Source organism: Calliphora vicina, chromosome 1, assembly GCF_958450345.1.
Source record: "Calliphora vicina chromosome 1, idCalVici1.1, whole genome shotgun sequence".
In the NCBI taxonomy this organism is placed as follows: domain Eukaryota; kingdom Metazoa; phylum Arthropoda; class Insecta; order Diptera; family Calliphoridae; genus Calliphora; species Calliphora vicina.
In genome coordinates this window covers 59,289,163-59,361,251 of record NC_088780.1, presented here as the reverse complement: position 1 = coordinate 59,361,251, position 72,089 = coordinate 59,289,163, and the positions used below count along the sequence as shown (strand labels likewise).

The window sequence follows — 72,089 nt, the reverse complement described above, 5'->3', positions numbered from 1 at the left end:
CTACGACATGAGTAGCGAAGCGCACCGGCTCAAGTTAGTAGGTTATAATTTTAAAAATGTTTTGCTATTTTCTTTAAAATATTGTTAATGGCTGAAATTCTACTAGAATCATTATTGAACATATGTATTTACTCGTATTTCGACTTTTATAATTAAATATAAAATGAATTCAATAAAATAACAGTAAATTACATTTTTAAAAACCTTATTTATTGATATAGAAGAAATTATAAATTTAATTGAAAGTAAATTTTAATTTGGCTTCAGTTCATTTAAAGTATGTTATAATATGATATTAACCATAGACCTTGAAAATAAAGATTGTTGATGACGAAAATGCATTCCAATTTGGCAATTGTCTAAAATTAATTTTCAGTGTTATTCTTTGAATTATTATAAAGTAATTATAACAAACAAACTTAGCCAAAATAAAAATTAATTTTCAAATTATATAATTTCAATAATTATTGCAAATTAAAAAAATTAAAAAAAAATTAAAAAAAAATTAAAATTATAAATATAATTTAAATTTAACAATCTAACTTATTTTCCATAATATGTACTATATTTTATACATTTTGGTTAAAGATCGTTGTTGCAAATCATCAATCGTTTTCGTGTCATAGTCCATTTTTGTTATTTTGCAATGAATTTTTCTAACTCAAATATATTGGATATTAATAAAAGCTAATTTGCTATTTGTTTCCCCAGCCATTAGTAATGAACACACTAGAGGTGTTCAGTATTAAGTGCGAATGGTATTGTATCATTGCAAATGCAAAATTGTAAAGGTTTTTGTATGTATTTTCTTATTGGATTACGGTAAAACTTTGCATTTGCAATGGTGCTAGACCATTCGAACTGAATATTGAACTCCGCTACTATAATCTCAGAACCACTTTTTAGAATATATCGCAATGTCCGTTAATGTTAATTATATAATAAGGTTACAGGTTTTAATTAAGAATGTAATTTTATGAATCTATACAACGTAAAATAACTAGTCAATCAAATTTTATTATTTATTATTGTCCAATATGCTTACAACTAGAGTATCCAAAACCGGTTTTTTCATCTTTGTAAACTCCACCGGTTTCGGTTTTTTTAACTTTTCGGTTTTATGACAAACCGGTTTTTGTAAGACGGTTAACCGGTTTTAATGAAATATATTTTTTAATGTTTCTTCAAAAATATTTATGAAAAACTTTGAAATTATTTTTAAAAATATTGATTTATTTTATAGAAAATTATAGTTTTTGACACTATGTATTTCGTAAAAGATATAAAATAGTTGCATAAAGATAGAGCCTTAAGAATTAAAAAATGCAAAATTTCCGAAGATTTAGTACACAATTCTTAACACATTTCTATTAGCGTCCATAAATAAAAATAAATTTAAGGATACCTTTTTCATATTAAATAAAAATTTAATATAAACCGGTTAACCGATTTTTTTGAAGACAAAAACCGAAACTGTTTAACCGGTTTTTTTATAAGACAATAATCAAAACCGGTTTTTTCGAAATCGAGAAATATCGATTTGAAGTTAGTAGGTATCGTATAGGGATAAAACCGGATGAACCGTTTACCCAAAAATTAACTTTTTAAATTAACCGATTCACAAAAGTCTGAAATTGCGTAGAAATACCGGGTTTTCAGTTAACCGGTTTATTAACTCTAATATACATATGGACATAAGCATGTGAATGTTCGTCATTGTGGTTTTAACATTTTATTATGATATTTTCCCTACTGCGGTATTCACACAGATTCTTTTAGTGGGTAAATAGATCATTGTAAATGACAATGTGTCAAACTAAAATTGCTTTCTTTTTTGATTTTCAAAATTTTAACTCTATTTAATGTGTTCGTGTGGTATGTAAAATTTGTTAAAATTTACTTTAATAAAAATAACAGCAACACATTTGTAACATTTTTCAACTGTGTTGCCGACGACGTAATACATTGTTAAACCACAATATGGTTGAAATTTTAATGTAGTGCACAAGTTGAAAAATACTCTTCAAAAACACATGCCTCCATTAGTCTCTATATACACACATACGAATATACATATTAGGGCTAAAACTTGTAAAAATTTTTAGCAAAAAAGCATGAACTTAAGTTGGCAAAATAAATTCGAATAAATCTTGATAATATACCATACCACTAGGGTTCCTACTAGGTTAATTTCCGGGAAATGTTTGTCGGGATTTTTCGGGAATTTCTTCATATATGTTGCGTTTTTTAAATTGCAAAAGATAATTACTTCCTTTTTCTTCCAAGCTAAGAGTTTTTCTCGAAACTCCACTCGTAGCCCTAATGGTGGCACTGTTTCCTTCAGGTCCTCTTTCTTTAAATAGCGCAAGCTCCTAAACGTTACTTGGGATTCTAAAAAATAAAACAAATAATTATTGTATTGTAGATTATATATTATCGTTAATTTGTTAATTATATATACATGTATCTCTACTTACCTTTTAAATATACAAAAATTGAAGACATGTCTATTGTTTCCAAAAAATTTTTGAGTACCATGTCGTCACTGGATTCTGCTATCTCATTTGTTTCGTTGCCGGAATTATCATCTGTATCCATTACCAAATCGCTGTCAAACACTATAACTTCATTTATATTTCGGTTTGGAAACCATTTCTTAATATCACTTTGATTTTCCATTCTTTTTTTTATTAAAATATTTTTACTTGTTACTGACACATAAACACACTTATAATTACAAAGCGAAACAAAAAGTTTCGCCGCAACACTTTGACAATAATTTGTCGGCGGTGGTTTACCTTAATCATAATAATTATAGCTTTAGCTTATAACAATGGCGCGGCGCGACTTTAAAGAAGTAATTCAGTAGCGGCGCCCGTCGTTTAACTTAACAACATTGCGTTGTCGATTCGTAACCATATGTTTACAAATTGTAAAGGAATGGTGTCGAAAAAAATTGACACCGTATGGTTGCAAAATGCAACGTCGTTTTTCCCTCAGTGTAAGTTTTCTTCTAAAAGTTACTATATTCAGAAACGTTTCGATGGCCAAATTTGTTGCTAATTGAATTATTCTGTTATATCGATAGATTTCTTCGGTTCTAACAACAGATAGTCAGTTGGTAAAGAAGTACTACTATTGAAATAACCGAATTTTTTAACTCAACTCAAGCCACAGCAGAAAAATTGGGTTATTAAGAATGAATCAAATTTAAAGTATATACTCTTAAACGAATTATTAAGATGCCTAATACTACATCTTTTAGGGATATTCAATGATCATTATTCATATTTAGAGAAAATAATAACAATAATAGTGGTTCAAATTTGTTTATCTACAATCAGATTTGAAAAATTTCCTTAACTACGCATGTTTTGTAGATTTAACATGGTCGAAATTCTTAAGTTTTTTAATTAAACACTGAATTTATTGATTTCATCCTGATTAAAACTACGACTGTGACAATACCGATTAAATGCCACTATTAAATCAGAAACCCTTATAAAGGCCAGACCAACAACCAAATACAGTCATTTCATACTTCTTTTAAAACCCTGGTAAAATTATAAGTCAATTTATTCAAACAAATTTTTCTGGTTTTTGATTTAATTTAGTGTTAAAGAATTCCCGGGAATGAAACGATTTTTTAATTTCCTCCCGGGAAAGAAAAAAGTCCGGGAAATTAGGTATACTACATACAACACAACATGGTTATAGCAAACTCAAAGGGACTGAGAAATTTAGCTCGTTGTAAACGTGGTTCGTTAAATCCGTATTATAAAAACACTGTGTGTAATTTTTTAAGTCATGGAAATATAACCATATACGTACACCACTACGTGATAAAAGACCAAAAAAAAATACCCGTGTCTCCCAGTTTTTTGGGCCCCCAAAGATTTGGAGCCTCAGTGTTATTTTTTAAAAAAAGTGATAATTTTCTCAGGCTCATATCTTGAAAACAAGTTGTAGAAAAATCTTATGTGAAGAATATGTATGAATTGCCACAGTTGAATAAAACACACTTGTGTGTTAAAACAGTCCTCATGCATACATATTTGTGGAAATATTTGAAAAAATAATTGAGAATCACATGGAATTTAGTAAACAATTTTTGTCTTAATTACCTGTCCACCATTGTATATAGTAAATTTTGAATAACTGGATAACTAAAATACCGAGATTCTTCAAATTTTCTCAATTTTGAACATCTGGATAACTTAATTTTCACACATCTACATATATGTATACTTATATAAGTTAACGAATCTGTTAACAAACCAATTTGAATGAATGATTTTTTTAAACTGTACCAGTTTCAATATTTTTATATTGTTGCTAAACTGGGAATATGTAAAATAAATGGGCAGTTGCTATGTAACCTAACGGTTAAATATTAAAAACATTGTTTGATGCTTATTTTGAAACTCACTCTATTTGACTTCTCTTCTTCTTTCTTGTTCGTAATATTGGTATGCTTTGATTCATTCATTGATAAAAAGAGAACAAATATTCAGTATTTACTTCTTCTTTTTATTCTCATTCTTATTCTCTGTTTGTAACCTAACTGTTAAATATTAAAAACATTGGCCTATAATCGTAGTCAAACACTACAGTCGGTTCTTTTTAAAAACAACTTTAAAACAAGCTTTTTATTAATTTGCAACCATAGTCAAAATTAAAGTATGTTTTAAATTGAACCGACTTTAACTGGGTGCCACCGCCAATGTAGAAAATGTTTTCATACAATATACAACAAAAAACAGACAAGTGGCAACGCTGAACAGCTGACATACAAAATTAAAAAAAATCCAAAAACCTTAAACAATAAAAGTAACCGGGACATCTAAAGAAAGAAAGTTGTTTGTTGTGGAAAAGTGGAAAATATAAGATTAATATCATAATTACGATATTTTGGTACTAATTTTATTGATAACTGTTCAATAATTGCAAAATCTCTACCAATATCTTGTAACTTAAACATTTTTTACTTTGTGACTAACTTTTTTACTCGGCGAAGAACAGCTTATGCTGTTATTAAACGAGTTAAAAACAACTTCAGCTAGTTTTATATTTAGAGTCGACTTCAGCGTCAGAAGTATACTTTAAATTGTCTATGATAGACCTAAAGTCCACTATTAAGTAAAGTCGAAATGAAAGCTAGAGACTTTTAACTTCATGTGAAGTCTCTTGGTTTCTATGTGCCGGCGCCAAGTAAGCCGTCTATCTAGATGAATACCAAGGTAGGTGACATAATCAGACTGCGGTATATTAACGTTGTTGAGTGTGACAGGTGGGCAATTTCCTCTCCTTAGAGCGAACGTAACATGTTTACTTTTCAGCTCATTTACCTTTATTTGCCAGTTTTTCAACCATGACTCCACACGTACGAGGCAATTCTGTAGTTGACTAGATGCCATGAGTAGGTTTCGTCTGATCTAATAATGGCGGTATCATCATGGAAAGCAAAAACAAAATTTTAAAAATTTTAAAAATTTGTTTTTGTTTTATATACAAATTCTTAACAGAATAAACGCCCCAAAATTCAAGCGTTGATTTGCCTTTCATAATTTTAAAATTTTGCATATAAAACAAAAACTAATTTTTCAAATTTTTGAAATTTTTGAAATTTTGTTTTTGTTTTCCATATAAATATCACTTTGGTGACGTGATTTACAAAATTATGGCCTTAGTTTTATGTTTGTATATTTATTTGTTTGACGGCTGACCCGATTTACTTTAAATTTTTACAGTATGTTCCTGAGTGTCTTTTTACATGAACAAATGCACGGTTTGCATAAATAATTGAGGTAAAAAAGTATGGGAGGTCCTAACCATATACGTATTAAAAAAAAATAAATCAAAACCAGTTAGAGTACTATATTCTAGAGTTGGGTTGTTCACGAACGAACAAGTTCAATTGAACAATTCACTCAAGTGAACAATGTTTTTATTCATTTTGTTCGTTTGATATTTCTGTAGATGCTTCAAATTTATATTTTGAAAAACGTTTTTAAATTGCATTTAAGGGAGAATCCATATCAAAACGGAAAGAAAACTGTTATTTTCTGATTTGACATTTTCTATTTTTGTGTTCCACATAAATATCACTTTGGTGACGTGATTTATAAAATTAGGGCCTAATTACCTCTTTGTTTTCTTCATTATTAAAAATCCAGCTAAATTTGTTTCCAAAAGCAGTTGTCACCTGTTCATTTTATACACTATCACATGAATTCACAGAGAAATCGTTCAATCACTTAGTTAACTCAAACACCGCGGAATAAAAATGAACAACTGAACAAAAAGAACAAACTTGTCCATTTATTAGTTCTGAACAAAAATAAACAATCAGCAAAAAGAACGATTATACTATATTCGTCTATGCCGAATCTTAAATGCCTTCCACCTATTTAAATATGTTATTGGGACTTAGCTCCGTTTATGAAGATTGGTACAATGTTAATGTAATTTTAAACAGAAACTAGCTGACCCGACAAAAGTTGTTTTGTCTTCAAGGTAGTTGAAGACAATCGTTGTTTTGTCTTTAACTTATTTGTTTTGTCACCTATAAAACAAAATGTTGCACTGTAAACGTAAGTTGAGTCACTAAAAATAATGAAAAGTCCTAGAATTTTTTTTTATATGAATATTTAAAAAATTTGTTTTATTTTTGAGGTCCTATAAAGTACAAACAAATAAACAGACATAAATATTGATAAATATAAAATTCCTAATTTTACCCGTTTTTATCCCCTACCTTCAGACTTTTGAAATGTACTTTCTAAATAGCTATTTTTTTGACAATAGTGAGCTAAATTAATAATGTTTTCCTTTTTAACAAATATTTCCCGTTTTACCCCCTTTTTATCGCTTTGTAGTCCAAGTTGTGAGTAAAGGTATAGCCAATTGACGCTATACCTTTACTCACAACGTAGATAGATCCAAGTTAGGATCTATCTACGTTCTAAATTTCAATAAAAGCCGATTTTATTTATAAGAAACTTGCTGGAGTTAACTTCTTATTGAAAACTGAAATTCAAAAAAGAAGTGCGTACTGGCTTTTTTGTAATTTCCGGTGGCATGTCATAGTGTCCATTGACATAATGTCCATGGACGTAATGACACTCCATGGACATAATGCACTTTTGGAGTGACATAAAGTCCTTGATATTTAAAAAATAATTTAAGTTTTTATATTTTAATTTAACTTCTATTGAATTTAACGTTGTAAATTTAAAGTAGTAATAAGACGATAGCAATGATTTCTGGTTATTATTATCTGAATTTTGTGGAGTTCAGAAGTCACAAAGTTAAAGTTTAAAAAAGTGAAAATGTTATTTTATTTGACAAAAAAAAAGAAAGGCTTTATTATGGGCGCCTGAAATAAGGCCATAGGCAATTAGGCCATAGGAAAATAAAGCCATATCAGTGTAAAATAGCTTGTTATAATTACATATATATTTATAAATATAATGATTTACAAGAAAGGCTTCATTTAGCGAAGACGCCTGCCGCGTTCCATGGAGGAGAAAGCCCCTAAGTGCGGCCGCAGGCCTCCAATAAGAAAATACTTTTTCTGCGAAACCGAATAGTTTCGTCATGCTACTGAGTGCAAAAAAAAACTAGTCTTCACAAATAAAGTTTTCCTATGTGGCGGCCTGCGGCCGCTCCATATAAAACTATAGTTAAATATGAAATTTTGTCTTTCTATCATGACTGCAACCCGTGCCGACTTGCGATTTAGTTTTGAGGTTCATTTACAAAGGGGAAAAATGCAATTTTTTCAGTTTTTGTAAAAATTTTGCCATTAAATAATTACTTTTGCAATTTAATTTAAAATAATCGAAATGTGTAATTGTCCTTCTAATGAAACACAAAAATTGGTAAAAAAATTTTAAAGTTATTAAAAATCCCCAGTCTCAGGCCACTAGAACAAGAAATGTAGGAACAAAATTAACATATTTTGAGAAATATTAAAATAAAAGCTTATTTTTACTTAAAATATATCCATATTTACTTGTATATGAGTTTTTGTCTTTGTAGGATACCGTTAACCTATTCGAATGTATGACCAAAAAAAATTATTTTTTTTAACGGCAGTTTTAAAACTCCATTTTCAAATTTTTAAAAATTTTGATAAACAAATTTCAGAATTTTTTAATCATCACATTGGGATTTATTGAGAACATAATCTATTTTCTTCTTCTATATAAATAAAAATCATTTGCCGTTCGTTGGTAATTGCATCAGTTGAGAACGGCCGGACCGATTTAGACAATTTTTTTTTTAAATGTTGGTCATAGTCCAACTTAGGTTTTTACGGAATGAAAAATTTACCACGCCCACTTTTTTCGATGTATCTAAAATCGGAAAACGGCTACACCGATATGGCTAATTTTTTTGTACCAAATGTAGTCACATGGCATCTGGGAAATAGTTGATCGAACGCCATCTACAACATTGACCAGATTTTTTGATATGTGCCGGAATGATAAATTTGGCCGAACGATGCTATACTCCGAAATGCCAAGATATTATACTTGAAAGCAATCGTCAAAGAAATTTCAACGGCGGAAACAAGGCATTCCAGTTCCAGGTTTCCCCCATTTATTTTCCAACGACATATTAGGTCCATCTGAGAAAGGATGAGTGTTTCTATTTGCTCACAGCTCGATCTGTGATCACTCATATTTCTGAACAAAAATAGATTTTCTTTATAAAAACTAAAAAAATATCTAAATTTGCTAAAAAAAAATATCTAAATCTGTTATCACTTATATTTTCTGGCCAAAAATCGATTTTTTATTTTTTATATACAATATCTGAAATCGCTAATTGTTTGTGTGAAGAGGTAGTTGGAATAAAAAGAACAAATAAAAAGACGTTTATTTTCAGTTATAATAATCCAGAGAAATAATTCTCAATTTTATTTATTAATAAATTACCTTAAAAAATGGAAGTTAGGAAAATCAAGGAAATCGTTGTTTCTATTTCGGGCTCACAAAAACGAGTGAGTTTTCTTTGTAAAAAAAGGTGGTGAAGACAATGTTTAGTTAAACCGTTAGCGGTTTACTCGTTGGAATCTAAATAACTACTCTGAAAAACACCCAAAGATGTTAAAAATAGGAATAGAATTTAGGTCCTAACAGTACTCTGCAGAGTACGTTAAATAGTTTTTTAAAGAAAAACAATTATGAAGGCAAATATGTATATAGACAATTTAAGAGAAGTTCAATTAAACATTGCCGCCCACCTTGCAAAACGAAGTCGATTGCAACAACGTATATATATATATACATTATTATATTAGCAGCACTATTTCTGTTTTGTAGTTGACAAAAATAGAAATTAGCCTAATTCGGCTACATCGGCATGAGTAGTCGTGTGGCCGTGTAGCTGTGCTGTCGTTAAAATAATCTTCTCCATATAAACGTGTGCATTTTATTTTTGACAGATTGAAGTTGGTAGCCTGCTGTCTTGAATGTGTTTAATGCATTAGCTTTTCTTCATGTTTAAGTTTGCGAAAACGAAAACATCCCCTTAGAGAGTGATCTTTTTTACATAAACTACATTCTATTATAGCAATTCTTCTTCTTTGAGCAGCGTGAGTGACCGGTACATTCGAGCCTACATTTTCCATTGGTTCTACGGGCGGTTGAGCTTCTTCGTGGTTCACAGCTTCAGTAGCAATAGCATTAGTAGTAGACATCTCCGCAATGATTTTTGTTTCTACAAGAGGGGTTTCGATGTTAACGGGAGCTTTCAATACAACCAACTGGTTTGCCACTGGCGCTGGACCTGCTACCTCCATTGCTTCCTCGTAATCCTCCAGAAGAGCATCTTCAAAGAATGTTGGCAAAGCTTCCATTTTACTAAGAAACAATGAAGGTTAATAAAGTATATAAATGATACGTTTAACTAGTCAAAACGACTAGTTTAGTGATTGGTCGTTTAATAACCCCGTTTTCTGTGCGTATATCCGCGACACGAACATGACTATCACTACCTGGGTAAGTTCTAACGACACGTCCCAACTTCCAAGAAGGCGGGGACATCTGTTCATTGCGTATTGCCACCAAATCATCAATTGAAATATCGCGCTCTGGTGATTTCCATTTATATCTTTTGTGTAAATTGGATAAGTACTCTTCTTTCCATCGTCGACAGAATTCGTGAGTAAAAGCTTTAACTTTACGATATCTATTGACTAAACCTATTGGAGATTCATAAATAGATGGTTCCGGCAGAGCAATTATAGGAGAACCTATCAGAAAATGTCCTGGCGTAAGAGCAACTGGCTCACTTGGGTTGTCGGATAGGGGACAAAGTGGACGAGAATTTAAACAAGCCTCGATTCGTGCAAGTATGGTAGACAGCTCTTCAAATGTATATTTAACCATCTGTGCTTCCTTACGAAAATGTCGTTTAAAAATTTTCACGGCAGCTTCCCATAAGCCACCCATATGAGGAGCACCAGCTGGTATAAAGCGCCACGATAGTCCTCGAATTCCAAACACAGAGCTCATGCGTACTTGACTTTCTTTGAGAAAAGTTAGAAAATCCTTTTCGATCTCTCGAGAAGCTCCAACAAAATGAGTTCCATTGTCAGAGAAAATGGTAAGCGGGCATCACCGTCTGGCTATGAACCGATGAAATGCAGCCAAAAATGCATCCGATGATAAATCCGATGTTGCTTCCAGATGAACAGCTTTGGTAGAAAAACAAACAAAAATACACACATAGGCCTTCGATATCTGACAAGATCTACCAATGAAATTCCGCATATCAAACGGTCCTGTAAAATCAACACCGGTGTTGGTAAACGGTCTATCCAAAGTAGTTCGCTCTGATGGTAATGCTGCCATTATCTGACTACACGAACGTTTTCTGTCCAATAAACAACGCTTACAGCGATTAATTACAGTGCAAACTATAACTTTAAGTCGGGGAACCCAATATTCTATACGAATAGTTCTTAACATCAGCTGATTACCCCCATGAATTGTTATCAAATGTACAAATTCTATCAACAATCTAGTAAAGCGGCACAAATATGGCAAAATAATCGGATATTTTTCCGTATAGGACAATGACGGAGACTTTTCCAAGCGACCATTTAACCTCATAACATTATCCTTGTCTAAACGAGGATTAAGCGGCAGAAGGGGGCTTTTAGATGAGATAGGTCTTCCTAAATTTAGGGCTTGATATTCTCTTGGGAAATGGACCTTCTGCGCTAAAATAGCCAGACGCAATTTCACCTGTCCTATCTCAACACTCGATATTGTAGTAGTAGAACAATAACAACTATCTCTTCGTGCTGGGTGAGTTCTATTGAGAAACCGAAACATATATGCTATAACGCGAAGAGCTCGATCTAGAGATAAAAATCTATCAAGCACATCCTCGTAATTCACGAAGAATGATGCATGAGTCCTAACAGTGCGAACTTCCATATCGGTCTCTAATAGGGAGAGTTCCTTAATATCCCAAGACGATTTGTGCATTCGCAACCATTTAGGTCTATGCCACCAAAGATCACTTTGTGCCAGAACAGAAGGGGAAACACCACGACTACCTAAATCCTCCGGATTTTCCTCCGATCTTATATGATACCAATTGTGTTTTCCTATATTCTCCTGAATTCGACAAACTCTGTTAGCCAAGAACGTAGTCCAATTACTTGGAGTTTTTCTTAGCCAACAAAGGACAATCGTAGAATCTGTCCAGCAATATATCTTTTTTATAGGAATATCAATCTCACCAACTACTGTCTTCAATAGTTCCGAAGCTAAAACCGCTCCACAAAGCTCCAGTCGAGGTAAGTTAATTGATTTAATCGTAGCAACTTTAGTCTTGCATGAAAGTAAATGAGTGTGAACTTGCCCTAATGTCTCTACACGAATATAAATCACACCAGCATATGCTTTTTCAGAAGCGTCTGAAAAAAAAGAAGTTCAGCGAAAGTTTCTGGTGTATAATTCACCCACCTTGGTATTTGAATATTATTAACTTCCGTGTATGACCCAACAAATTTCCTCCACTCATTTTCAGTCGAAACAGGTAGAAAATCATCCCAATCAATATTGTCAAGCCAAATCTTCTGCATGATTATTTTCGCTGTTATAATGATCGGGCCCAGCCAACCCACGGGATCGAACAATCTAGCTATAGTGGATAAAACTTCCCTTTTCGTATAATGAGGACTATCATCGATTGGTTTTACCCTAAAATAAAAGGAGGCCAATTTTGCATTCCATTGAATACCCAAAGTCTTCGAACTGCTCGATTCCACAAATGTCAAAAGTTTAGAATCTACCAAATGATCAAGGGGAAATCCTTCCAGAAGTCCAATTTCGTTCGAAGTCCATTTCCTTAACTCGAATTTTGCTGACAATAAGACTGTTCTCAATTGATTCGTGCCTTCAAAGCAGATGAAACATCGTGAGCACCTGTCAATACGTCGTCTACGTACATACACTTGCGCAAAATATTGGCCGCAAGAGGATACTCTTCTTCAGCGTCATCAGCCAACTGTAACAGTGTCCGTATTGCCAGGTAAGGGACACAATTGACACCGAAGGTTACAGTCTGTAACTCATACTCTTTCACCTCCTCCGTCGGAGAAGACCGAAACAAAATACGTTGGAATGGAGTATGAGAGGGATCAAGACGAATCTGTCTATACATTTGTGTAATGTCGCAATTAAAAGTACCAAGTCCGATTGTAATGTGGGTCCCACATAAAGACAGTCGTTCAGACTATTACCATTAGAAGTGCGATTGGAAGCGTTAAATACTACTCTCAATTTAGTTGTCTTCCAATCGGGCTTAATCACCGGATGATGAGGAAGATAACACGACAGAAAAGGAGGAGTAGCCTCATCCAACACTGGTTTCATATGGTTTAGAGTAAGATACTCCTGAACAACCTCATCATATAAAGCTTTGACCTCCGGTTTTCGTAAAAGACAAGACTCAGTTCTCAAAAACTGTGCCGTAACATTCCGTTTAGAGGAGCCTAAACCGATCGATTGAGGGAATTCCGTCTTAAAGGGTAGCGTCACTACATAACGGCCATTGGAGTCGCGGCGCGTAGTTCTCCTGTAATTCTCCTCACAAATTTTGTCAAATGGTGTCAATATTTTCTTTTTAGGAGTTTCCTCTAATTCCCAAAATCGAAGAATATTCCTATTTAAGCAGTCCTCAGTAGAACATTCTATCCGTGTTGAATATACTTGAACTGATTGTTCCTGAATAGGGCCAGTAAGAATCCATCCAAATATAGTACGCTGAGCCACCAAAGTTCCTAAAACATCACGTTGGATATCTCCTAGAATTATGCGAGATATAAATCTGCTCCCAGAAGTATATCAACTGCCCTACAATTATAAAAATGATGGTCTGCCAAACGAAGGCCCGAAAATTCTTCACGAAGTCCTGAACTAACTACGAAATATGGTAGGTTACCGGATATGCTAGGTAAAACAAACGCCATTGTCTCCAATGATAAAGATGGATCCAACTCAGATCCTATTCTCAAAACACAACTTTTCCTTGGGGTAGCTGATAACGTCTGATTAATACCTGAAACCTTAACATTCGTCGAATGTGTAGACAGTTTCAAGCGACATTGAAAATGTTCAGAGACAAACGAAGACTCTGAAGCCGGATCAATAAGTGCTCGAGCTGGGTATGTCACACCTTGAAGAATAACATTTACCATAGCTGTTCCTAAAAGTAATTTGCAATTTTGAGAAACATGAAAAACCTGACGATTCGGATTACCTGAATTGTTACTGCTCGAGCTCGGAAGTTGTGTCGAATTCAAGGCTGTCGTAGACGGCGTGACACTAGCAGTATTAGAGGCCTGAGCCGAAGCATCATTTACCGAACTTTCAGAAGTGGATATTTCGCGATGTAACATCGTATGGTGTCTCTTTTTACAAACGGAACAGTTAAAGGCACTCTTACAATTCTTCACCTCATGTTCCCTTGACAAACAATTAACACAGCAGTGGAATTTCTTCACCGTAGAAAATCTCTCCTAAATTGAAAGATTTTTAAAACGCTTACAAGACCTCATAAAATGACCCTTAGAATTACACAAAACGCAAGAAGTCGAATTCGATGTAGTATTGGTCATATGAACCTTAACCTTCTGTCCAGAAGATTTTTTAGCAGGTTGAGAGTCATTGAGATCCTGCACGCCTTCCAAAGTACGAATCCTTTCCGTCAGAAAGGCATCAAATTCCCTCCAAGTAGACAACACCAATTTATCCTTAACACCCTGTTCCCATAAACTAACAGTAGACGTAGGCAGACGCTGAATGCATATAAATATAAGAATTGGGTCCCAATTTGTTGTAGAAACTTTATAAATTGAAAGGGAATTAAGACAACCGTTAACCCCGCGCTGTAGAGTTTTGAGTCCGACACTAGATTCCTTGTCAAAGGTAGGTAGATTAAACAAGAGTTTCAGTTGGTTATTTACCAACATACGAGGATTTTCATACGCCTCTTTAAGATCATTCCAGGCAATTACAAAACCCTCATTACTTAGTGGAGATTTCAATACGATTTCCTTAGCCTCGCCTTCGGTCCTGCGTATCAAATGACAAAGTCGTTCTACATTGCTAATGCGAGAGCTATTGATATAGATAGCCGTAAATAAATCCCTAAATGCAGGCCATGAAACATAATCTCCTCCAAATATGTCGACATCACAAGGAGGTATTGTCAAATTATGCCCAGAATTTCCAGAATTATTATCCACCATCGGTGAATTACTGGTCTTCGGTGCTGATTCAAATCCTTGTACTCTTTCATTAATCGCCCCTAAATATTTAAGATAAGACTCATAGGTGACTTGATATTTTGAAGATGCTGCATCTACGTCGCTCGTCTCTACATCATCGGAAGTTTCCAAAAAATTCAAACATTCCTCATAAGTTGACTTAACTTTATCCCATAACGATCTTATTTCTACGCTCTGAATCTCTAACCTATAAACATTATGCATCTCCTCACTAAAATCATTAAATCTTGCTTCAAAAGTAACGAGAGCGTCGGATGCTCTTATAAATTTATTTAAAGGTGTGATAGACATTTTCGTTCAATCCAATTATCGACGATTAAATTGAAATAATAATTTTTCGTACGGTGTTAAATAGAAAAAAGCAAAAAAAAAATCAAACTGACCGACTGTCAAACTGACCGACTGTAGAGTGACTCTTGGCAAATGAGAAAATAAATGAACAAGAAAATAATATTACCGAATTTGTTTCCAAAATATATGTAAAGTTATACACACTTTTTTCTAATATATTTTATTCAGAATATGTATTTAAATATATTATTTATTATTTTCTTTGCACTTAATTTATTAAATTTATTTATTTTGTTTCGATTTTTTTTGGCTTTTAACTTTTATTTTTGTTTATAAATACGTCCGTCCGAGTAAACAAAAGACGTAGTTGATTTATTTTGCACCAAAGAAAAATATTTAAAGCAAACGTCAAATTAGTACTGTATAAAAGCAGGGTTGTTACACGATCAATTACAACAAGTGATATTCACAATGGTAACAAATTAATAAATAAAAACAATTTTGTTCAAGTTTTCTTCTATTCCTCTTTGCACTGACACTTTTTATGTATATTTCTTTTATTCGACACTTGTAATAAAATTTATTCAGTACGCACCCTGTTAAGTAAATTTTCTTGAACGATGTTATGGTTTAGGTGATAACTAATGTTGGTTTATTAGATGTCGATCCTTAATCGTATAAAAAGAAAAACGATTAGTGTCTTCTTATTGTTTATTTGCCAAATCCGGTTCGAAGGACCAAATGTTTGTGTGAAGAGGTAGTTGGAATAAAAAGAACAAATAAAAAGACGTTTATTTTCAGTTATAAAAATCCAGAGAAATAATTCTCAATTTTATTTATTAATAAATTACCTTAAAAAATGGAAGATAGGAAAATCAAGGAAATCGTTGTTTCTATTTCGGGCTCACAAAAACGAGTGAGTTTTCTTTGTAAAAAAAGGTGGTGAAGACAATGTTTAGTTAAACCGTTAGCGGTTTACTCGTTAGAATCTAAATAACTACTCCGAAAAATACCCAAAGATGTTAAAAATAGGAATAGAATTTAGGTCCTAACAGAGTACGTTAAATAGTTTTTTAAAGAAAAACAATTATGAAGGCAAATATGTATATAGACAATTTAAGAGAAGTTCAATTAAACACTAATATTTCCGCCAATAAGCGTTTAATCAAGAAAAGGAGCTCGATCTATGATCACTATTTCTGAACAAAAATCGATTTTTTATATAAAAGCTCAAAATATCTAAATTCGCTAATAACTTAGCCAATAAGCGTTTATCAAGAAAAAGGGCTCGATCTGTGATCACTCATATTTCTGGCCAAAAATCGATTTTTTATATAAAAACTCACAATATCTGAAATCGCTAATATTTCCGCCAATAAGCGTTTAATCAAGAAAAGGGGCTAGATTTGTGATCACTCAAACTCAAAATGTGTACATTGATTTACATGTATGCTGTTGTTCCTTGGACAGGACAACGTCTGTCGGGTCAGCTAGTTTTAAGTAAAAAAAATAAGCTTTTATTTTAATATTTCTCAAAATATGTTAATTTTGTTCCTACATTTCTTGTTCTAGTGGCCTGAGACACGTTAATGGCCTGGTGATTTTTTAATAACTTTAACATTTTTGAACCAATTTTTGTGTTTTATATCTTACTAGATGACCCGACAGACGTTGTCCTGTCCAAATTAAGAAAAAAGCTTGTGTTCGATTTGTGAATTTGTGAGAAGCGGTTTGAAATGGGTAAAAATAGTTAAAAAGAAAAAAAAAACGTATTGTTGAATGATAATTTTTATTCATATAGGTTTGGGTTATGTTTGATGTACAATGAATGTTATGGTCATAGAATAAAATATATATAGAAGCGTTACTGAGAACCAAAGACAAAGTCTGTTGTCAAAAACCTAAGTTTTGCAACAACAGAATGCATGTAAATCAATGTACATATTTTGAGTTTTTTTTTTTTTTTAGCGAATTTAGATATTTTGAGTTTTTATATAAAAAATCGATTTTTGGACAGAAATATGAGTGATCACAGATCGAACTCCTTTTCTTGATTAAACGCTTATTGGCCAAGTTTATAGCGATTTTAGATATTTTGACTTTTTATATAAAAAAATCGATTTTTGGAAAGAAATATGAGTGATCACAGATAGTGCTCCATATCTTTATTAAACGCTTATTGGCCAAGTTATTAGCAAATTTAGATATTTTGAGTTTTTATATAAAAAACCGATTTTTGGTCAGAAATATGAGTGATCACAGATCGAGCACCTTTTCATGATTTTTGGCCAGAAATATGAGTGATCACAGATCGAGATTTCTTTGTTAAACGATTATTGGCCAAGTTATTAGCAAATTTAAATATTTTGAGTTTTTATATAAAAAAATCTAATTTTGGACAGAGTGATCACAGATCGAGCTCCTTTTCTTGATTAAATGCGTTATTAGCGAATTTAGAATGTAGACAATACTGAAATACATACTTTTAATTATTTCAATGGATATTTTCTCGTGTTCTCGTTTTCGAATTTTAATTAATAATTTAAGTTTTATATTTTAATAAAGCATTTCACGTTCAACGGTGTAAAACACAGGTTTGTATTGTAAAATTTTATATTATTCTCATGAAATTCGACAATCGCTAACATGAACAATTTTACTTTCGATTTTAGATAAATCGAAAAAAGTGAGCGTGGTCAATTTTTCCTTCAGTAAAAACTTAAATTTGATAACTACGAACACTTAAACAAAAAATTAGCCAAATCGGTGTAGCCGTTCAGTTCTCAACTGAATTACCAACGAACGACATTTGATTTTCATTTATACAGAAGATACATTGATTAGAACGAAAATTACGTACACATTTCGATTCTTTGAAATTAAATTGCAAAAGTAATTATTTAATGGCAAAATTTTTACAAAAACTGAAAAAATTGCATTTTTTCGCCTTGTAAATGCACCTCAAAACTAAATCGCAAGTCGGCACGGGTTGCAGTCATGATAGAAAGACAAAATTTCATAATTAACTATAGTTTTATATATATATAAAACTATAGTTAATTTGGGACACATTTTGCTAAGAACAATAGGTAATAAGTTATATGGATAAAAAAAACACCTGTTTGGCCAAAATGTCAAATTTTGACCTCCTATAACTCAGAGAGTTCTTGACCGATCTTGTTGAAAAATGGTGTCCGAATTACTATCCAATAGAACTAACATTGATGCAAATTTCATCGCGATCGGAAGACATCGATTTCAAAAGTTGGTTCACTTGATGTGAAATGCCCCATATATCAAAAAAATAGATAATACATACATAGTACATAAAATTGAATGAATAAGTTTTCACTACTAGTAAACAATTTTTGTGCGCTTATTTTCAAAACAATAAATATTGCAGAAGTATTTATTGATGTTTCCATCATGGTGTTTAGCATCTGTTAATTTTACCATATAACAGCTTATGAAAACAATAACTCGTAAGATACAGCTTTTAACTCTTTGCTAACTTTGCCTTTGTTTTATATCTAATACAATGAAAAAAATAATTGAAGCGGTTCTCTACGTTAGAATTTATAAATTTCTTATGTATAAATATAAATGTTAAAAGGAAATTGGAAGGAGTTTCATAACAACCATATGTCTTGAAATTTAAAAGAGCTATTTTATGTAAAAGATCCGTCCGTTTGAATTTCTTTAATAAAGTTGTCATTTTTGATCGCTCGGGTCTAAAAATTTGCGTGAGCATGTAGTTAGATAAAGATAACCATAATCAATCAAAAACTCAGTTTTGTAGTGTAGTTACTTCTGTTTGCATTTAAGATGACGATATGTAACACTATACAACAAAATCAAATTTTTTCCAAAATTCCAAGATCAGACCAATAAATTTTGATAGAGGAGACAATAAAAAAGACACCTGTATCGGCGTTTTGAAAGTTTACATCTGAATTTCATCTGAAAGTTTCCCAACTCTGGCATATTCTTATTGTTAATCGGCATAAGAAACCATGTGATCCTTACATTTTAGGTATAAAATGTGTTCAGCAAATTTATGTAAAATTTTACGAAGAACATTTTTGTAGAATATGTTAACCATCTAAATGCTCAAGACATGGGTCTTTTTGTCCTTCTTTTAAAGAAGAGCAAAACACACCAATGACCAAAAATTACACAACATAGTTTAAAGCTAGTTAGTCTTTCGCAGTTTAGAGTCGTTTTACTTTACTAACAAGTACACAGTAAATTTTTAAAATTCTTAAGAATTAATACTCATTTAACGCATTTATCAAGTGACTTAGATTTTAAAAATCATCATAATATTGATTGATGTGTGTAATCGAACGATGATTTTCATCTCATACTAAATAGCTGCAGGTTTGAACCCTGGCAAAGGGAGAAAAATGTTCATCATGCTTTTCGAGCTTTTAAAATTAACCCTTCTCTAAACAATCCATCCAATAAGCCACTTAACCTCCCGTCCTCCTGGAAAAGATGATAACATCATGGCAAAGGTCAGCTACAGTAGGGTATCACCTACTTAAGCTAATTACTCTGTTCAAAATTTCGTGATACAAAGAATAACAATAGACTGGTTCTAATGGCAACATCGTACATGAAGATGCACTATACTCCAATTACTAGGACAGTGCAATCTACATACATGAGCGAAAAAAACAACAGCAACAAATCGTATAAGATGGATATACTTTTTGGAAGTCAAATGCTCCCAGGAGGGGAAATGGAGGAAAAAAATAAATAAATAGCTGCGAAGAGCGGTAACTGTGTATGTGATGTTACAAAATATTTTGGTAAAAAAAATACCTGATAGAGAAATTAAGAAAACTTAATGTCAGATTCTAGATGTCAAAAGAAGTTAGCCGGCAACATTTGTAATAAGATTATATTCGTGTGTACCCACCATCAATATATGACAATATAATATTTATACCCTACACCACCATAGTGGGGAGGGTATAATGCGTTTGTGCAGATGTTTGTAACGCCAAATATTAGTCTAACACCCACCTTAAAGTATACCGATCGACTTAGAATCACTTTCTGATGAAATTTGGTACATATTATTTTTTCGGCTCAAGGGCCAAGCCTAATGAAACTGGCTGAAATCGGTCCATTATTTCACCTAGCCCCCATACAAATGTCCTTCCGAAATTGGACTTTATCAATCATAAATATTTAATTTATATATGTATCTCCACAAATTCCGCTCCTAATAAGTTTTATATATACAAAATTCATGTCACCAAATTTTGTTACGATCGGTCCATAATTAGTCATAGCTCCCATATAGACCCGCTTCCGAAAATCACTTGAACGTGCATAAATCGCTAAAAATTCAACATAGTTATCTTTAATATAGACATAAATCACACGACCTAATTTCATGGTGATCGGTACATAATTAGTCATAGCTCCCATATAAGTCCCACTTCCGAAAATCACTCAAAAATATATATTATTGAAATTTTAAAAGAAAAATGTTTTTGCTCTTTTACTTAGTGTAGGGTATTATATGGTCGGGATTGACCGACCATACTTTCTTACTTATTTTTTATTGTCTTTGAAAATTGTCAGTTTTATTGTGTTCAAGAATTGTTCAAAAATTAGTATTATGGTAGTGAAAGGGTTAAAAAAGCTAAGAAAACAATTTTAAAACTTCGCAAAATGTTTAAAATTTGCATAAAACTTTTACATTACGAAATTATGCAATTCTTTTAAAATTTGAGAAGGTTGTGTTATATATCAAGAAATATTCTAAATTGTTGCAACTTTCAATATATTTTAAGTGTTTTTGTCAAAATTTTGCCATATAATATTCCGCCAATGAGTATTACTAAAATAATGGATATGCCTTAAAATAGTCCAATATCTAGTGACTGTACTTTATATTGGACATATGTCTATCAAAGTAATGAACTCTTGGAAGTTAGAAAGTTTTCTTTAATGTTTAAATTGAAGAGCTTAAAGATTAGTAACCTAAGATTTTGGCACCACAAAATAGTGCTCTATGACTAATTTTTTTCAATGCAAGTCACAAAAGAAATAAAGCCATGTGCATTAAATTTTAACGATTTTCCAAAATTAGTAAATTGTTCTTAGAAGCTTTAATTTCAATTATTGGTAGATCAACGTCTTTTTCGGTGAAATGATCTAATATTATATCGAAATTGTTTTATCTAAATGAGTTATTGTCATAATGAAAATATTGCATAAAATTTAATTTGTAAATTAGAAAAATAGGATAAAGTTTGTTAAAAGCATTCAGTTTTGAGAACTTTCATGAAGGTTCTTGGGTGTGCCTCAGCAAAATTGTTGGGATAAATGTATCTCGTTTTCCGCTTACATCAATTTATTTAAATAATTTTTAAACTCTATCACTTCAGTAAGTTTTCACCACTATTGTTTTACATCTTTTCTTCTTAAAATTTTTGCATTTCATAATTTCCACGTATCCCTCTGTTCATAATATATCTGTTGATGAGCCTCGTGAGAAACTGTATTTTTTTAAAAACTTCACACTAATGTATATGGAACATTAGTGGCATATACTCATTAGGGTGGCCCTTAATAAACGAAAGTTGGATTTTGGCCATTCTCACCCTCCAGTTTGGTGAACATTAGCAAAAAAATCATCCTGAAAAAATTTTAGGTAAATCGGTTGGGGTTAAGACGTGCCGCAAGCCCTCTGAAGTTTTGAGATGCATTTACAAGGGGAAAAAATGCATTTTTTTCAGTTTTTGTAAAAATTTTGCCATTAAAAAATTACTTTTGTAATTTAATTTAAAAGAATCGAAATGTGTACGTAATTGTCGTTCTAATGAGACATAAAAAACAGAAATTGGTCAAAAAATTTTAAAGTTATTAAAAATTCGCCAGGCCATTAACGTGTCTCAGGCCACTAGAACATGAAATGTAGGAACAAAATTAACATATTTTGAGAAATATTAAAATAAAAGCTCATTTTTACTTAAAATATGTCCATATTTACTTGTATATGAGTTTTTGTCTTCGTAGGATACCGTTAACCTATTCTTAGGTATGAACAAAAAAATTTAATTTTTTTAACGGCAGTTTCAAAACTCCATTTTCAAATTTTTAAAAATTTTGTTAAACAAATTTCAGAATTTTTTGATCATCTCATTGGGATTTATTAAGAGTATAATAGGGAATAAAAATGTGAAAAAATTATGAAAATATCTCTTATAGTTTTTCCGTACCTGCGATTTAAATTTTGAAATTTTCGAGAAAAACCAATTATTTGGCAATTTTTAGGCCAATGAGCTCTATTTCCTTACTCTTATGAATTTTAAGTAAAACCTATTCAGAATATTATAGTCCAGATAATTCAAAATATACTCTGAAACTTCTACTAAAATCGGAAGACGTTAACCCTTAAATCGTGAAGGTCAAAGGTAAAATTTTTCAATATTTGGAATTTCTCTTGGAAAGATTTCGAAATGATCGAAATGTTGTATATTTTTGGGCCGATTTTGATGAAATTTAACAAAAATATAACATAAACTCTAGGGTTTATAATAACAGCACAAGAATGGAAATTAACGCTTAATGGCACTTGGGGTTAAAATGACACCAAACTTTTAAAATCATAATTTTTTATGGTTTTAGAAGTTTGGGGTCATTTTAACACCAAGTGCTATATAGGGTTAATTTTAATTTTTCTGCTGCTTTTGTAAATACTAGGCTTTGTGTTATATTTTTGTTAAATTTCATCAAAATCGGCCCAAAAATATACAACATTTCGAACATTTCAAAATCTTTCCAAGAGAAATTCCAAATATTGAAAAATTTGACCTTTGACCTTCACGATTTAAGGGTTAACGTTTTTTGATTTTAGTAAAAGTTTCAGAGTATATTTAGAATTATCTGGACTATAATATTCTAATTAAGTTTTGCTTAAAATTCATAAGAGTAAGAAAATAGAGCTCATTGGACTAAAAATTGCCAAATAATTGGTTTTTCTCGAAAATTTCAAAATTTGAATCGCAGGTACGGAAAAACTATAAGAGATATTTTCATAATTTTTTCACGATTTAATTCCCTATTATACTCTTAATAAATCCCAATGAGATGATCAAAAAATTCTGAAATTTGTTTAACAAAATTTTTAAAAATTTGAAAATGGAGTTTTGAAACTGCCGTTAAAAAAATTAATTTTTTTTGTTCATACCTAAGAATAGGTTAACGGTATCCTACGAAGACAAAAACTCATATACAAGTAAATATGGACATATTTTAAGTAAAAATGAGCTTTTATTTTAATATTTCTCAAAATATGTTAATTTTGTTCCAACATTTCTTGTTCTAGTGGCCTGAGACACGTTAATGGCCTGGCGAATTTTTAATAAATTTAAAATTTTTTAACCGATTTCTGTTTTTTATGTCTCATTAGAACGACAATTACGTACACATTTCGATTCTTTTAAATTGAATTACAAAAGTAATTTTTTAATGGCAAAATTTTTACAAAAACTGAAAAAAATGAATTTTTTCCCCTTGTAAATGCATCTCAAAACTTCAGAGGGCTTGCCGCACGTCTTAACCCCAACCGATTTACCTAAAATTTTTTCAGGATGATTTTTTTACTAATGTTCACCAAACTGGGGGGTGAGAATGGCCAAAATCCAACTTTCGTTTATTAAGGGCCACCCTAATACTCATATATTGAACGAAGCATAATTTTATCCGTTTTTAACACTTACTTTTCTTACTTTGCTAAAATGTTTGGTTCTTAACTATTACAAAATTTAATAGTTATTGACCTTTAAATTAAATTATTAAAGAATTACTCCGAGTGTATTTAATACTTAGCTAAAACTTTTGTTATGGTTTTATTTATATTTTTTTGAAAGTTAAACATACAACAAACAAACCACAACAACCAAAATGTAGTAGAGGTGGGAAGAAATGTCAGAGCAACATGTGCTTCCTCTTCAAATAGGTTAGAAGATCCTGTACGAAATTTCTTACATACACCAACATATATATGTATATGTATGTATGTATGTATCTATGGAAGTGTGTAAATACACATAACCACCGACTAATACACATCCACGATGAAAAAAACTTCAATATTTTCATTTACTTAGTAAAATCCATTACACTCATCTATATTTTGAAGTTTTTGTTTTCTGGGAATGTCTGTGCTAATATGCATAAAACACACCTAAACACAGACAAACAATTAGAAAATAGGAAGAGGAAAATGAATCTATGGCAGACAATATCAACAACAACAATATGGATGAATATACAGGAGGCAAATTATCAGTGGCACTTTGGTTTGGCGTAGAGCACGATTTCATTTCGTTTCAATTTATTTAGGTTTTGGTTCATTGATGCATGTTAAAAGGAAATTTACCCAAATATTTTCGGAACTTTTATTAAATGATTTACCAAAGCTTTGTTAGTGATTTCATTCCATCTATCTAATAGTGCTTAGCAAGCCATCCATTCGTTTATTTGCATTCAAATTTACAAGCACACAAAATAAGACAGTGAACATTTTTTTTGAGATTATTGAATTTTTGGTAAAATTAACTAAAACATAATTCAACAAATTACGGAATCTGAAGTTTTGAGATGCATTTATAAGGGGAAAAAATGCATAATTTTCAGTTTTTGTAAAAATTTTGCCATTAAAAAAATACCTTTGCAATTTAATTTAAAAGAATTGAAATGTGTACGTAATTGTTGTTCTAATGAGACATAAAAAACATAAATTGGTAAAAAAAATTTTAAAGTTATTAAAAATCCCCAGTCTCAGGCCACTAGAACAAGAAATGTAGGAACAAAATTAACATATTTTGATAAATATTAAAATAAAAGCTCATTTTTATTAAAATATATCCATATTTACTTGTATATGAGTTTTTGACTTCGTAGGATACCGTTAACTTATTCGCAGGTATGACCAAAAAAATAAATTTTTTTTAAAGGCAGTTTCAAAACTCCATTTTCAAATTTTCAAAAATTTTGTTAAACGAATTTCAGAATTTTTTGATCATCTCATTGAGATTTATTGAGAATTTAACAGGGAATAAAAATGTGAAAGAATTATGAAAATATCTCTTATAGTTTTTCCGTAACTGCGATTTAAATTTGGAAATTCTCGAGAAAATCCATTTACTTGGTAATTTTTTTGCGAATGAGCTATATTTCCTTACAATTATGAATTTTAAGTAAAATCTATTCAGAATATTATATCTAGTATAGACAATTTTAAATACACTCTGAACATTTTACTGAAATTGGAAAACGCTAAACCTTAAATCATAAAGGTCAAAGGTCAAATTTTTCAATATTTGTAATTTCTCTTGGAAAGATAGCGAAATGTTGTATAGTTTTGGGCCGATTTTGATGAAACTTAACAAAAATATAACACAAAGCCTAGTATTTACAAAAACAGCAGAAAAATTAAAATTAACCCTGTATAGCGCTTGGGGTTAAAATGAACTTAAACTTCTAAAACCAAAAAAAAAAATTATGATTTTAAAAGTTTGGGGTCATTTTAACCCCAAGTGCCATTATGGGTTAATTTCTATTCTTGTGCTGTTACTATAAACTCTAGAGCTTATGTTATATTTTTCTTGGGTTTCATCAAAATCTGCCCAAAAATAAATAACATTTCTATATCTTTGAATTAGAAATTCCAAATATTGAAAAATTTGACCTTCACGATTTAAGGTTTAGCGTTTTCCAATTTCAGTAAAACTTTCAGAGTATATTTAGAATTATCTATACTATAATATTCTGAATAGGTTTTGCTCAAAATTCATAACAGTAAGGAAATAGAGCTCATTCGCCAAAAAATTACCAAGTAATTGGTTTTTCTCAAAAATTTCCAAATTTAAATCGAAGGTACGGAAAAACTATAAGAGATATTTTCATAACTTTTTCACATTTTTATTCCCTATTATATTCTCAATGAGATGATCAAAAAATTCTGAAATTCGTTTAACAAAATTTTGAAAAATTTGAAACTGCCGTTAAAAAAATTAAATTTTATTGATCATACCTGCAAATAGGTTAACGGTATCCTACGAAATCAAAAACTCACATAAAAGTAAATATGGATATATTTTAAGTAAAAATGAGCTTTTATTTTAATATTTATCAAAATATGTCAATTTTGTTCCTACATTTCTTGTTCTATTTGCCTGAGACACGTTAATGGCCTGGCGAATTTTTAATAACATTAACATTTTTTGACCAATTTCTGTTTTTTATGTCTCATTAGAACGACAATTTCAATTCTTTTAAATTAAATTGCATAGGTATTTTTTTAATGGCAAAATTTTTACAAAAACTGAAAAATATGCATTTTTTCCCCTTATAAATGCATCTCAAAACTTCAGAGGTCTTGCGGCACATCTTAACCCCAACCGATTTACCTAAAAAGTATGATGCAAAGAGACAGATATATATTAGAGCTATCAAAGATATATTGTAGTACTACCAAAACTCTGAAAAGTCCAAACAAAATTTGTTTTTCTTAAAACCTAACGTAGTTGTTGACTTTTGAAATTAAATAAAATTAATAAAATATCAAAAATATCAACCACTCACTTTTAGAAAAATTAAATATTAATTTCAAAATGGGTCAAATGGGATAGAGGAAGTAATCAAAATTGTTATAATCGCTATTATTTTAATAAATAAAACTTTTTTCTTCTTATTTCAAGGCGTTATAATATTTTTCCAAAAAACCGGTTATTATAGAACAACCGAAACTGAAACCGGTTTATTTAAATTGCAATTTTTCGAAGAAGCCGAAAACCGGTTTCTAAAAAATGTTGAAGAATCGATCACCCTAGTATATACCCACATATAGGACAATATTTAAATTTGTCTTTACCCCACCATATAAATCATTGATATTCATAAGACAAACCTTGGAAAAGTATGAAATGCCTTAGGTGAGTCATCCTCTGCCAAATGTTACATATGTGGTACAAATCCAACAGAAATGAATAATTTGATCAAATGTTTAAACAAAGTCGTAAACAAAAAATATTTCGAAATACGGTTCTTTGAAATTTTTTTACATCTTTCTTATAAGTTCTTCATTAAAACGTGGAAGGTTAGAGGTCCTGAACAAAAATTAAAGGTATTGGAAAGAAAGCAGAAAATTAGAGAATCATCCTATGACAGAAATGTTGCTAAAAAATTGTTTTCTAATCCAAGATTGGCTTCAGAAATTACAGGAGTTAACGAAAATCTGATTCATCATTGTGCCACTTTACTTCAAGCTATGGCATCGGGCTACAAAATTGATGCCTACAAATTTAATGAATATGATTTAGATACGGTAATATCCATGGTAATATTTGCCAGCTACAGTCCATAAGGTGTAAATTCATGGATCTGCTGTGATAGAGCATGCAATAGTATCAAGTGGAGAGCTTTCAGAGGAAGCTGCAGAGTCGAACAACAAACATATAAAAATTTAGATTTTGTCAAAGCCGGAAAATGTCACGCATTATAACAAACACTAACATTTTGAATTTACTTCTTTTACGTTCCGACCCATTTATAAGCGGAGGGAGCTTAGAAAAAATGATAAGTTAACGTTACTTGAATCTGTATATAGATACATTATAAAGAAGAAGATACATCTTTATAATGTATCTTGTAATTATTATTAGTATAAAAAAAAAACGAAAAATAATGTCCAACTTTTTACCACATATTTTAATTAGAAGTATTTTTGGCCGCGCCTTAATAAAAGCGGATCCACTGTACAATGTAAAGTTGTTTGGTCTTTTTGTTCGTTTGACATTTCTGTATAGGTTTAAAATTTATATTTTGAAAAATGTTTTTAAATTATATTTTCGTTGTTTGAATTTAATTAAAATTAGCTTTTTGTTTTCTTCATTATTAAAAATCCTGTCAAATTTGATTCCAAAAGCAATTGTGATCTGTTTGTTTTGTACACTATCTGCAAATACATTCACAAAGAAATCGCTCAATCACTTAGTTCAGTCAAACACCGCAGAATAAAAATGAACAACTGAACAAAAAGAACAAACTTGTTCATTTATTTGTTCCGAACAATCAATAAAAAGAACGATTATGTCAAACTCTAGTTTACTGAAAGACCTACTATGTACCCCTTGAATATCACAATGATATAAGTTTTGGATAGTCCCAATTGAGTTGCGTGATGAGCCACTGCTTACAGTACATAACCTTTACCAAGAATAAAATTTTAAGGGCCATTATTACAACCTGCCGTTATAGTTAAAGTTACCTTTAAGGGTACATTTTTCTATTGCTTAAAGTTACCTTTAATAAGTTGTAATAATGGCCCTAAATTTATTTAAAATATTGAATTTATTATAACAATTTTTAATATGGGCATTTCTACGGTCCCAGTGACAAAAATAAAGAAATCTTAAGAATTTTGTTTCTTATTTACATTTTTGGATAGCTTATTTGTAGTGCAAAATATATGTAGGTTTTGTACATTAGTTATTCCTAATGTATTACCGTAAAAGATGGATATCTAGAAAAATTAAAAAAACTGCGAATTCGAACATAATTGAATAAAATTAAATGTTTGCATTGGTTGTATTTGTACATCCTTTAGTATGATTTAGCACACGACATTTACGACATGACATATTTTTCAGTCTCGTTTGTAATAAGTATTATTATACTTTTTATATACACAGAAAAAAGAAATTCATAATTTTAATGAATTTTGTAATAAATATTATTAATCGAACTTGACTTTTTTTTCCAAACTATTTTCATTCAGAATAAGAACATGTTCATAAATATTATAAAATTGTACATTACGGAAATTTTTGCTTTTTTTACATAAATTGTATGGTATTTTATAATAAATTGCATTATAATTGTATTATCTAATGAATTATTTCAAAATTTTTTGATGAATTACATATAAATATCTGAAACTTAAAAAATATCCTTAATCATAATAAAACATCAATAAACATTAAAGCATTTCACCCTTTTAACAAAATTTAGTTAATTTCGCGCATATTTTCTCATTTTGTAGCTGAAAATCATAAAAAAATAAAAAAATTTTAAATTAAAATTTCTAACATTTTTGAACAACATAAAAATATAAATAAAATTGAAATAATATTTTTCAAGCCTTCTAGATTTTTTTGAAAACATAAGATATGAAATAAATCATACTATTTAAGAAATTATTTATAAATGTTATGAATTGAAATCAATGAAATCAAATCATAATATTTATGTTGAAACTTTTTTCTGTGTAGTGATTCAATATCTTTAACTAAGACCACTGATAACAACCTGTAACAATTTTAATATTTTGAATGGATTTTGCAGTAAATTTTTTTTTTTCAAAAATATATATTTTATATTTTTTTTTTATAGAATCAAACTTTCTTCTGGACTACAGATATTCAATTTGTATATGACCCGGAAGGAGAACTAACTTAATCCAACATATTTCCCAATCGAAACATGTCCAATGTGATTAAAAGTAGCGTTTTATTCGAGTAAATAAAACAGCTAACTAATTAGATACGTCATTGTTTAGACTTTTAATCTAAACATCGAATCATATCGAAAAATTTACCACACAAGGCATTAATAACACAGTTTAGGCCTTTATTAGGGTTCTATAGCTGAAACAAAAAGTCGACTTTTTCCGTTTTTTAAAAAGTCGACTTTTCGAACTTTCGACTTTTGTTAGTTTATGAAAAATCGACTTTTCGAACTTTCGACTTTTTAGTTAATCGACTTTTTTCGACTTTTCGACTTTTTTCAACTTTTTACCATTTCTTGTAAAAAATACATGGTTTCTACATTTATTGATGTACCTTTTGTAATGTTTTGCAATAAAAATGAAATTTATCAAGGCGATAATAGTTAGAATAATTTATTTTATAAACATTTATTTATTTATTTATTATTTAGATATATTAGCATACACTACAAAAAATGCAAGTGCAATATTTTTTTTAACAATCTAAAAAGTCGACTTTTATCAACTATTCGACTTTTATCGACTATTTTCGACTTTTATCGACTATTCGACTTTTGAGATAACATAATCGATTGTTCGACTTTTTTCCGACCAAAAAGTCGATTTCGACTTTTCGACTTTTTTCAGGAAATAGTCGATTGTTCGAACAATCGAACAATCGACTTATAGAACACTAGTCTTTATTTATCATTTACCCTCATAAATATTTGCTTTTTGGATTTTAAAGCACATAAAAAATGTCCGTTTAAAGTTCTGAATATTTTTTGAAATTTAAACAACAATATTTGTGTTTATAATGAATAATAAGAAAATACAATTTTATTATATTTATGCAGTTGAATAAAATGCTACTCAAAATTTTACTATTATTACAAAATCAGCTTGTCCACGTTTTTGGTATCAGTTATTTATATAAATTTGTTAAGAAATTTTAAAAACTCTGTGCTATATATTTTTATTTAATGATAAATTTAGAATTTTGTTAAAAAATCACTATTTTTGAACATTGCCTGAAGTAGGGCGCACATTTATATAGATTTAAGAATTTATATTTAGTAATTTTAGCTTGTTCTTATCAATATTACAATTTTTATGTATAAGTTTTGTTAAAATGTATGAATTTTTCATATTCAAACAAAATATAAAAAATCTAAAATTTCAAAATTTAAACTTAAATATCTTAAGGTAACTTTAACTATAGCGGCAAGTTGTAATAATGGCCCTTAAAGTATAATAAATAACTTAGGCTGGCTTACGATCATATCGTAACATTAAATATCCAAATCGTACATAAAAGCCAAATATTACTGCTGTAAAACGGTCTCGTTTACTTTACGAACAAGTTAAGACGAAATTTAATAACTGCTTTATTATGGACGATGAAATGTATGTGAAAAATGGAAGCGCTATTATCGCCAATAAAAAAATTTTATCTGCGTGGAATAAACATACAGCACATGTGTACCGAAAAAGTTGTGCAAAAGTCAAATAGAAAAGAATTTTTATTAGAAATAAAGATATTTAACTAGTTTTTTTGCATATTCATAATTGTTAATAAATAAGATTAAATTTATGGTTGAACATTATGAAATCAGAGTTAAGTGCAACCGGATTTTAAGTGAACAGTGCTTTAACAGAATAAATATTTTTGAACAATTTTTCTGCAATGGTTTTTTTTTCAATTTCCCTAATGCATTCCCTGTGCATTCTAAAACTGTGAAATATAGCTTAATTTTTCTATTTTTTAGTGTGTACTAGAATGGTAAAATATGATTTTTTGATTTGAAAAATCAGACGCTCAAAATCAATGGTTTTAACCGCAGATATACAGCAGAAGGAGTTGTAATTTTAACAAAATTATTTCACCAATGTGAGTTATGATATCACAAAATTCGAATACAAGGTTTTTTTAAATTAACTCTAATAAATATGGTGTCTTAATTCGTAACAAAATGTTTACTGGACAGTACAATTTTCTTTATTTTGTTTTCCACTTCCAATTTATTTTTCGTTCGTGTTCTTATTTTCTTTCCAGTTTTTTGTTAATAACACAAAATGTGAAACAGGTATGTATTGTGTTTAAGTAAAAGGGGCTTTATCCGATTTTCATTTTCTTGTTTTAACTTTTTATAAATGTATGTATGTATATAATACGTATGCATTACAAGTACGACTACTTTAGGATTTTATTTGTAATGTTCAAGTAGATGATGTTTTCATTTTCATATTCTACTCAGTTCCGCTATACACTATGCTGAGGTTAACTTTTTTTTATGATTTTACGCTGTCCATCCATTGGTCTGTCACTGAAACGGTTGCATGGAGTTTGGAAAATTTCATTTGAAAACTTTTCTGAATTCCTCAATGTTTAGCGAAACTACTTATACAGTAATCCTAATAAATGCGAAGAAATGCAATGTAACTAGGTAAAAAAGGTGTGAATGTTGGTAACTCGGTCAAAGTTTTTATTGGCAAATATGATTAAATCAATCATCTAAAATATTGCAGGCGTGACTGGATAATTTGGTCATACATTCGATTGGCAACAAATTTCCGTGTCGCAAAATAACTCATTTATGTGTGCATACCAATGTTTCTCTCAGACATTTTTTAAAATAATCTCTTTTTTGATACGTCCAAAATTCCGACATCAAATTCTGTTTCAATAAAAATGAATATATCGATGACTTAATATGGATTTTATTATGTAAAGTAACACAAAATCGAGTTATGCCTTTTTATATTAAGCCATCGTTACTAACTTTTATTATTGTTTAAAAAAATATTTTTCAAAAATCAACTGATTACAGCAAATATCCATTTTTATAATATCACAAATACGAAATTAATATTTTGTACCAAAAATACTATTGATACTTTCAATGACATGCCAATTATTCCAAGAATATTTATATTAATGCTTATTTTTAAGATGGTAACTTCTGATTTTAGACATTTACATTTTTAAATAATAATTTAAGGCAAATTTAAAAAAAAAATTATTGGAAATTAAAATTCTAAGAATTTTTAAAATTCATTAATGTACTAATCTTCATTATTTAACGAACTAATAACATATGTCTGTATGGCCACTATTATTTAATATATTGAGGGATAGTGGATTTAGGTCGAATTCAAGATTTTTAAAGTATGTATTTGTGTTAATACTTTTTGTCTCTTTATCACCAAACGGTGCAATTTGCTGGATGTAATGGATTGGTCTCATTCCATATGCGGCAGTTTTGTTTATTAGCAAACCAGTTAAACTAAAAACTAACCTCATCGTTATGCGCGCCATAAGTAATTTGGTTTCAAAGTAATTTGGTAGCGTTGTTCAAGCGTCAATCTAATTATGAAGATTTACCAGAGTATACCGTTCATAAATGTCAGAAAGTGATCACAGCTTTACAGTTCGTTTGACAGTTAACACTTTTCTTAATTCTATCGGGCTTATAAAAAACATATTTTACAGGGGGTAGCTGTAATCGTACATAGAAACTTAGGGTATTTTAAATCTATCTATAATTGATGCTTAGGCCGTGACCCATAGCTGAATCCCTTAGCAGCATATTTGCTTTACGATCGAGTTATAACGTAGATGTTTTCAATCTAAACTAAGCGTAGAGTTTTTTCCCCTTGATACTACATTGGGGAACTCCAGTTTCAATGGTTTGTGGAGAACTTAAAAAGTCTACCTCTTTGAGTTTAAATAACTATATAATTGCTTATGTGTGTTTGCGTGTAAATTTAGTCTCAATTCATATATTAAACCGACATGCCATAAGATTTGTCGAGGTCATAATTTTAAATGAACGTGTTTCGAGTAAAGTCATCCTAAGAGATGAATAAAATTTTTACCTTGAAATTTTTAAAATAACCCACATGTCGAAACCCAAATGCATCCACAAAGTTTGTTAAGGATATTGGGCTGGAGGCAACATTGAACGATACTTCTTAGAAAATGTGGCTGGTCAAGCAGTGCCTGTTAATAGAGCTCGATATTGCGACAGCACATTCTGCCTAAATTCGATGATATTGATGTGGACGACATACTGTCCGTGAAACTCTATACTTGTATACTCACTCGTGTCCGTGATCAGAATTGACCCCCTAGATCGAAGACAAAGGTACTTATATGCCAACAAGCTGTATCACCGAAATTTGGACACAATTATGTAAAATTATAATGGAAAATTTCATTAAAAGATTAGTCGAAAGATATCGGTATCAAATAAAACATGATTTGCTTACAGGTGGATTTCAGCATTTATAATATTGATTAATAAAGATACCACCAGTAATTAAATAACAAAATCATCGTTCATAGTGTAGGGTGAAAAGAGATTAATCATGATTCACTTATATTTTATTATATGTTGATTTTTTTCGTTGATGGTTGTTAGTATTTGTTAGAGGTAAAAAACAGCAAGAAGTAAGTAAATCTGCTGCAAACTGTTAAGAGTCCTATTGAGAAGAAAATTCATTCATATTGCAGTTTATTAAAAATCTATATATGGAAAAATTAATGTCTGTTTATTTGTTTGTACGATCCTCTTGAAATGTTTACCATATATCCTTCTATATCTGGGCCCTATTCCACAAACAACTTATCAACTTTTCACTTTGTTCTTATCAAATTGTATTTTTTGGCAAAGTGATAAGTGTTTCGGTTCCATAATATTCTTTGCAAATCTCACTTTGCAATAATCAAATTTTTGAAAAGTCTTTTTTCTCTTTGCAAAGTCGTTGCTCTCTTTGCAAAGTCTTTGCACTCTCTGTGCAAAGTGTTCTACAAAGCATTTGATCATCTTTGCATTTCTGTCTTATTACTTATATTTATTAGAACGTGTTAAAATGAACCGCAAAAAAAATTTGCACAGTTACATGTGATTAAAGAGAGAGAGCTATATTCGGATGTGCCGAATCTTATATACCCTTCACCAACTTATACTTTGAAATAAAAATTTTAAATATTTTTTGGTAAACAAATATTTTTTTTAATTTTCATTTCAAAAGGTTTTTAAATTGTTTTTTATTTTTTTTAGTGACAAAAATTCTATGCCAAATTTTTTTTTTTTTAAATTAATTTTTTTACTTTTTTTATTAAAAAGCAAGCATTTTTTCCATTTTTTTTTTTTAAATTATAGTTTTGTAGTCCTGAAAAATTTATTCAGTCTCTATAATTTCTTCCTGGGTATCCCAAATACTCTCGAAAGTTACGTAGGCTCCTTAAGAACTCGCTATGAAGGTATCCCGAACAGCAACAGAAGGCAATGGAATGCTATAAAATGCATTTTCACAGACTGTGCTAAGCAACATCTTGGGCATCCTCAACCTAAGCGTAAAGTGTGGATCTCGGACGCTACTTGGCAACTTATTGAGGATAGAAGACAACTTAAAGGTGCCATTAACGTTGACCGAACAAGAGCATCTAAAACTAGCCTACAGGCCCAGTATACCAGTTTAGATCGCTTGGTGAAACGGAGTTCGCGGCGAGACAAACGGGTCTGGATGGAAAACATGGCCACAGAAGCCCAGGCAGCTGCCGATACACACCGAAGTAGAGATTTGTATAAGATTGCAAAGCAAATATCAGGAAACTTACGTTCAACCACATATCCCCTTAATGATCCGGTAGGAGGAACTGCCTCATCCGTGGAGCGGCAACTGACAATATGGTCCGACTATTATGCCGGCATACTGTCAATTCCGTAACCCACAACTGTCTGGCAATGTCACTGTACGTCACATCAAATCAGATATGACATGATTACGATTTGCCCGGACGAAACCGAGATCGCCAATGCTATACGTGCACTGAAGAATGTCAAGGCACCAGGCGTGGACAATATCAATCCTGAACTGCTTAAGGCTGATCGTACTCTTAGCGCTGAAATAATCAGACCTATTATCAAGGGCTTCTGGACATGCCACTCTCTTCCTGCTGAACTTAGTGAGGGAGTGATAATTAAACTACCCAAGAAAGGAGACTTAACGGAATGCAGAAACTGACGGGGTATAACTCTTTTAACTATGATTAATAAGGTGCTAGCGAATATAATCCATGCTAGACTATCATCATCAATTTCATCAGATCTTCGTAATGTGCAAGCTGGTTTCAGACCACACCGATCTTACACCGATCATATAAATAGCCTACGGATCATAGTGGAACAGTCGGTAGAATGGCGATCTCCACTATATCTCATATTCATCGACTTCGCCAAAGCTTTTGATACTATCCACCATCAGGCTATTTGGCACGCACTTCGATGTAAAGGAATTCCACCTGAGCTAATCGACCTTATCAGAGCTCTGTATGGCAACTCAACAAGTCGAGTACTGCATGAACGCATGTTAGGCAATCCCATTGGTGTAAGCACTGGTGTACGACAGGGATGTATCCTATCTCCGATGTTATTCAATATTGTATTGGACTCAATTATGCAGCAATCCACCCGCATTAGAAGAGGCATTACATGGGGTATGAATGGTCGACTGGAAGATCTTGATTAAGCTGATGATATTTGCCTGCTCGCACACAACTACAGCGACATATCAGCTAAATTGGATCAGATACATCAGCTGGCATCAGGTGTAGGCCTTCATATTAACTTCGACAAAACTAAGGTTCTACGCATCAATGCAATTAATCTCTCTAAATTCAAGGTCAACAACATAGAGCTCGAGGATGTGCAATCTTTCTGCTACTTAGGTAGTATCATATCCACAACAGGCGGCTCACGTAATGATATTGCATATCGCATAGGAAAGGCAAAACAGTCATTTGGTGCATTACATAGGGTGTGGAAGTCACCACAGATACTTATGAAGACTAAGTTCCGCCTTTTCTCCTCAAATGTTTGCTCCACCCTGCTATACGGATGTGAGTCCTGGAACTGTACTGCAAGCGACATACAATCCCTGCAGGTATTTATTAACCGCTGCTTGCGCAAAATATTGCGAATATTTTGGCCGAATGTAGTTTCCAACAGGGACCTCTGGCAAATACCAGACGAAACACCAATCCGCATGGAAATTGCAAGGAGGAAATGGAGCTGGGTTGGCCATATTTTGAGAAGACCTCATGATGATATATCAAAGATGGCAATTGACTGGAACCCTCAAGGCAGCAGAAGAAGAGGAAGACCCGCTAACACTTGGAGAAGGCAATTAGAATCCGAAACTAGCAGAACAGGAAAAACTTGGTCTGAGATTAAACTAATGGCACAGGACAGATACCGATGGAAGAATTTCGTTACGGCCCTTTGTTCCAACTTGGAACCATAGGAATCAATATCAATATATATATAATTTCTTGATAACCGCATCTTCACTATCGTCGAACAAAAATTCACGTCTTAACGTTTTTAAAGCTTCACTAGTTATAACAATATGAATTTGTAAAGCGATCGTTTACCTTGGAAATTTTTAACAAAATTATCAAAATTTGCCTTGCAAAAATAGAATTTACAGTTTTTGTGGAACGAAACAGCATAATTATTTGCAATATCTTTGCAAATTACACTTTTCAATATTGAGTTTGCACTTTGAACAAGAGAACAAACGTGGAACAGAAATTGCAAAGAGAATATAAAAATTGCAAAAACTTTGCAAATTACACTTATCAATTTCAACTTATCACTTATCAAATTTTATAGTTCTGAGGAACATAAAGTTTTGCAAATTGACCAAAAATTTTATAAGTGCAAATTTAATAAGTTGTTTTGTGGAATAGGGCTCTGGAAGGAAAATATGCTATTTTTATTTTGAAATTTGAGCTAGGTATGTACAAATTTTAACTATTTTTTTTTCATGCTAAATTTTTGGGGTACTTTAAAATAAAATTCTTAATAAATCCGAAATTGGCCCTAAGCTCTCTTTTGTTGTGTCTTATTTCTGTCACTTTGGTTGAATTTTCTGTTTTGCTGTATTCAGGGTCTCATTGTAAAATTTGACGGATAATATTTTTGCGGAACATTTTAACCCCTTAAATCCCTGTTTTAATGGTGTTTTTTGCTCTTTTTTAAAAGAAGGACAAAAAAGACCAATGCCTTGAGGATTTAGAGGGTTAACATATTCTACAAAAATATTCTCCGTAACATTTTACATAAATTTGCTGAACACATTTTATACCTAAAATGTAAGGATCACATGGTTTCTTATGCCGATTAACAACAAAAATGTGCCAGAGTTGGGTAACTTTAAGCCCCCTCAAATGAAATTCAGATGTGAACTTTCAAAACGCCGATACACGCGTCTTTTTTTTGTCTCCTCTATCAAAATGTATTGGTCGGACCTTGTAATTTTGGAAAAAAATAGATTTTGTTGTATAGGGTTATTAAACATCATAACACATAAATCATTCATCAGTCAAAAAGTTTACGATTGTTGTGCAGCGTTATATTTCATTCAATTTTTTTATAAAATTCTTTCATATTTTGTTTATTTTACATCGATAGGGGGTACCGAAGCGCATCGGGTTAAGTTATTGTAGTATAAAATAAAAATAAACTAAATGGATCTAAAAGGCACAATAGTATTTGTATTTTGCTTCTCTGTTCTCTTGTGAATCTATTGTTTTGTAAACAACAACAACTAAAATAACAACAACAACATATATACTACAACATTACCAACAACTTCCAATGAGGAAACTTTGTAATTTTAAAGAAATTTCTTTCAGTTTTTTAGTTGTTTTCATGCTGGAAAATCTTTCGTTAAATTTAATTAAGAAAGAAATAACAATAAAACTTCTAGTACGTACGTACACAGATATTAAAAAAACGACCTGGAAATTCTTATACTTTACGAGTATATATATCAATTTAGGATTTTATTTATATAAATCCAAAAAAAAAACAATTACTTTTGTGTGGAATTGTTTCTATTCTTTGTCGTTTCTTTTTAATCTGATTTTTTACTTTAACCACAGAAAAATTTACAAAAATATGATTTATTTTGTTTGTTTAAAACTTTTGTTATGCAATTTCATTTCGAAGATTAAACATTTTACAAGAAACTAGTGACAAAAATGGTGCTAGAAAGGTTCTCAAGTTAATTTTTTTACTTTTCAGTAGATAAAAAAGTATAAATTTAGGTGGGTTATTGTAATTTTTGTCGACAAAAGGAATACAATTTCGCTTTATGAATAAAAATGTTTTTTTTTCCTTTAGTTATAACTAGGGCTTGGGGTCCGGGAATTCCCGACCGGGAAATCACGTAAAATTATTGTCGGGTATTCCTGGGAAATTTAAATTTTTAAATCCCGGGAAAAACTGAAAATTTTAAATTACTTAAAAATACATTTATATTTGATGAATGTCTTCTTCCAAATACAATTGGAGGTTTTAAACCCCAGAAGCATTAAGCCGAAATAAAACCATTTTGCTGATAGGTGATGGTATAATGAGCATCTTTATGAATATCTGTTTTCTAAAAATTCTATGATTTCTTCAAAAATGGTTCATGCTATAAAATGTAAAGTTAATAAACAACATAACAGCAGACTTATGCAAATTTCCTAAAAACTTCACAACATAATCAGCTACATAAAATATAATATAAAAATGCAATGTTAAAAATTTGTGGACAGCAAATTTATGAATGCCTATTTTACCACAATGTTTCCTCATCTGTTCAAAATTATCATGACGATGTTTTCGAAATAAAAATGGAGCAAAATTTTAAAAACGAATTAGAATATTCAATCAATATTGGAAAAGAAAACCCTAAAACCCGATATTTACAATGTAGAGTATTTTCTCTAGAAAAGTATTAAAAGAGTAGTTTAGCTGAAACCAAAAACATACATTAGAACTACTCAAGGCGTATTAATCAGGTGAGAGCGTCTCGGCAACAAACACAACAAAGACAATATTTTTTATTTGTCAAGAGATTGAGAATGTCAAAACAAAAAAAATTAAAAAATAAATAAATTACTGGTAATTTTTTATAAATGCGTCGAACGTGAATAAAAAGCTTAGTAATCACAAGTCCAAAATACACAACCTAATTCGCGAAAGGAGTTCTAAGCATTAAGCTGTATATGTAAAATACTGGCAAATCCAAAATACACAACTTATTTAATTGATTTTCATAAATTTATTTGAATAATTTTTCGTTTTTAATTTTTTCAATTTAAATATTATAAATGTCAACCACAAAGAGTAAACAACTATTTGACACTTTCAAACTCAATATAAATAAATAAACAATAATCAGCTGTGCTAGTAACTTCACCTTATTGAATACACCTTGGAACTACTTTTTTACTTCTCTACACTTTTTAAACTATATGAGGTAATTTTGAATTTGATATTTCATGATATTTGATATTTTTGTTTTGGAAATGAATTCAATTTCATTTTAAAATATATTTTATAGAAAACAAATACAGTGACCGACAAAAGTCTACATACGACCATTATTTTCGTAACTCGCGGACTTCTAAGCCATAATAAGTAAATGTAATGATGCAGTTTTATTTCAAATGCATTTTTATTAATATAACAAAAACATATCGCTAAATTTATAATTAATTTAACTTTTATTCACAAAAAATTAAAAAAATATGTTGATAAAAGTCTACATACATTTTTCAGCGAATACAAATTTTCATTAAATTCAATATTTCGTTGGGCCACCACTGGCATCTACAAGCGTCTGGGCATCGAAGCAACCAAATATTCCAGTTCTGTGGACGTTATATTTTGCCATTCTTCTGGAAGGTTCTCCTTTAACATTGGCGCACAAGTAATAAGATGTTTTCGGATCATCCATTGGAGAATTTCCCACACGTGCTCAATAACATTTAAGTCCGGGCTTTGAGGTGGTGTGTACAATTGTCATGGGGCATGGTAGAGTAGCCAATCTTTGAGAATTTGAGACCAATGTTTCGGACCGTTATCTTGCTGAATAATCCAACTTTAACCAAGAGTTAAAATATCAACGGATGCTCTCAAATTTTGTTCCAAAATGGATTTGTACTGATAACGATCCATATTATCCTCAATAAACACTAATTTTCCCACTCCAGAAGCAGCGACGAGTACCCCAAACCATCACACTGCCAACACCATGCTTAACTGTAGCGAGTAAGTTTTTCGGATCCATTGCTGTATTTGTTTTGCGCCATACTTTATCTCTCCCATCACTTCCAAATATGTTATACTTCAACTCATCAGTGAACAAAACTCGCTTCCAGAATTCCATGTCCTTTTCAAAGTGCTTTTGGGCGAATTCCAAACGAAGTTTGCGATCCGTTCGCTAATTTACGAGGAGTTTAATTACCATTATTATTTAAGGTTCTTTGAATTGTTCGTGGATGAACAATAACTTCTGGTCTTGAGTTTTTGTTAACTTCTTTTAAAATGAAGATTACATCTCTATGATGTAGTTTCTTTGGGCGACCACTTCGCAGCTTGTTTCTAACTCTACCAGTGTTTTCAAAGTTACTGAATATTGTTTGAACTGTAGACATAATAAATTGCATGCTTATCCAGGACATGCTGAGGTCGTATGTTGACTTTTGTCAATGTTTTTTTTATTGTTTTTTATTAATAATTTTGCAAGTTTACATTGCAACAACATTTTTTTTTGGTGCATAGCTATAAAAATAGATTTCAAACAAAACTGCATTATTATTTTTTTATTTACCGGGTTTTCTCTAATAAAGTGGCAAAAATTGTGGTCGTACGTAGACTTATGTCGACCACTGCATAATAAAAAAATATAACAGAAAAATCAAAAGAAAGAAGCTAAAAAATTCATTAATTCACAATTTATAAAAATTTTTGACACTTAATTGCTCTTTTACACTATTACCCGGACAAGAGTTCTACATCATGAATATCGCTAATAAACCACCCCAGACTTTTTTTGGATTTGTAGATTGTTCCGTTAAGAGATTCCAGTGCCGTAGAACATTAATCATTTGGTTTTTGGAACCCAAAAAGTTAAAAAATATTCCAATGCCAATCGTACAACGGAGCACATGTAATGTTTGGTTTTAAAAACGATTTACAAGCTAAGATAAAGGAGTCAAATCCGTAAGCCATTTTGGTTCATTGTTTATCCGACAGGATAAACTTAGTTATTGTGGAATCGTGTTCACACATATCATCAGCGCAAACATTCTTAGCATAGAGGCTTTATGCGTTCACTTTTCAAAACCAGAAAATAATAATGATTTAAAAAGCCTAAGCCAAGCTCTTCCAATTAAACAATTTAAAATATATGAAAATTGTAAGTTAGTAATTAAAAATTACGCTGTAATGAAAAGTGATCTTGAAGATTTTCATATAGAATCAACGTTAGGCAAAAGCTAAAATCTGGATTTGCGGATTCTATTCCATCAGTTGATTATTGGAGGTTAAATATATATAATCCAGTAATAGATAACACAATTTTTAATATCGAATACCGATTCCAAAACGTTCCATTACCTAAAGCTGTTAACAATTTCTTTAAATTAGATTTGGATGGCGCCGATGAATTCATTATTGATTCTACGAAAGCTGAAGCACTAGCACTAGTTGAAACGCATATTCAGCGAAAAACAATTAAACTTTGATACGATAAAATCCAAAATTGACAACAATATCTCTCCAAACATTTACATACTTTTACAAGTGGCAATAAGTCTTACTATTAGTTCTGCTAGTTGCGAAAGAAGTTTCTCAGCTATGCGTAGAATAAAACAATGGTTACGTAGTGCAATGCTTCAGGAACGATTTTCAAATTTAGCAGTTTTTTTTCAACTCAATTTTTTATTTATAATAATATTTGTACATAGACGTATATATATATGTATTAGAGTTCGTTTGTGACCAGGTCACGTCATTTGTTTTTCGGGTGTCATAATTTTTCTGAAGGTTTTTGCGTAAATAAAAATAATGGCGACCTTTTTTTTGGAAAATTTTTACTGCTTGTGGTGGTTCAACGCACCTAAAGACGCGCATTTTGAGCACATTTTTCTGTAGAGCAAAAACGGTTGATTATATTGCAAAACTGATTTCAACAGTCGATTGTGCATCAAAAATTAATACAATTGATGTTTTTTGAATCCTTAAAAATAGTTCCAAAAACCCACAATAGGGGGTGCTCTACAGAAAAATGTGCTCAAAATGCGCGTCTTTAGGTGCGTTGAACCACCACAAGCAGTAAAAATTTTACAAAAAAAAAGGTCGCCATTATTTTTATTTACGCAAAAACCTTCAGAAAAATTATGATAACCGCAAATCAAATTTTTTTAAATTAACTCTAATATGTATATAATATTACATTTTTAAATATAGAGAGTTTAGATATAAATAAATCTTTTCAACTCAAAAATAGTATTTTGTCTAACTAATATAATAAGGAACAAATAACAGTTCAGATCAAGAGGAAAATTAAAAAAACCGCATTTAAATATCAAAAAAAAAAATATAAAAATATTTTATAAAATAAATTAGCAGTTTTAAATATTGAAAATGAAGTAGTTATGTTATCAAACTGAATTTTTGTGATATTTTAGTCATAGAATAGTTTATAATAGACATAGAGCGAAAACTCTCCTGCCAAAGACCTAACTCAGTTGTCAGAAACCTAAGTGGTGAAAATGTATTAGTAGAAAAAACTATGTGAAAACAAAAACAACACTCGTATGTGTGATTATTTTGAGTATTTTTTTTGTTTGAGTTTTTTTCTAGTTTCCGCTCTATGTTTCTCTATGAGTTTAGTTTTGTTTTAATAAAAAATTATTTTTTTTTATAAAAAAAAATTGTTTATTTTTACTATTTGGGAAGGGCACTTGCCCACCCCAGAATAATGGTCTAGCTACGCTTATGCTGGTCCCTATTAGCGACGCAAGCCGGGGTATTAGTGTATATAAACAATTTATTTTTATCACTCACTATCATTTTTTATAACTTTTTCTAAATTATGTCTTAATACTGTCTCCATAACGAGAAAATCGACGAAAAATTGCTTTTAATGTTAAATTAAAAAAAAAATCGCTTGAGTGAAAATGTATTGACATTCAAAATAACATTTTATGGTGCTCGTATCAATTTATAATTTGGACAGATTTGTCTTTACATTATCAATTTATAATTTAGACATATGGGCATTTGCTGGGGTCACGAACGTACGCTTTTGATGTCCAAAGAATATAGAAAAAAAAACTTTTCCTAGGATTTTTTTTTTGAGATTCGATAGCTAGATTCCATCGACTTTAAGCTTTCATAATGATAGTTATAAACATGTGGTAACGAACGTACACAGAATAGAAGTCAAGTTTAGCTGACAGTAGTGAAATGTAAAAATCAGCTAAATGGAACGAAATATTTAAAAGCGATTAATTTATTTTGGAAGTGGGCCTTATATGGGTGCTATGACCAATTATTGACCTATGTGAAAGTTATTTATGTTGAATTGTATGTGTATACCAACATTTTTATGAGATTTATGAACGTTAAAATGATTTATGGAAGCGGGTCTTATATCGGAGCTATGACTAATTATGGACCGGTCATAATAAAATTTGGTGACATGAATTCGGTATATATAAAACATATTTGGAATAATGTTTGTGTAGACACCTGCATAAATTAAACGTTTATGACCGATAAAGTCCACTTTCGGGAGGAAATTTGTATGGGGGCTAGGTGAAATAATGGACCGATTTCAATAGGCTTCATCCTTGGGCCGAAAAAATTATATGTACTAAATTATATCGAAATATCTTCAATAAAACACGATGATTATCAACATTTTATTTTTCGATTCTGGTTGACTAATCGGAGGAAATGTCCATATTTATCTTTACATATTTATAATGTACAAAATTTAGGGATATGTATTTCAAAATATCCTTGCTTAAAGCATATTGTTTAAATTAATTTTCCTGTTTTCTTTGGAAAGGGGGTTTTTGGTGATACACTCGAGATCCCCAAACTGAAGTCCCACTCTGAATATTGTATGTCTTCTTAAAAACTCAATGCCTTGTAATTGAGAGAATTTGTTCAATGGCACAGTATTAAACGTCAATATCAATATGAAACCAGGTTACATTAGCAATACATATTAAGATAAATATTGTAAAAATTGGATAAACGAGTAAAAATATGAGCAATTTTACACCTTTCTTACATAATTTTTGAACTTTGAAAATCGATAAAAGACAACCCAAATGGCCATAATTTACCTGTCTACCAAGTTTTAACAAATTTGGAATGTGTAAGGTCCGATGCCTTGTCGAACATTTTTGTTTCCTCCATATAAAAAACGTTTTAAATGGGATATTTGACTTTCATGTCCCCGTTGTGGTCATGGAGTAAAGACGTTATTTTTATATTTAGCATAAATTGAGCACACGTTGTGAAAACCCTCACAACAAGTCCCTGATAAAGATTTATTTTTTAGAATTATTAAAAAATTTAGAACAATCATACAAAATAAAATTATTTTGTATGATTGAAAGAAACCTACCAATTGTAGTAAGGAAAAATGTTAGAATAGATAAAATCAATGTTTATTGTTTGTGTTTTGTTTAAGCTTTGATATTTTAACAAATAAAGCTTGAGTGTCTGTAATTCTCAATCACTCTTTAGTTTTTCTATTCTAAAGCCTTTTAGGTAAAGGAATCAGAGAATAAGGAATCATCTGGACCAAGGTAAATCATCAAATGCAAGGATTGGTCGTTCTCAAAAAGTCCTTAATATAACAATGAAACTCTCTTCTACTCATAGCACAACTAATTTGAATAAACAACACTCCTCAGTGTCTGTAATTCTCAATCACTCTTTAGTTTTTCTATTCTAAAGCCTTTTAGGTAATGGAATCAGAGAATAAGGAATCATCTGGACCAAGGTAAATCATAAAATGCAAGGATTGGTCGTTCTCAAAAAGTCCATAATATAACAATGAAACTCTCTTCTACTTATAACACAACTAATTTGAATAAACAACACTCCTCATGTTTGCATTTATTTCTAAAACCATGAAATAAATATTTTTGTAATATAACTAATGCGTAATTGTGGTTACTAGTTTTCAGAATACAATTTTCATATAAAGTAAATACTTAACATTGTAACTTTTTCAATTCAATATTTAAAGTAGAAAAAAAACAACAAATATTTAAGTAAAATGAAAATAACAAAAAAAAATTAAAACAAAGGCAAAAACAACAAGTGTAAAAAAATGTTCTACAGATATATTTCCGTTAAATTAAAGTATTACATTTGAACACAATTTTAACAATGACATCACACGCTCCATTGTTTCCATCACTCCTACTGACACATCTGCACAGTATTAAACGTAACCAACTAAGTACTAGCAAATGCAACGCAATTTTGCTTGTGTTATTTTACTTAAGTTGTTAACTTGATTCAAAATTTAACTTTTGGCCCAATATAAACTAATTGGTCCTGTTGATCCTTGTTTATACAACGAAGATACAGATTCAAGTAGAGTATAAGAAGGAAAATCTACTGAGTCTTAAGACTGGCACCCAGTGCGAACAAGTGTTACTGTTTCTTTTTTTATAAATTGTCATTCAAACAAAAAGTGCTGAATAACTTTTTATTTCATTTTCTTGATTTGCAATTGTATTTAAGTACAGCCGAAAAAAAGTGGAGGAAGAACATTGAAGAAGAAGGAAAACAAAATAAAAAATTGCCGGTATGGGCTTAAATGAGACAAACATTTGTGCGAATGGATATTCTGCTCCTTAAGGACTGCTGTGCAACATTCTTTTGATGGTTTTTAACAAAATCCACTAGAGTTTATTTTTAAAAACTCTTGACACAATGTATACAATCCGTTGGAGAAGTTTTTTTTTTTTTGTTTTATTATTTTTAAAGCACTAATACTTTGTTCGAAAAGATTAAATCGATTAAATAAATACAGCAATTCTTGTCTTATTTAAGTGTAACTAATATAACAAGCTGCCTTTTGAAACATAAATTGAAACCTTTAAGTACTAAAATAAACTCATAATTTCTCATTCACTTGCAAGTATTTCAAGCCTTTTGTAAAATGTAAAAGTTATCATTACAATTGCGTACCACTTAAGGCAGTCTTCTAAATTCAAAATCTACCAATAAGTAGATTAAGCCAATAAAACACAATAGTGTTTAAGAGCAATTATCAGTAAATATAACAATTAGTACTTCAGGGGTAGTATACTATAGAAAAGTAGTCGGATTGGAATTTAAAGTGCAGCGAGGGTAAAATATCCGTTATTTAGGGAATTTTAAGAGATAAATATTTTTAAAGTGCTTAAACATAGATTTGCTTTAATTTTTATTCTTTAGTAGCTAATACTAACTGATAGAGATGAGCGATATTTATGGTGACAACTAGTCACTAACTAGCTACGTGACTAGTTATTTTAATACGTTCATGTCCTATGCAGGAACTCTGTTGACACGCTACCTAACTGGTTATTGGTTCAGCTACATAACTGGTTATTTTAAAATGCTAATTGACCTCGAATAATTAGTTAAAAAACATCTCAATAAGTGATTGCTTGTAAACAAAACTACCTTCGACAACTCTCCAATAGATCAAGATCTGGTGGGTAAAATAACAGCTTTCTAAAGTTCAAAGTGGCTACACTATAGATTACATAGAGACACTTAACTGACAATCGACTTCACTCTGGTTACATGAGATGACAGTATACATAAGCAAAACAAAAATAAACTGTATGAGAATTATATCAACACAATTTGTATAAAACCAGTTTGTACGAATTACTTACAAAACGTTTAAAGTGTCTACACTCTAGATTACTTAGAGGCATTAGCGATTTGAATTTAACGGTCTGTAGCGAGTGCCAGCAACATTGATCTTGTTTATAAACATGTCCATCAGTAGAATCTTCTACTTATCCACAATGTTGATAGCATGCGGTTGTTAGTATTATTTGTAAGTACGGCAACACTAAATGTTTAATCTGTTAATATTAAAATTGAAAGCTCTAGATTTCGAAAATACTAGATTTGACCGTTACACAGTAGGTAATTTGACCGAATATCTTGGCCAACAATAATATTTTGCACTAACAATTATAATGTTTTTGTTAATGACGTTTGATTAATCATAAATCAAAGCAAATAACTGCATATTTGGTTTCTGTAAAAAACAAATATCAGATTATTTATGGGCAGTCGAAGTAGACATTTGCATGCAACGTTCAAAGTGCAGCACAAAAAGTGTAATTTTGATATGAATTAAAACGTTCTTTTATCAATTATTAAACAATTAGAAGGAAATCGTACATAATACGGTAAAGAGACAAAAACAAAATATTTTGGTGGATGTTATTTATTCCCTTTGTTAACAAAACATGTAATTCTAACTTAACCTCAAATTAATGACTTTTTCCATAAATATAAACTTCACATAAGATTTTGATAATGTTAGCCGTGGACTGCCGTGTTTTTTTTTCATATGGTGGCAACCCTAAAAATATTCACTATAACAAACATCAAAAAACCCAGCTCGGTCATATCGGTCCAAAACTTTGTCTGAAATTAATTATGGCCTAAAAAATAGACAGAATACCTTCTAACGCGTATTGCAGTATGCATAAATAGTGACTGCGGTTGCAGTAGTTAGTGAGTTTATCATAGGCGCTGTTAGAGTTAACATCAACAGTCTTGTATATTAAAGTGTGTGCATTATAAACGTGTGTGTGTATTAAAAACACATTGTGACATTTAAACTGTTGTTGTACATTTGAATAAATAAAGAGTTGTTGCAATTTTGAACTACTAAACTGCTTTTATTTACAATCAAAATCATCCGGTTTTTTTAAAAGGTAAAAACGTAAGAGTATTCTTCTTAACATTCCTGTTATTTTGCATAACACAGACAAATCGTGATTAAGATCACTGTTTAAAATAACAGTGATTTATGTGATCACGTTCTTTGAGAACGACATTCTTCAAAAATCATGGGATTGTTCATCTCTACTACAAAATATATGGTCTGAAAATGCGTATAACTTCTTGGTTACTTTTTACTCGACATTCATATTTAAGGATATAAAACTGATTCCAGATGTTAAAAAGCTGTTATGTAAATATCATTTAAAGAAATCAAAAAATAATTTATTCCACAATGGATTTAATTATTTTTTTTACGTTTTTAGCTACTAAAGCAAAATAAGCCGCATCAAACCAAATCTATTTTTAAGGACTAGTGGTCACTTCGCACCTTCTACTTTAAATTACAGTATATCATGCCAATATATTTTAGTTTCCATATAAGGAAACATGATATTATATCCTATTTGAGAAAACAGTGTAGAAAATGGAAATTGAGATTTTTTGAAATTTAATTTGTTAAAGGATGATTTTTTATAATATCCTGTTTGGATAATAACCTGACTTTTAGCAAATAGTTACGTTTCATTAGATTTAATAATAATCAAAAATCAGAATGTTATAATGTTATAACCACTAATTACAAAAATGAACTTTGAGCCTCTAACTTCAAAGCAAATTAATATGAATTTTAAAATTATTAGGAACTTAAAATTGTATATCGTAAACTGATGGATCCGCAGTAATAGTATACTTTTAATTTAATTGTTGTAGAAATCAGAGAGCTATAAAAACTTCCGAAAATAAGAAAATATCTATTGTTAAAAAGTATAATGTTCTTAATTATAAAAACCGGACTGTTGAATAATTCGAATACATAAAATATTTGAAACCAGACGGTTTTTCAAAAAGAAAAAAAGGTTAACCGGTTTCCGATTTTTGAATACTCTAGAGTATAACTTTTGTTTTTAGAGCTTAAAATGCCGATTGCTTTATTAACGGTCATAATTATATGATAGTTCGAGTTTAGTTGTCTGCCAAAATTAATTTCTAAATCAATGGTAGCTTTTAATTTGGACCACCACAGACGTATTCATTGGCGGACGGAGAATATCCCGAGAAGGACAAGTTAACAATGCACCAGTTATGGAATTTGTTTAAATCAGATTGAAGATAAGTTGAATCAACTTTCTACATCAATGCACTATAGGTTAAACGGTTACCAAACTGTGCTAAAGTCCAATTTTTCAAATGCAAATATTGCACTTTTTTAATGCCATTTTGTAACCAATACTCCAAATTAACTAAATCAGCTTTTTGTTTTTGGTAAATATTAAATTCCATTTGACAGCACGCAGTCAAAGTCATTGCATCGTAATACTTAATAAATTTTGTTGAAAAGCCTGTATTGCTTTCAAATTTTCAATTGCATGTTTAAATAATTTCGCGAGTTATAAACAAGAAAGAGAAAAAATTTTTAGCCGTTTTCGAATAATACTATCTTTTTTAGGTTATTGTTTGAAATTTGGCTTAACGAAAATTCAAAAAAAGAACAATTCTATGCCATTTTCAAACATGTAGTGGACAAAATTGAAGTAAACATATTTTCAGATGAAGTGGAGAAGCATATAACGAAAACAAAAAATTTGTTATACCCTACACCACCATAGTGGAGGGTATAATGCGTTTGTGCAGATGTTTGTAATGTCCAAGAATATTAGTCTAACACCCACCTTAATATGGTACATATAATTTTTTTTCGGCCCAAGGACGAAGCCTATTTAAATTGGGTGAAATCGGTCCATTATACCACCTAGCCCCATACAAATTTCCTCCCGTAATTGGACTTTATCGGTCATTAATGTTTAATTTATATAGGTATCTACACAAATTTTGCTCCAAATAAGTTTTATGTATACGAATTCATGTCAGCTAATTTTATGATGATCGGTCCTTAATTAGTCATAGCTCCAATATAATACCCGCTTCCGAAAATAACTTTAACGTGCATAAATCTCTTAAAAATTTTGGTATACACATAAAATTCAACAGAAAATTCAACTCTCATAAAGAAAATAATCACACGACCTAATTCGTGACGATCGGTCCATAATTGGTATAGCTCCCATATAACCCACTTCCGAAAATCACTCACGAATATAAATTATTGAAATTTTAAAAGCAAATGAGACTCTTGCCAAAGTTGCTTTGCAATCTATTTTACTTCATATTGCTGAAAAATTTTTGAGATGCAAAAAGACGCTGTAATGGAAGCAGAGAAGACATATTTTTAAGCTCCGAATTAATATTAAGCTGTACCTCAGATCCATTAATTTCCACATCATTTTTAGATAGGCGATTACAAAACCGGAAACGTTCCATACTTCTACCAGAAGTAATTCAACTGTTATGTTGCAGTGAACCCATGGAAGAATTTCACTTTAGCCACCAAGACAATGAAATTAATGAAAGCGAAGAGGACCTTTTTGATTTAAATTTACAAAATGCATTAGATTTATGCAATTACTAAAAGTTTTAGTATAATTAAAATAAATTAATGTATTAAGTTTGCATTAATGATTGTAAATGGGTTAATTTTTGGTCGTTAGTGGGTTAAATTTCATTTTTTAATAGAATTATTCTTACTTTCGAAATTTTTTAAGGTTTTGGTGTGAATACCATGATTTTGTAGTCGTTATTAATTTAGCACAGAAAAAGTAGTCATTTAACCTATAGTGCAATGTAGGAATAGAAGAGGTCGGATGTGGCTTCCTTTGGGACTGCAGATATAACGTCTAAGTATGTATTTGGATTTCGAATTTTTGAAAATAACGTATTATCTACGATACGCTAGCTATTAGTTATTAACAAATTGTGGTAAGCTAGGGTGGGTCGATTTGTATGGAAGCCAAAAAGTACGAATTTGCAAAAGATCCTACGAAGAATTATAACCTACTTTGACCTACAAACCATAGGTCTGAAATGGATTTTGACCTTGCGGAAATTTAAAAATATGTTGTAAGTAGTGCTGCATTGCAAGTAAATGTCAAATTTGCGTTAACAGGTAAGGTGAACAAGGATGATAATTCAGAACTTTTATCTTTTATTTATAAATTCAAGGTTTATCCGGCTCCAAATTTCTGTTAATTTTATTAGCTGAAGAAAACCTTTTGTTCGAAAACATTTTATTTAATTACACTGTCCAACAAATTGAGACTTATAGTACCCTGGGGGTCGATTCTGGTTCTGTGAAACGGTGAAATGAAAAGTTTTTTCATATTTTCATAGAGTTTCTGATTCTGGTTTAGTGAAAAAATTATAAATAAATTCAAATGTTTTCATATGAAAAGAACAATTGGAATGAAACAAATTGTTTTCACAATTTCACAGTAGTATGATTCTCGTTCTCTGTAGCAGTGTAAAGAAGTGTCAAAAAGTTTTCATTTATGAAATACTTTTACACTTTCATTTTAACGGTGCAAAAATGGAGAAAATATCAAGAGGCAAGCGCGCAAGCGAAAACCAAAAAGAATATTTAATCAATTATTTGGAGGAAAATCTGGACATTGCCAACGATAAGTAATAATTTAAAAAATTAACAACAATTATTTTCTAAAAAGATGTATTTACAGATTTGTAACTGCGGATGGTGCTAGGCATAGAGAAGAAAAGTGGAAGAATCTAGCGGTGAGTCTTAACGCTCTTGGTGGTACCCAAAAAGACGGTCCAAAATGGAAAAAGTATTGGAGTGATTTGAAGTAAGTATATTTTTTGCACATTTGCGTTTAAATTAATAAAATTTTTAAATAAACATTAGGCTCAACACTCGTTCTAAATACTCAGAAATAAAAAAAACTGAACAAAGAAGTGGGATTAACGGTATAAGTCGCCTAAAAGCACTTTCGTCTCTAGAAGAGCGTGTCATAAAAATCACCACTGTGGAAGCGGTAGATGGAGATGGAACTCCGGAAGTAGGATTCGAAAATTCTTTTTTGGAAGGTAGAAGTTGTGAAGAAGCGGAAATTATTGTGGCCGACGAAACTATTGAAAGCACTGCAAATACTTTCACGCTTGCTTCTAACTCTACGGAAGCAAGCAAATCAAATGCTGCAAGTGTTTTAACCACTGCCAACACTGCAACTGCGGAACCAACCCGTACAATGCGTTCTCGGAAAAGAAAGCAGCAATATGAGTCCCTTCCATTAGATAAATTTTTTAAAATGGACGAAAAAAAGATAGATGAGTTAAAAATTGCAAACAATTTGAAAAGCGAGCAAATAGCAATATTAAAAGAACAAGTGGAAGCAACAAGAATTCAAACGGAAGCAATTAAGTCCAATACGCAGGTTAAAGAAAATCTCGTAGTAACGCTACAACAGCTTATTAACATATTAGTTGAAAAAAACTCAAAATAATACAAACATAAGCTATTTTTTAAATAGTTTTTTAGACAAATGGATTAGTTGTTTCAGTTAAATTTTGTTTATGTTGTTTATATGTATTTTTATGTTTATTATTTTTATATATATTATAGTGTTAATGTTTTTAATAGTTTATAGACAAATGAATTAGTTGTTTCAGTTAATGTTTTTTATGTTTTTTTATTAGTATTGATTTTGTATAAATAAAAATAAAAATTGAAATACAATACATAAATTTAAAAAATTGTTGTACAGTGTAATTTAGTTTTAGTTTTCGATGCTAGTAGTAGTAGTAGTAGAAAATACATTTTGCACAATTTGCAAACGTTGTCTTCTTGCAACATTTAATATAGTAGACGATAAAAAATCACCAGTGGAGCTAACGTTTTCTTCAGTTTGCTCAAAGTAGTCTTCGTATATTTCTGGTAATGGTACTCTTTTACGAATTAAAAAGTTATGTAATACCAAACAAGCGTTGATTATTAGTCCTGCTTTTTGGGGGCTATAAAAAAGAGCTCGTTCCTTGGACAGGCATCGAAATCGACTTTTTATTATACCTATGCATCTTTCCACGAGAGCTCTAGTGGTCTTATGTGCTACATTATAGCGCTCTTCAGGGACACTTGATGTTGCACTTATTGGTGTCATCAACCAAGGCTATTTAAAATAAATATAAAAATAGTATTTTTCATTAAAATTAAGCTATAAAAATACCTGCAATGGATATCCGCTATCTCCTAGAAGCCAAAAGTTACGTTCACCTGTTTCGTAAAGTTCTTCTAGGAAGTTGCTAGCACGAGACCGACGCCATACAAACGCGTCATGTGCAGTTCCACCAAATTGAGCATTTGCGGCAAGAATGCGATAATCGGCATCGCAAATAATCATTACATTTTTTGAATGTCCACCCTTTCGGCAATAGTACACGTCGCACTTGATCAACAAGAGGGTATTAACTCAAAATTTTAAAATTTTCAGTAGAGGTTAAAAACTGTTTGTTGTTACATTTTAAGAGAATTTGAAAATCTGAATACATAATAGTATATAAATTCCATTTAAAAATATAATTACATTGTTTTTCTTTTAAATTTTTCCAATTATTGCAAAAAAAATCTGTTTTTTGAGTTAATACCTTTTTTCTGAAAAAATGTGAACAATTTTATTATAAAAAGAGTCACATTTCGAATTAAAATCATAAAGTAAAACAAATTTTATCAACAAAACAGTATCAACTCAAAATACAACCAAATATAAATAAAACAATTTGATTATTTTTAACTGGAATAAAGGCTCAACTCAAAATAATACCTTTTTTATGAAAATATACGATGCATTTCTATTTCAACTTTTGTATTAACTCAAAATAATACCTTTTTGTTGTATAAAAGTAGTCACTACATTATCATGAAAATGGTCTCAAATGTTGTTTTCGAGATGAAAGAGTAATCGGAATACGTTGAAATGTTTACAGTAGATAGATATTGATGTTGTTAGTTGATTTCTTGAAAAAAGTGAAATTTTCAAAATTTTGAGTTAATACCCTCTTGTTGATCAAGTGCGACGTGTTCTATTTCATTTTTTGGAGCAGAAATTTTAATGTGCGTGCCGTCTATTAGTCCAATTACTCCAGGGAATTGAAACTTCTCCATAAATTTCAATTTAATCGACGGGAACTCATCACGCTTTGGAAATTTGATGTACTTATGTGCTATTTTATTTACTGCTGTAGCAACCGCACACACACATCTGCTTACCGACGTTTGAGACAACGCAGATAAACTATCTTGCCCCACACTTCTTTGGAAGCTACCACTTGCAAAAAAACGTAGAGCACTTAATACCATTATCTGACTTGAAATAGAATGTTTGCGGCTCGAATTTGGCAAAAATGGAATTAATTCGTTGATTAATTCCAAGCACAATACTTTTGGAATCCGATATAAATCCACAAAGTGCTCCTCAGTCGTCACCTCGAATGGATTTTGGCCATCGCGTAATGTGCGCCTCAAAACTCTCAATGTATTCCTATAAAATGTGATAATATACACAACATTACTGACGTAGAACTTTAATAAAGTTTTCTTACCTTTGCTCATCCCGAATTTCTTGCGATAATTCAATTAAAACCAATAATCCTGCCATTTTTTAGATTTATTATTTTTCGTTTTATATTTGAATAGTTTGACACTTAATAAGAAGTCAAAATAGATATGATATAAATAGATATAAAAGTATCACGTCTATAATGGAATGAAACACTTTTTCATTAAAGGAACGGGAATCGCAATTTGTGTAATTGTGAAATGATAATATGAAAAGTTCTTATGAAAATGAAAATGAAAAGTTTTTTTTCATTTCACCGTTTCACAGAACCAGAATCGACCCCCTGGTCTGGATTTTTTTTACAGTGTTTTTTTCGCCCAAAAAACAGTCATTAATACTTATTGACCTTTCTCCCATTTAAGACCCACTTCGGAATACCTCTGTAGCCAGCATATATAAAATGTTGGAATCCAAATAAAATTTAACAAAAATAAGTTTCATACACGTTTCATCGGTTTATAATTGCTCATAGCTCCCAGGCCCACTTCCAAAAATAACTTTAACCGATGTACGGTCCACTTCCGAAAATCGCTTTAACTAGCATAAAAATGTTGGAATCCAAATAAATTTTAACAAAAATAAGTTTCATATAGAAAGAAATCATGCGACCCAATTTCAGATCTCATTTATTTACTCATATACACAGTGTTCTTTGGTCGGGCTTGTGATGGCGACAATTTTGATTCAATTGTGTTTAGAATTTATAAAATTATTAACGATTATTTTTTTTTGAGTGTATAAGATTTTCATTTAATTTTTATGTCTAGAAAAGTTTTCAAAATTTGTATAGTTAGCATTGAAATTATTTTTGATAGTTTGATAAACAGTTTTCAAAAATTTTCATTGAAGAAAAATAATTTCATTGAGAAGGTTGTATAAAGTACAAGATACATACGTATATAAAATATAAATAATTGGAGATTTTTTATTGGAGTTAGATTGGAATCTCGTTTTGCAATTGACCATTAGAGGATCTAATTACGCCTTTTTTGTGAAAGATAATAATTTCTAATCTGCTGTGGTGCGGAAATACGAAATGGAAATTCAAGGATTGATTGATTAAAATTGATATTTCGCAAATCTTTCTCATCATTCAAATCAACTATATTTTAACTGCATGAAAAGTCCACATAAAATTCAAGATATAACAAAGAAATATCTTACAATCTATATCTTTGGGGTGACCAGATATTTAATTTTTATTTGGTGATAAAAATATTTTAAAATATAATACAAATAACGAGATTTCCAATTCAAATTAATTTCAATATCGTGATCATAAAATTTTTCGTTAATTTTCCATTAAATTCAATTTTTTTTTTAAATTCTTTGTATAAAATTGTAAATTTTTTTGTTTATCCTTTTAAAAATCTTAACTCTTTCTTAAAATTTTAACCTAACTTTATCTTAAATTTCTGACATATGCTATTTTTTTTATTTCTAAATTAAACTAAATTTTTGATTAATTTATTTTTTGTTTTTTGCTTAAAATTAAATAATTTAAATTTTTGTATGGTCACCTTAATAAGTTTGAATACTTAAAACCCTAAAAGAGACAAATTTAAAACAAAACTTTATACTTATTTACAATCATAATAACACTCTACTCTTAATTTCACCTTAAAAAAATAAATACAATTACACATACCCAATCTTAACCCATACACCAATTTTGACGTTGAAAATAAAATTTTAATAGTACTACGTAAATCATCTGTCATCGGGCGCCTGCTGACATCGATGGACCAAAGAATGTAAGTTAAATTGTTATTTTACTATTTATTCAACCATTTTTTATTTTCAACAAACACTCAATTAAAATATATATATAAAAAAAAAAAAAGAAAACGTAGCATAAATATAAATCAGTGTATATTGAGATTTGTTATGTTTTAATATAATTTATAAAAATACATTTTGATCTACATACTTAAACATATATTTATGTTACGTTGATTTATATATAAACAAAATTATTCCAATATATTAAAAAAAAAAAAATACCCTACATACTTCATATTTAATTCTTCAAACGTTTTGTTAAACTATTGATTTGGTCTATATTTCACTTTAAGTATTCTTTCTTATATTAAATACTAAAATTCTAAATTGTTAATTTGAACATTAAGAGTGACTAATTATAACAAGTAATTTCATTTTGTATTTCTGTTAATTTTGAAAATAAATATGTATTAATTCTTTTATTATGTATTTGACATAATGTCTTAAATCTTGAAAATTTTAATTACGAAAGGTGAAGTACATAGTATGGGGTAGGTCACTTTAATTTTTTTGTATTCTTTATAGGGCTGACAATTGACTTATTAATTTCTGTCAGCATGGTGGGAGGGTAAAGAGAAAGTGTAGCGATTTCCATCCCAAGCTACACAATGCTCAATCAAGTCTAGGTTTTCTTCTCATTATATATAAGGATCGTTCTATTTCAAATGTTTTCTATTTAGCTACCTAATTTTAAATCTTCTGTAAATGATTCAATATTTTTTTTTGTATGGGAACTAATATAACTCACCCCCACCGACGAGCTCAGCCGTTATTAAAGGTAGCTTCCCATTTCCCAAAAAGATAAGAACAACTCTCGAAAGAATCGTTACAGGCTTGACCAACTATACCTTCTAACTTGTTCTTACTTGAATCACTTACTTGCACCTTTTTATTTTCAATAACTTGTACAGCTTTTCAGGTTTTCCATCCTACCGACAAAAAAGTAATTGATTTCGAGAAACTATTGGTAACTTCCTGATAAATTAATTTCACATAACAAATGTTGAAATGCAATTTGTAGTTATTATATTAATTATTTACATGTGCAAAATATTTAACATTTATTTACTTGAACACATTTATAAATAAGTGAACATGCCAACACAGCCTGCGGATGTTTGTAATCAATTAAGTGAAATGTTTTACATGTGTTTCGACTCGTATGTTTGTAGCAGTCTCTTATTTCTATATAAACTGTAATTAATTTAATGAATGAACGTTTCACATGAATTATTTATTTATTTGTCAAATACTAAACAAACATATGTATGTACTTAGAATAAACTTATTTACGTTTGTTGTAAAATAAATAAATAAATTATGAAAGTGAAGATACAGATACACAAAAAAAAATTGGTTAATTACCTCGTAACATTTTTTTTATTTTAACTAGAACTTATTCAATTAATTAAACTTAAAAACGTTTACACTTAGCTCAGATTTTCTTTTTCTCCTGACTGTGTTATAAATTGATTAATGTGGCATTAGATTTCAACAATCATGGTGTCACACTGTCTTTTATTCTCATGTAAAAATATAAAAAAATAGAAGGAAGTATCGTAGATAGATAATGCTTACAAATCGATTTTTAGACAAATTGAGTTTTTCTGACTAGTCAATGGGGACAAAAATATATCATATATCCTAAAAGTTGACGCAACAAATGCCCAACTAAGTACGTTTATGAACTTACTTAGTTGTTTTTAAAATTAACCTTATTACTTATTTTATGATTTAACAATAGTTACAAAAGGATTTCTTAAATTCTAGGAATAACATTTTATAGTTTTTGAAGTATTTTACAAAATACGAATAATAAAGTATCAAAAAACTGTATCACCTTCAAAAAACAGAGAAACACCCCATTAAAGGTCGCTGAAGGTACCACACAAAAGTATGTACATTTTTGTTTAAATTTGCGTTTAACTTGTTATACCCTCCACCACCATAAGTGGTGACTGGGGGTATATATAAAAATTTGTCATTCCGTGTGTATATATTATTGATCCTTATGAAATTCTAAGTCGATTGAGCTATGTCCGTCTGTCTGTCTGTCTGTGTAAAATACGCTCACGTACAAAACAGACAACCAAAATTGGCAAACATTCAAGAAAATTGTGTATTGTTCTCCTAAGCAGTTTGGTATTGAAAATCAGCAAAATCGGTTCAGTGGAACCAGAGTTATGAACCAAAATGAAAGACAACCTAAAAAAAAAAATGATAATTTTAAAATAGTTTTTGTTATTTGTGCAAATATATTATAGATAATACCATTAAAATTTACGCACATTATTTTTATGTTAAAAGGACTAACTCTGGTAAAAATTATAGGAATCGCTCCATGATTTCTCCTAGCCCTCATTCAAATTTCTTCCCGAAATATTGTTCTATGGTCTGTAAATGCCTACAAAATTGCAGTATCCACACAAAATTCAGGAAAAATAAGTTTTGTGCTTAAAAAAATCACAACACCAAATTTTTTGTGGATCGGCCCATATTTGACCATAGCCCCCATATAAAGTTCACTTCCGAAAATCACTTAAATAAGCTAAATGTCTAATAAATATCGCTATTAAGTTGAAATTCGTCATGTGAATATCGGCCAATAATTGGTTATGCTCCCATATAAGGACCACTTCCGAAAAATACATTAACCTACATAAATATCTAAAAAATATCAATATCAAAACAAAACAAAATTTTACACAGATCCGTAATCTATATTTAGAAATCATACTACAGGATTTTGTGAATATCGGTCGATATTTGACCATAGCTCCCATATAAGGTCCACTTTCGAAAATCAGTTAAGTACTCATAAATATCTTATAAATAGCTTTATCATACTAAAATTCGACATAAAAAATAAGCATATACATAGAAATCACTGTACCAAATTTTACGCAGATTGGCCGATAATTGGTCATAGCTCCCCTATAAGGCCCATCCGAAAAAGATATTAACCTTAATAAATATTTAAAACAATTCTATATCAAAATGAAATTACGCACAGATCAGTAATTTGTATCCAGCAATCATATTACTGTGAATATCGGTCCATATTTAACCATATCTCTCATATAAGGTCCACTATCGAAAATCTCTAATCTCCTCATAAATTTCTTACAAATAAAGTTATCAGGTTTAAATTCGAAACAAATTTGTTCAATATATACAAAAATCGATGTACAAATGTTACGATGATAGGTCCATAATTGGTCATAGCCTCCTTATAAGAACCACTTCCGGATCACACATTAACCTGCACAAATATCCAAAATAATCTGTACTGAACCAAAATTTTACACCAATCAGTAATTTGTATCCAAGAATCATACTACAAGATTTTTTAAATATTGGTTCATAATTCGGCATAGCTCCCATATAAGGTCCACTCTTGTTAATAGCGTTGTTTATATGAAATCATAATAGGTCATAGCTCCCTTATAAGTCCCACAAATAAATATTTTGAAATTTGTCTAAATATATTTGTATACCCTTTTTTATACTCTGTTTCTTCACTTGAGGTTAAAAAGGAAAAATGTTGTTCCAAACGTATTAACTTATTATTAAGTATATATACTTGTTGAAAAATGGTGTCCGAATTACTATCCAATAGAACTAACATTGGTGCAAATTTCATCGCGATCGGAAGACATCGATTTCAAAAGTTGGTTCACTTGACGTGAAATGCCCCATATAAATTATTAAATTTCATACGTTCTAATAGAATTTATAAATTGCTGAATTAGATACAATTTTTTGTACATTTGATATAAAATATATTCTGCATAAACTAGTCTTCTAACAATTGTTATATTATTTCAGTTATTATGCCATCATATTTAGGTAAAAAGTGTAAAAAGAAAACCTTAAAGTAGATTTAAAGTAGTGTCGAAGCTATAATAAATATTTCAAATTTATGAATGGTTTATAACAGACTTATAACACTATTAAACGTTTGTGAATCCAAATTTTTTAATTTTTTCTTATTTACGACTTATACATCTATTTTAAGTTATTATGAATTAGACCGTTAATAAAGAAATATGTTTTTTTACAGAGGAACAAAAAATTAACCAAAATTACGCATAATTCGATACTTTTTCCTCGACTAATTCGAAATTAAATTGTTTAAACTGCCGAATACGAAATCCGACATATTAATTTGTTTTTATTATCAACTCAGATTATATTTCTACTTTAATAAAAATTGAGTGGTTAATAATGAAAATACGATGAAAGTGTTAAATAGTTTTTATTAAATCATTATCTATACGCGATTTCTTCATGATATTTTGCTTACGAATATGACTTTGTTCGTCCTTCTGTAAACTAATTAGCAGATAGTTAAATTGTCCCAAAATATTTCAAATTAAAGGAAAGTGATTTGCATAAAATGCAATAGTAAAAAATCGAAATATACAAAATGTGCTTATTTTTTTAGCGTAGTAGAACACGCCGTTATCCGCTAGATCTTATATAAAATTTAAACTTTGAACATCAATATAAGTCAAATAAAAGTAAATTCAAAAATATTAACCAATTCTTAGCAAATTCGCAAAAGCCCAATGATTTTGCCGAAAATTTTTGTTTCTTCCATATTATGACCAAAATAATTCCACATACTTATATTTTTTAGTGCTTTAGAAGATTAAATACTGTTAAATGTATATGGATCCTTAAGTTTGTATGTTGGTTGAAAACAACTTTCCGGATATCTGGTGGTAAGCAGAATAATAATACTACATTTAACAGATATCGATTTATTTTTAAATCACTACATATTAAAATTGGAATAATGAAGCCGTTTGTTAATGCGCACGATAGAATGACCTGGCCTAAATACGAAAATTAAATGTTGGCATATTTTAAGAACCTCAGATTCGAGTGCTAGTAATGCTAAGTATTTTCAAATCATTTGTCAATAAATGAACAAATTTCTTTTCTGAATGATCTTGGTTGAAATCTTTAAATATTTCATAACAAAATTAATACCATATTTTTTTTTTTCTTGGACCAGCACTCAGGGGATGACCCCTACTCATGCAAAGCATTGTGTTGGAACTAGGAAAATAGGTTATGGGTGGGAGAATAGAGGGAGTAGTGTTTGTGGACATTAGATTTGAATTTTCCTATATTGAAAGTGACAGGAAAGACTTCAGGAGGAAGATTATTCCACATACGGACAGTACGGATAAAGAACGAATTTTCTCTGTAATGTGTTGTGCGATCCACTGTCCAGTCGACAACGTATTGGTGAGCCCTTGCCGAAGAACGTGTGTTGCGTAAAAAACTACGGGTTTCTGGAACAAGTTCCCTAATTTATGCAGAGCACATACCATTGTAGTATCGGTAGAACAGTGAAACACAACCCACATTGCGACGATGTTCCAGTGAGTCAATAGAGCTGGATACCCTACTGTCACCGATAAGCACTTTCGCCCTCTTCTGTACACTGTCGAGTAACTCCAAAATAGACTTCGAAGCACCGGCCCACACATGAGAGTTGTATTCCATTTTAGGTCGGATATAAGTGGTGTAAATAGTAAGGAGATCAGATGGAGTGAAGTAATTCTTACACCGTTTAAGGAAACCAAGGCACTTGAATGCTTCTTTCCACACTCGAAAAATGTGTTTTATCCAGCGGACATCGCACTGAATACTCATGCCTAGAAAATCAAGAGCTTCTGATTAATTAATATTTACACCACCCATAAAAACAGATGGAGCAACATGATCTGTTGTGTGTTTGTGGGTTAACATACAACATTGAGTCTTGCGCGCATTAAAATCGACTCTATTCGCACAACCCCATTCAGAGATTGTCACAAGATCTTGGTTGAGCGTATCATTCATATTTTGCCTCATTGCCCCAATCTCCGACAGGCTTGGTCTATAATTGAATGCATATGAATGGCAAATGTTGCTGTCATCTGCAAAAGAGCAGTTAGGGTTGGAAGTTTGACGTAGAAGGTCGTTTATAAAGATAAGAAATAGAGTAGGAGAAAGGACGGAGCCTTGCGGTACCCCTGAATTGATCTTGAACTCGTTTGATGAAATTCCATCTATAACAACTCGTATAGTGCGATCTCTGAGAAAGCTCGATATAAATCGACAGAAGTTATTACCAACACCAAAAGCAATAAGTTTTGCTAAAAGCGCACCATGCCATACTCTATCAAACGCTTTAGAAATATCTAGAGCCACCACTTTACTTTCGCCAAAACGGTGTATGGAACGACACCATTTTTCCGATAGGAAGGCTAGCAAGTCTCCCGTAGAGCGTCCTCTACGAAAGCCATACTGCCGGTCGCTGAGTAAATTGTTGGACTCTAAATATTTCACAAAATGGTAGTTAACCATACTCTCCATAACTTTGAAAAGTGCAGAACAAATTGCTATTGTGCGATAATTTTCAGGGTTGTTAGCCTCTCCCTTTTTAGGAATTGGCGTTATATTAGCAACCTTCCAACATACTGGAAATTTGCCGGCACGGTATAAAGTGCTGAAAAGGTTAGCTAATGGACGAGCTAGCGTCGAAGAACACTGCTTTAAGACCAGTGCTGGTATACCATCAGGCCCAGGAGACTTATTTATGTTGAGATCCGCTAAAACCCTTTTAACTGCGCGAGCGCGAAAGAATATATTCGGCATAGTAACAGATACTCTTTCGAGCCCGGGCAGTAGTTGATTACTTTCCGGTAAGTTCGAATTATTTGCAAATAATTCAGCCAAAAGGTTAGCTTTATCAACCGGGTCAGTGAATGATTGGTCATCCCTTAAAAGAGTAGGAATTGATGAACTAGCATTATCCTTTGGCTGTTTTTAGGGATTACATTAATTTTAAATTTGTTTATATCTCAAAAACTAAAACTGACTAATTAAAACGGGATACATTCTAAGACTCTGGATATATTCCTGGAAAACAAATTTAAATAATGTATTTAGACAACATCATTTTACTTATATAAATATTTATTTTGTTGTACAAATTGTTTCTCAATCTAAGATTGAATATTTTGAAATATTTTTAACATACATATAATATAATCTGTCGCTTTAAACTGCAGTATTTTTTTTTTAAGACCTGACAAAATTTACGAACAACATTGTCAGAACAAATACTTTTCAATTCTGTATAAACAAATTGCAATATCTTCTTTGCTTCATAAGCATCAAAACTGCTGCTAACTGTCACAATATTTAATCCTCAATTGAAACGAATAAGAATTTTTCGAAAAAGTGAACAACAAAAGAAATAAACTACCTAGAAGTAAGGAAAAACTGTCTAAAATTAATCAACAATTTGAAACATTTCACTTCGTTAGTTTAGACAAGAATGAACAGGTGTATGAAATAATATGGCAGAGTTTGACAAGGACCCAACAAACTATTATCAAGATGTTCTAAATCAAAAATTTGGAACATAATATCAATGACAAAAATGGAATTTTTGCTCATTAATGAAATTTTCGAGAGTGGTTCTTATATGGGAGCAATGGTAAATTAAGGACTTTTTATTTCGAAGTTACTATTTGTGCTGAATTTTGTTTAGATATACATATACATGTAATTAAAATATTTATGAGAGATTAACTATTTTCAGGTAGGGTAAGAAGAATTAATGGCAACGATTCTGAGGCGATTGGTAAACATTAAGGTGGGTGGTGAATCCAATATACTCGCTCAACTATTGGGGTAGAATCAAAATTTTTGGAAAATGTTTTACCCATTGACGGCAAAAAATAATATTTTTATCAAACAATTTGTATAATGTTTATATAACTTAAATATGAATTTCGGAGTGTAACATAACAAAATATGCATTATCAATTGAAAAATATGCCCTAAAAATTCGATGCCATTTGACATAATTATTCTATTGGGTTTTTGGCCGTTTGAGAAAAAATATGCATTTGTATATAAATTGGACCCCTATTTACATATACATACATATGTATATCAAATATGATTTACGTCTGCTATAAACTTGAAACGAAATTAGCTTACTACATTTTTGTGCACAACTGTGTAAGTGACAGTAAACTTCTTTCTAACTGTTTGACTTTTGACAAAACGTTTTGGACTTCGCTGCACTTCTTACGAACTTTGTTGGCACTTTGTTAACAGCGCGTTTATTACAATATTTTTTTTTTTATACGGAGCGAAAAAGGAGATAATGAACGAGAAAAAAGGCATTAATATTCACATCTTTTGTAATTCTTTTCTCTTTGTAGTTTTGTGCGCTTTTTGGGTATTTTTTGAAACTGCAAATTAAAAAGGCAATTCGATTCAACAACCACTAGCTTAGTGTACATGTATATCTTGTTGGAAAGTCAACCCTAACAACCATTTAGGAATTTCACTTTAAGTCCCTTATACTTCTTTTGTTGGTACTTTTACTAATTCACAGTTTTTTGATTTTTTTGAATATTGGAAAGGTTTTTAAAGGCAATATGTTTCTGATTTAATATGATTGCACTTTACGCAATTGTAAGAATATTTAATAGCATTTACACTAGAGCGACTCACTTCGTATTCTGAGGAAAAAAGTGATTTTGTTACCCCTTCGAGTAAACTACTTGTCGAATCAAACATCTTTGTGCCCATATTGGTAATTTTGGTAACATGATGTTTACCAGGATAAAATTCCGATAACAGGCGATCTATTACGAATACTGAAAATGAATAAAGAAACTATTTCTTAAATCAAGTAAATTTTTAAATATTTCAATTTACATGCTTTCAAAAAAATAAACATTTTCAAAAAATTTTTTTTGTCAGGTCTTAAAAAAAAAAATCCTTGAAAAATCTTCTAAATTAGGATTAAATCTATATTAAGTGTAAACTTGGTCATGACAAATAGAAGATCTCTTTCAAATGATAACCGATATTTTGTGAGACATCCTAACACAAACCAAGGTAAACTTTTTCTGTGAGTCGGCTTAATATACACCATTCAAAAAAACAAACTTTATTATTTCTAAATCTGCTGAGAAACATAAAATCAATAGTAAACTAAGTTACTGGCTTATAAGTGCATGAAGGTTTGAAAAAACTTGTCTTTTACCAGTAATTCAAAATTTTAGAGGTGTTTAGCTAATTTCAAAAACAGATTGTTATTGTATAGACTGATTTATATACATATATGTATAATCAATTCATTATTTTCAGAAGCTGACCTTATTTCATATAAATGTTTACAGTAATGCATCAAAATAGCAGTAATGCACAGTGGTTGCAATTATATGGAAGATAGCGACCAAAATAGTAATAGTTCGAATATCATCTTGAAACTTCTACAGTATATTCCTGACGATATGAAAATCAATTTGACAAAAAGTGGGCGTGGTCGAATAAAAATTAAACACTTGTTTGTTGAAAGTTTTAGAAAATGCAAGTGTAATGTAATTACATGTAAAAATTTTAAATTGAAATTTGGCTAGAGAAATAATATCCATTTCGGTAGATTAGGTGGAGTTGCGAAGACATATTTAATTAAAGTGAATAAAATCTAAGAAACAATCAGCCCAACCAAGCAGAATTTTAAAAATAAATTTTTTACAAAAATTAAAGTCGTTTTTACACTATTTAAAAAGTAGTAGTTTCATCAAATAAATAAAAACCTATTTCAACTAGTTTTTAATGAAAACCAAATAAAACCAAAAAAAAACCAAATTCTAAATCCCGGCACCAAGAAACAAAATATTAAAAAATTACAAAATTTTTTTTGTTTTCACTAAAAGCCAAAGCAACACATACAAATTCCGGTATTGATTTAATTTTTTTATTTGTTTTGAAAAGTAATTTTTGGACTTGTATAAAACTCCAAATATATTTAAATCCCTTAAGTTAACATTGCAAAATAAAAGATATGAAGCCGAAATGCATTTTAATATTGTAGTATTTTTGATAGTGCAAATCAATTTGTGAGACTTTGGAAATCCCAGTTGTAAAGACAAGATTTCAGCACATTCGCCCCATACATAACTGCGAGGAATTTTATCGCATTGTGGCATACGTTCCATTGTTGGACTCAGTATTGAAGGATCAAAAAAAAAATTTAAAAGCTAAATTTCTATCTGAAAGTTTTGATTTGCAACAAAAATTGAGAAATATTCCATGTAAAAGTTTAAAGGCAATTTTTGGGCTAAAACCTCCATAAATTATTAAAAATATTTATTTCAATGCCAGTGCCGAATAAAGACATATCTAAGGTCAAAAATGTCTGAGGATAAGCTGAATGGTGTAGCGATGATGTATAAGTATTCGCCACGAAGGTGAAATATGTTATTACACAAATACAGTACAAAATGTAAAAATTCTTATAACATTAATTTTATCACACTTATCACAACTTTGCAAACATTTAAAAAGGTTCCGTCAGTTTTAGAGATTTTTACACTTTTATGTTTCCACTAAAAGTCTTGTTTGTTAACAGATTTACTTTAAGAACTTGGAGATTATTTTGCAGATATTTGACGAATATTATAATAGTTTTTAAAATATTCAATGTTTTTCCAATTTGAATGAAAAGTTGTCTGCTTAGTGTCTGTAGTTACTCCTTTTAGTTAAACTCCAATCTCTATACAACGCGCTGCTGATTCTGTCCCACTGTGCTGAGTAATATAATTGTATAAAAAAAATGTTTTTGATAAGGAGACCTCATCAACTTTTTTATTTTTTTATATTTAAAATAAAGTATAAAAGTATGGTTTTATTTTATAACAACAAATAATAATAATATTAAATGTATTGTACTGCCGAAAACCATTCATAGACAAGGCAAAATTATTAATAAACTTGTTGCTCCCTTATTGGAATTAAAAAATTTTGCTCTGTTAGGAATTGATGCGAGATTAGTACGTATGAGTTATATGATTGTAAACCATTTAATATACATCATACGTAGTGCTTTATTTTTATAACCAACATAAAAAAACTGGAAGGTACATATGGGCAATAGGGTGGCCCTTAATAAACGAAAGTTGGATTTTGGCCATTCTCACCCTCCAGTTTGGTGAACATTAGCAAAAAAATCATCCTGAAAAAATTTTAGGTAAATCGGTTGGGGTTAAGACGTGCCGCAAGCCCTCTGAAGTTTTGAGATGCATTTACAAGGGGAAAAAATGCATTTTTTCAGTTTTTGTAAAAATTTTGCCATTAAAAAATTACTTTTGTAATTTAATTTAAAAGAATCGAAATGTGTACGTAATTGTCGTTCTAATGAGACATAAAAAACAGAAATCGGTCAAAAAATGTTAAAGTTATTAAAAATTCGCCAGGCCATTAACGTGTCTCAGGCCACTAGAACATGAAATGTAGGAACAAAATTAACATATTTTGAGAAATATTAAAATAAAAGCTCATTTTTACTTAAAATATATCCATATTTACTTGTATATGAGTTTTTGTCTTCGTAGGATACCGTTAACCTATTATTAGGTATGAACAAAAAAATAAAATTTTTTTAACGGCAGTTTCAAAACTCCATTTTCAAATTTTTAAAAATTTTGTTAAACAAATTTCAGAATTTTTTGATCATCTCATTGGGATTTATTAAGAGTATAATAGGGAATAAAAATGTGAAAAAATTATGAAAATATCTCTTATAGTTTTTCCGTACCTGCGATTTAAATTTTGAAATTTTCGAGAAAAACCAATTATTTGGCAATTTTTAGGCCAATGAGCTCTATTTCCTTACTCTTATGAATTTTAAGTAAAACCTATTCAGAATATTATAGTCCAGATAATTCAAAATATACTCTGAAACTTCTACTAAAATCGGAAGACGTTAACCCTTAAATCGTGAAGGTCAAAGGTAAAATTGTTCAATATTTGGAATTTCTCTTGGAAAGATTTCGAAATGATCGAAATGTTGTATATTTTTGGGCCGATTTTGATGAAATTTAACAAAAATATAACATAAACTCTAGGGTTTATAATAACAGCACAAGAATGGAAATTAACGCTTAATGGCACTTGGGGTTAAAATGACACCAAACTTTTAAAATCATAATTTTTTATGGTTTTAGAAGTTTGGGGTCATTTTAACACCAAGTGCTATATAGGGTTAATTTTAAGTTTTCTGCTGCTTTTGTAAATACTAGGCTTTGTGTTATATTTTTGTTAAATTTCATCAAAATCGGCCCAAAAATATACAACATTTCGAACATTTCAAAATCTTTCCAAGAGAAATTCCAAATATTGAAAAATTTGACCTTTGACCTTCACGATTTAAGGGTTAACGTTTTTTGATTTTAGTAAAAGTTTCAGAGTATATTTAGAATTATCTGGACTATAATATTCTAATTAAGTTTTGCTTAAAATTCATAAGAGTAAGAAAATAGAGCTCATTGGCCTAAAAATTGCCAAATAATTGTTTTTTCTCGAAAATTTCAAAATTTAAATCGCAGGTACGGAAAAACTATAAGAGATATTTTCATAATTTTTTCACGATTTAATTCCCTATTATACTCTTAATAAATCCCAATGAGATGATCAAAAAATTCTGAAATTTGTTTAACAAAATTTTTAAAAATTTGAAAATGGAGTTTTGAAACTGCCGTTAAAAAAATTAAATTTTTTTGTTCATACCTAAGAATAGGTTAACGGTATCCTACGAAGACAAAAACTCATATACAAGTAAATATGGACATATTTTAAGTAAAAATGAGCTTTTATTTTAATATTTCTCAAAATATGTTAATTTTGTTCCAACATTTCTTGTTCTAGTGGCCTGAGACACGTTAATGGCCTGGCGAATTTTTAATAACTTTAAAATTTTTTAACCGATTTCTGTTTTTTATGTCTCATTAGAACGACAATTACGTACACATTTCGATTCTTTTAAATTGAATTACAAAAGTAATTTTTTAATGGCAAACTTTTTACAAAAACTGAAAAAAATGAATTTTTTCCCCTTGTAAATGCATCTCAAAACTTCAGAGGGCTTGCGGCACGTCTTAACCCCAACCGATTTACCTAAAATTTTTTCAGGATGATTTTTTTACTAATGTTCACCAAACTGGGGGGTGAGAATGGCCAAAATCCAACTTTCGTTTATTAAGGGCCACCCTAATGGGCAAGTCCCAGAAACAGTCTACCAACAAAAAAATTTTAAATGAATCAAACTTGAAATTTTTAATTGTAATATTAGACTAGATATGTGTATTATATTTTATATACATATAAACAAAATGTATTTCTATGGTCATTCATACAAAAATGGTTACCAAATCCAACACTAGCTCAAATATCTTAATTTTATGCAAAAAAATTAAATTTTTGAATGTGTTTTTATCATTACTGAAGTGTTAACAAGATGGTTCGACTGACACCTATATTTTTGATAATTCAATTTAAATACAAATTAATTTTGGGTAATTACACTTTGAATAGAATTTTTCACAACTTCTCACGGAAACGGAGATAATTTTCAAGCATATGGATAATTTGTAACGACCGTCACGTAACGTGAGTCACAAAATGTTCTCGGCTTTTTATGAAAACGGCAAATGTTGGCGCATGCAAATAAGTTATATTAGAATTCCCTTTCATTTGTGGAGTATGATTTTGTGTGCTTTATTATGCAAAATTCGCTAAAATTACAAAAAAAAAACACTTCAACTTTCAATGTTACTTCCATTTTTTGTATCGTGCGTCACAAAACTTTGCGATCAATTATTTCTCAAGAAATGGCAATTAAAGAGTAATATCTTATGGCATTTGAAATTGCACTTAAATCTCACTATAGCGTATAGTATACGGTGGAGGTATCTTATTTGAAAAACCAAAAAATTTTCATATTTAAATATGAAAATGTGTACGAATAAAACGTTCGTCAAGCAGGATTTGTCCATATATTGATTTTGTCAATCCGTTTGTAACATATCGAAATATTGATTGTATAACTTAAATGTATATGGGTGATTTCATGTTAAGTGAACCAATTTTTGAAATCGATGTCTTTCGATGAAATTTGCATCAGGGTTACTTCTATTGGATAATAATTCAGAAACAATTTTTCAACCAGATCGGTCGAAAACTCTCTGAGTTAGAGGAGGTCAAAATTTGACATTTTGGCTAAGCAGGTGTCTCATCCGTGTACCTTAGTACCTATTGTTCTTAGCAAAATGTGACCCAAATATTTTACATAGCTATTTCTTCAATCTTTCGAAAAAAAGTTAGATATAAAAAATAAAAATGTTTTAATATTTTTTTCCGAAATCAAAAACTTTTTAGACTTTTTTTCAAAATGTTTTTTTTTTGCGCAAATGAAAGCTTAGATTTTTTCCTTGAAGACCTTTTTGATCGCTTAGTGGGATGCGAGTGGGATATCTATCAAAATAAATATTTTGTAACTCAAGGCATACAATTTTTGACTTTGTTTTTTGCAAAATTAAACGTTTTTTCCAAAATGAGCCGTTTTTTTTAATTTTTTTCGGAACAAAAAGCTTAGTTGTTTTCCTTGAAGACCTTTTTGGTGGGTTCGTGGGAGGTGTGTGGGATATACAGTGGTGGCCACCAATTTAAGACAAATACTTGAATTTTTTTCATCAACTGAATTTTAAGTGCGATAGAGCCAAAATAAAAGGACCTCTAAGGGTATGAAATTTATTATTAATGTTTCTAGTTTTTGAAAAATGTTTGGAAAAATCGGTAAAACATATATGGACAAAGATATGTGGAAATACGTTGACCCACCTCAGCGAACATCCGCTGTTAATAATATGATATGATCGAAACTAATGGAACTAAAAATACGAAATTTGGTCCGAATATTTTATAATAATAAAATTATAATGATATAAATGTGAGAATATATGTTTATTTAAAAAAAAAATTTTTGGTCAAGTTGTAGAAAAATGTTATGTGTTCATGGTGAATATGTATGAATTGACATAGTCGAATAAAACACCCTTGTGTGTTAAAACAGTCCTCATGCATACATATTTGTGGAAATATTTGAAAAAATAATTGACAATTACATGGAATTTAGTAAACAATTTTTGTCTTAAATTCCTGGCCACCACTGTATATCAAAAGAAAGATATACAATTATAGATTTTTTTGGCAAAATCAAAAACTTTTTTGACTATTTTTTTAAATGTCAAAAATTGTATTTCTTGAGTTTCAATGCGACCAAAAAAAATTAAAAAAGGGGTCCATTTTGAAAAAGAATATAAAAAAAATTATTCATTTTGAAAAAAAAGTCGAAAATTGTATTTTTGAGTTACAAAACAATTATTTTGATAGATGTCCAACTCGCATCCCACTAAGCGACCAAATAGGTCTTCAAGGAAAATATA

At 30.4% G+C, this 72,089-nt stretch overlaps 2 protein-coding genes and 1 pseudogene across 2 annotated transcripts; 1 reads left to right on the top strand and 2 right to left on the bottom strand.

Annotated features, from left to right (window-relative positions):
• Positions 1–9,914: 9,914 nt before the first annotated feature.
• LOC135948797 (uncharacterized) lies at positions 9,915–13,927 on the bottom strand. Its single transcript, XM_065498252.1, has 5 exons — positions 13,789–13,927; positions 13,588–13,734; positions 12,770–13,165; positions 10,736–11,941; positions 9,915–10,582 (listed from the first exon to the last, which is right to left on the bottom strand). The coding sequence occupies exons 1-5, from the start codon at positions 13,925–13,927 to the stop codon at positions 9,915–9,917; spliced, it is 2,556 nt and encodes an 851-aa protein (XP_065354324.1).
• Positions 13,928–35,411: 21,484 nt separating this feature from the next.
• LOC135948790 (uncharacterized) lies at positions 35,412–52,884 on the top strand (annotated as a pseudogene).
• A 273-nt stretch (positions 52,885–53,157) lies between these two features.
• Positions 53,158–55,032, bottom strand: LOC135948782 (putative nuclease HARBI1). Its single transcript, XM_065498227.1, has 4 exons — positions 54,977–55,032; positions 54,453–54,915; positions 53,605–53,823; positions 53,158–53,547 (listed from the first exon to the last, which is right to left on the bottom strand). The coding sequence occupies exons 1-4, from the start codon at positions 55,030–55,032 to the stop codon at positions 53,158–53,160; spliced, it is 1,128 nt and encodes a 375-aa protein (XP_065354299.1).
• Between the last annotated feature and the right edge of the window lie 17,057 nt (positions 55,033–72,089).

Excerpts from the sequence above, each read along its gene's own strand:
- LOC135948797 (XM_065498252.1), bottom strand. The coding sequence starts at position 13,927 with ATGTTACATCGCGAAATATCCACTTCTGAAAGTTCGGTAAATGATGCT. Across the intron at positions 11,942-12,769 it reads TTCCAATCGCACTTCTAATG|ACGCTTCTGAAAAAGCATAT; the intron begins GTAATAGTCTGA and ends CTTTTTTTTCAG. Across the intron at positions 10,583-10,735 it reads GATATCGAAGGCCTATGTGT|CTTCTCGAGAGATCGAAAAG; the intron begins GTATTTTTGTTT and ends ATTTTGTTGGAG.
- LOC135948782 (XM_065498227.1), bottom strand. The coding sequence starts at position 55,032 with ATGGCAGGATTATTGGTTTTAATTGAATTATCGCAAGAAATTCGGGAT. Across the intron at positions 54,916-54,976 it reads GAAATTCGGGATGAGCAAAG|GAATACATTGAGAGTTTTGA; the intron begins GTAAGAAAACTT and ends CACATTTTATAG. Across the intron at positions 53,548-53,604 it reads ATAGCGGATATCCATTGCAG|CCTTGGTTGATGACACCAAT; the intron begins GTATTTTTATAG and ends TATTTTAAATAG.